This window comes from Phalangium opilio, unplaced genomic scaffold, assembly GCF_054372755.1.
Source record: "Phalangium opilio isolate 3A_F unplaced genomic scaffold, DU_Popi_V2 ptg000039l_2, whole genome shotgun sequence".
Lineage (NCBI taxonomy): Eukaryota > Metazoa > Arthropoda > Arachnida > Opiliones > Phalangiidae > Phalangium > Phalangium opilio.
This window is the reverse complement of record NW_028324163.1, coordinates 5,324,683-5,394,311: the sequence shown is the minus strand read 5'-3', so window position 1 is coordinate 5,394,311 and position 69,629 is coordinate 5,324,683. Positions and strand designations below refer to the sequence as shown.

Below are 69,629 nucleotides of genomic sequence, written 5' to 3'. Positions count from 1 at the left end.
TAATGCATTTTCTATGGAGGGGTTTGTTTGTTCACGTATTGCTTAATTACTTGACCCTGTTCTTTCGATTAAAAATAATAACATATCTTTAGTGTAGCGGTTATCGCATCCGCCTCACTCCCGGAAGGCCACAGGTTCGAAACCGCGAAGTTTTTTTTTATAATTATCCGAACATTTGTGTCAAGGTCACATTATTTACATCCCCGTATCTCTGGTAGAACCAGAGTTACCAGCCTCCAGAATTTAGTCTAATGTATTTCCTATGGAGGGGTTTGTTTGTTTACGATTAGCTTAATTACTCGACTACTGTTTGTCGTAGCTCAATGTTTTTAGTATGGTTAGATGGGGGACAAATTGGGCTATATCATACTCAAAGGACATCCCCGTATCTCCAGTAGAAACAGAGTTACGAGCCTGCAAAGTTTATTTTCAAAAATCAAAAGTAACCTTCTAACAATAAGTGAGACAAAAAGTAAGTTGACGACGATATTGAGGTAGCCTCAAGTTTAAAGTATCCTTGTATGGGGAGCAAAGAGTACTATAACATATCCAAAGGAGATCCCAGTATCTCTTGTAGAACAAGAGTTATGAGCCTCCAAAGTTTAGTGCAAAAATCATAAGTAACATAATAAAAATAAGTGAGACGATACCAAAGTTGACGAACATTTTGCTTAATATCTCGGCCCCTGTTTGTCGTAGCTCAATGTTTTTAGTATGGTTAGATGGGGGACAATTTGGACTATAACATATCCTAAGGACATTCCCGTATCTCTAGTAGACACAGAGTTATGGGCCTGCAAAATATAGTCTAATGCATTTCCTATGGACGGGTTGTTTGTTTACGTTTAGCTTAATTTCTCGGCCCCTGTTTGTCGTAGCTCAATATTTTTAGTATGGTTAAATGGGGGACAAATTGGACTATAAAATACTCAAAGGACATCCCTGTATCTCCAGTAGAAACAGAGTTACGAGCCTGCAAAGTATAGTCTAATGCATTTTCTAAGGTGGGGTTTTTTGTTCACGTATTGCTTAATTACTTGACCCTGTTCTTTCGATTAAAAATAACAACATATCTTTAGTGTAGCGGTTATCGCATCCGCCTCACTCCCGGAAGGCCACAGGTTCGAAACCGCGAAGTTTTTTTTTATAATTATCCGAACATTTGTGTCAAGGTCACATTATTTACATCCCCGTATCTCTGGTAGAACCAGAGTTACCAGCCTCCAGAATTTAGTCTAATGTATTTCCTATGGAGGGGTTTGTTTGTTTACGATTAGCTTAATTACTCGACTACTGTTTGTCGTAGCCCTAATTCTTAGTATGGCTAGATGGGGGACAAAATGGTCTATAACATACTCAAAGGACATCCCCGCCTCCAAAGTTTAGTGCAAAAATCATAAGTAACATAATAAAAATAAGTGAGACGATACCAAAGTTGACGAACATTTAGCTTAATTTCTCGGCCCCTGTTTGTCGTAGCTCAATATTTTTAGTATGGTTAAATGGGGGACAAATTGGACTATAAAATACTCAAAGGACATCCCTGTATCTCCAGTAGAAACAGAGTTACGAGCCTGCAAAGTATAGTCTAATGCATTTTCTAAGGTGGGGTTTTTTGTTCACGTATTGCTTAATTACTTGACCCTGTTCTTTCGATTAAAAATAACAACATATCTTTAGTGTAGCGGTTATCGCATCCGCCTCACTCCCGGAAGGCCACAGGTTCGAAACCGCGAAGTTTTTTTTATAATTATCCGAACATTTGTGTCAAGGTCACATTATTTACATCCCCGTATCTCTGGTAGAACCAGAGTTACGAGCCTCCAGAATTTAGTCTAATGTATTTCCTATGGAGGGTTTTGTTTGTTTACGATTAGCTTAATTACTCGACCACTGTTTGTCGTAGCTCAATGTTTTTAGTATGGTTAGATGGGGGACAAATTGGGCTATATCATACTCAAAGGACATCCCCGTATCTCCAGTAGAAACAGAGTTACGAGCCTGCAAAGTTTATTTTCAAAAATCAAAAGTAACCTTCTAACAATAAGTGAGACAAAAAGTAAGTTGACGACGATATTGAGGTAGCCTCAAGTTTAAAGTATCCTTGTATGGGGAGCAAAGAGTACTATAACATATCCAAAGGAGATCCCAGTATCTCTTGTAGAACAAGAGTTATGAGCCTCCAAAGTTTAGTGCAAAAATCATAAGTAACATAATAAAAATAAGTGAGACGATACCAAAGTTGACGAACATTTTGCTTAATATCTCGGCCCCTGTTTGTCGTAGCTCAATGTTTTTAGTATGGTTAGATGGGGGACAATTTGGACTATAACATATCCTAAGGACATTCCCGTATCTCTAGTAGACACAGAGTTATGGGCCTGCAAAATATAGTCTAATGCATTTCCTATGGACGGGTTGTTTGTTTACGTTTAGCTTAATTTCTCGGCCCCTGTTTGTCGTAGCTCAATATTTTTAGTATGGTTAAATGGGGGACAAATTGGACTATAAAATACTCAAAGGACATCCCTGTATCTGCAGTAGAAACAGAGTTACGAGCCTGCAAAGTATAGTCTAATGCATTTTCTAAGGTGGGGTTTTTTGTTCACGTATTGCTTAATTACTTGACCCTGTTCTTTCGATTAAAAATAACAACATATCTTTAGTGTAGCGGTTATCGCATCCGCCTCACTCCCGGAAGGCCACAGGTTCGAAACCGCGAAGTTTTTTTTATAATTATCCGAACATTTGTGTCAAGGTCACATTATTTACATCCCCGTATCTCTGGTAGAACCAGAGTTACGAGCCTCCAGAACTTAGTCTAATGCATTTCCTATGGAGGGGTTTGTTTGTTTACGATTAGCTTAATTTCTCGACTACTGTTTGTCGTAGCTCAATGTTTTTAGTATGGTTAGATGGGGGACAAATTGGACTATAACATACTCAAAGGACATCCCCGTATCTCCAGTAAAAACAGAGTTACGAGCCTGCAAAGTATAGTCTAATGCATTTTCTATGGAGGGGTTTGTTTGTTCACGTATTGCTTAATTACTTGACCCTGTTCTTTCGATTAAAAATAATAACATATCTTTAGTGTAGCGGTTATCGCATCCGCCTCACTCTCGGAAGGCCACAGGTTCAAAACCGCGAAGTTTTTTTTGCTTGGAACAAGCAAAGACCTTTATAATTATCCGAACATTTGTGTCAAGGTCACATTATTTACATCCCCGTATCTCTGGTAGAACCAGAGTTACGAGCCTCCAGAATTTAGTCTAATGCATTTCCTATGGAGGGGTTTGTTTGTTTACGATTAGCTTAATTTCTCGACTACTGTTTGTCGTAGCTCAATGTTTTTAGTATGGTTAGATGGGGGACAAATTGGACTATAACATACTCAAAGGACATCCCCGTATCTCCAGTAGAAACAGAGTTACGAGCCTGCAAAGTATAGTCTAATGCATTTTCTATGGAGGGGTTTGTTTGTTCACGTATTGCTTAATTACTTGACCCTGTTCTTTCGATTAAAAATAATAACATATCTTTAGTGTAGCGGTTATCGCATCCGCCTCACTCCCGGAAGGCCACAGGTTCGAAACCGCGAAGTTTTTTTTTTATAATTATCCGAACATTTGTGTCAAGGTCACATTATTTACATCCCCGTATCTCTGGTAGAACCAGAGTTACGAGCCTCCAGAATTTAGTCTAATGCATTTCCTATGGAGGGGTTTGTTTGTTTACGATTAGCTTAATTTCTCGACTACTGTTTGTCGTAGTTCAATGTTTTTAGTATGGTTAGATGGGGGACAAATTGGACTATAACATACTCAAAGGACATCCCCGTATCTCCAGTAGAAACAGAGTTACGAGCCTGCAAAGTATAGTCTAATGCATTTTCTATGGAGGGGTTTGTTTGTTCACGTATTGCTTAATTACTTGACCCTGTTCTTTCGATTAAAAATAATAACATATCTTTAGTGTAGCGGTTATCGCATCCGCCTCACTCCCGGAAGGCCACAGGTTCGAAACCAAGAAGTTTTTTTTTTATAATTATCCGAACATTTGTGTCAAGGTCACATTATTTACATCCCCGTATCTCTGGTAGAACCAGAGTTACCAGCCTCCAGAATTTAGTCTAATGTATTTCCTATGGAGGGGTTTGTTTGTTTACGATTAGCTTAATTACTCGACTACTGTTTGTCGTAGCCCTAATTCTTAGTATGGCTAGATGGGGGACAAAATGGTCTATAACATACTCAAAGGACATCCCCGCCTCCAAAGTTTAGTGCAAAAATCATAAGTAACATAATAAAAATAAGTGAGACGATACCAAAGTTGACGAACATTTTGCTTAATATCTCGGCCCTTGTTTGTCGTAGCTCAATGTTTTTAGTATAATTAGATGAGGGACAATTTGGACTATAACATATCCTAAGGACATCTCCGTATCTCTTGTAGACACAGAGTTATGGGCCTGCAAAATATAGTCTAATGCATTTCCTATGGACGGGTTGTTTGCTTACGTTTAGCTTAATTAATCGGACCCTGTTTGTCGTAGCTCAATATTTTTAGTATGGTTAGATGGGGGACAAATTGGACTATAACATACTCAAAGGACATCCCCGTATCTCCAGTAGAAACAGAGTTACGAGCCTGCAAAGTATAGTCTAATGCATTTCCTATGGAGGGGGTTTGTTTCGTTACGTTTTGCTTAAGTACTCGGCCCCTGTTTGTCGTAGCCCAAAGTTTTTAGTATGGTTAGATGGGGGACAATTTGGACTAAAACATACTCAAAGGACATCCCCTATCTCCAGTAGAAACAGAGTTACGAGCCTGCAAAATATAGTCTAATGCATTTCCTACGGAGGGGTTGTTTGTTTACGTTTAGCTTAATTACTCGGCCCCTGTTTGTCGTAGCCTAAAGTTTTTAGTATGGTTAGATGGGGGACAATTTGGACTATAACATATCCTATGGACATCCCCGTATCTCTAGTAGACACAGAGTTATGGGTCTGCAAATTATAGTCTAATGCATTTCCTATGGACGGTTTGTTTGTTTACGTTTAGCTTAATTACTCGGCCCCTGTTTGTCGTAGCTCAATGTTTTTAGTGTGGTTAGATGGGGGACAAATTGGACTACAACATACTAAAAGGACATCCCCGTATCTCCAGTAGAAACAGAGTTACGAGCCTGCAAAGTATAGTCTAATGCATTTTCTATGGAGGGGTTTGTTTGTTCACGTATTGCTTAATTACTTGACCCTGTTCTTTCGATTAAAAATAAAAACATATCTTTAGTGTAGCGGTTATCGCATCCGCCTTACTCCCGGAAGGCCACAGGTTCGAAACCGCGAAGTTTTTTTTTTATAATTATCCGAATATTTGTGTCAAGGTCACATTATTTACATCCCCGTATCTCTGGTAGAACCAGAGTTACGAGCCTCCAGAATTTAGTCTAATGTATTTCCTATGGAGGGGTTTGTTTGTTTACGATTAGCTTAATTACTCGACTACTGTTTGTCGTAGCCCTAATTCTTAGTATGGCTAGATGGGGGACAAATTGGTCTATAACATACTCAAAGGACATCCCCGTATCTCCAGTAGAAACATAGTTACGAGCCTGCAAAGTTTATTTTCAAAAATCAAAAGTAACCTTCTAACAATAAGTGAGACAAAAAGAAAGTTGACGACGATATTGAGGTAGCCTCAAGTTTAAAGTATCCTTGTATGGGGAGCAAAGAGTACTATAACATATCCAAAGGAGATCCCAGTATCTCTTGTAGAACAAGAGTTATGAGCCTCCAAAGTTTAGTGCAAAAAAATCATAAGTAACATAATAAAAATAAGTGAGACGATACCAAAGTTGACGAACATTTTGCTTAATATCTCGGCCCCTGTTTGTCGTAGCTCAATGTTTTTAGTATGGTTAAATGGGGGACAAATTGGACTATAACATACTCAAAGGACATCCCCGTATCTCCCGTAGAAACAGAGTTACGAGCCTGCAAAGTATAGTCTAATGCATTTTCTAAGGAGGGGTTTTTTTGTTACGTTTTGCTTAATATCTCGGCCCCTGTTTGTCGTAGCTCAATGTTTTTAGTATGGTTAGATGGGAGACAAATTGGACTAAAACATACTCAAAGGACATCCCCGTATCTCCAGTAGAAACAGAGTTACGAGCCTGCAAAGTATAGTCTAATGCATTTTCTATGGAGGGGTTTGTTTGTTCACGTATTGCTTAATTACTTGACCCTGTTCTTTCGATTAAAAATCATAACATATCTTTAGTGTAGCGGTTATCGCATCCGCCTCACTCCCGGAAGGCCACAGGTTCGAAACCGCGAAGTTTTTTTTTATAATTATCCGAACATTTGTGTCAAGGTCACATTATTTACATCCCCGTATCTCTGGTAGAACCAGAGTTACGAGCCTCCAGAATTTAGTCTAATGGATTTCCTATGGAGGGGTTTGTTTGTTTACGATTAGCTTAATTACTCGACTACTGTTTGTCGTAGCTCAATGTTTTTAGTGTGGTTAGATGGGGGACAAATTGGACTATAACATACAAAGGACATCTCCGTATCTCCAGTAGAAACAGAGTTACGAGCCTGCAAAGTTTATTTTCAAAAATCAAAAGTAACCTTCTAACAATAAGTGAGACAAAAAGTAAGTTGACGACGATATTGAGGTAGCCTCAAGTTTAAAGTATCCTTGTATGGGGAGCAAAGAGTACTATAACATATCCAAAGGAGATCCCAGTATCTCTTGTAGAACAAGAGTTATGAGCCTCCAAAGTTTAGTGCAAAAAAAACATAAGTAACATAATAAAAATAAGTGAGACGATACCAAAGTTGACGAACATTTTGCTTAATATCTCGGCCCCTGTTTGTCGTAGCTCAATGTTTTTAGTATGGTTAAATGGGGGACAAATTGGACTATAACATACTCAAAGGACATTCCCGTATCTCCAGTAGAAACAGAGTTACGAGCCTGCAAAGTATAGTCCAATGCATTTTCTAAGGAGGGGTTTTTTTGTTACGTTTTGCTTAATATCTCGGCCCCTGTTTGTCGTAGCTCAATGTTTTTAGTATGGTTAGATGGGAGACAAATTGGACTAAAACATACTCAAAGGACATCCCCGTATCTCCAGTAGAAACAGAGTTACGAGCCTGCAAAGTATAGTCTAATGCATTTTCTATGGAGGGGTTTGTTTGTTCACGTATTGCTTAATTACTTGACCCTGTTCTTTCGATTAAAAATCATAACATATCTTTAGTGTAGCGGTTATCGCATCCGCCTCACTCCCGGAAGGCCACAGCTTCGAAACCGCGAAGTTTTTTTTTATAATTATCCGAACATTTGTGTCAAGGTCACATTATTTACATCCCCGTATCTCTGGTAGAATCAGAGTTACGAGCCTCCAGAATTTAGTCTAATGTATTTCCTATGGAGGGGTTTGTTTGTTTACGATTAGCTTAATTACTCGACTACTGTTTGTCGTAGCTCAATGTTTTTAGTATGGTTAGATGGGGGACAAATTGGGCTATATCATACTCAAAGGACATCCCCGTATCTCCAGTAGAAACAGAGTTACGAGCCTGCAAAGTTTATTTTCAAAAATCAAAAGTAACCTTCTAACAATAAGTGAGACAAAAAGTAAGTTGACGACGATATTGAGGTAGCCTCAAGTTTAAAGTATCCTTGTATGGGGAGCAAAGAGTACTATAACATATCCAAAGGAGATCCCAGTATCTCTTGTAGAACAAGAGTTATGAGCCTCCAAAGTTTAGTGCAAAAAAAACATAAGTAACATAATAAAAATAAGTGAGACGATACCAAAGTTGACGAACATTTTGCTTAATATCTCGGCCCCTGTTTGTCGTAGCTCAATGTTTTTAGTATGGTTAAATGGGGGACAAATTGGACTATAACATACGCAAAGGACATTCCCGTATCTCCAGTAGAAACAGAGTTACGAGCCTGCAAAGTATAGTCTAATGCATTTTCTAAGGAGGGGTTTTTTTGTTACGTTTTGCTTAATATCTCGGCCCCTGTTTGTCGTAGCTCAATGTTTTTAGTATGGTTAGATGGGAGACAAATTGGACTAAAACATACTCAAAGGACATCCCCGTATCTCCAGTAGAAACAGAGTTACGAGCCTGCAAAGTATAGTCTAATGCATTTTCTATGGAGGGGTTTGTTTGTTCACGTATTGCTTAATTACTTGACCCTGTTCTTTCGATTAAAAATCATAACATATCTTTAGTGTAGCGGTTATCGCATCCGCCTCACTCCCGGAAGGCCACAGGTTCGAAACCGCGAAGTTTTTTTTTATAATTATCCGAACATTTGTGTCAAGGTCACATTATTTACATCCCCGTATCTCTGGTAGAATCAGAGTTACGAGCCTCCAGAATTTAGTCTAATGTATTTCCTATGGAGGGGTTTGTTTGTTTACGATTAGCTTAATTACTCGACTACTGTTTGTCGTAGCTCAATGTTTTTAGTATGGTTAGATGGGGGACAAATTGGGCTATATCATACTCAAAGGACATCCCCGTATCTCCAGTAGAAACAGAGTTACGAGCCTGCAAAGTTTATTTTCAAAAATCAAAAGTAACCTTCTAACAATAAGTGAGACAAAAAGTAAGTTGACGACGATATTGAGGTAGCCTCAAGTTTAAAGTATCCTTGTATGGGGAGCAAAGAGTACTATAACATATCCAAAGGAGATCCCAGTATCTCTTGTAGAACAAGAGTTATGAGCCTCCAAAGTTTAGTGCAAAAAAAACATAAGTAACATAATAAAAATAAGTGAGACGATACCAAAGTTGACGAACATTTTGCTTAATATCTCGGCCCCTGTTAGTCGTAGCTCAATGTTTTTAGTATGGTTAAATGGGGGACAAATTGGACTATAACATACGCAAAGGACATTCCCGTATCTCCAGTAGAAACAGAGTTACGAGCCTGCAAAGTATAGTCTAATGCAATTTCTAAGGAGGGGTTTTTTTGTTACGTTTTGCTTAATATCTCGGCCCCTGTTTGTCGTAGCTCAATGTTTTTAGTATGGTTAGATGGGAGACAAATTGGACTAAAACATACTCAAAGGACATCCCCGTATCTCCAGTAGAAACAGAGTTACGAGCCTGCAAAGAATAGTCTAATGCATTTTCTATGGAGGGGTTTGTTTGTTCACGTATTGCTTAATTACTTGACCCTGTTCTTTCGATTAAAAATAATAACATATCTTTAGTGTAGCGGTTATCGCATCCGCCTCACTCCCGCAAGGCCACAGGTTCGAAACCGCGAAGTTTTTTTTTATAATTATCCGAACATTTGTGTCAAGGTCACATTATTTACATCCCCGTATCTCTGGTAGAATCAGAGTTACGAGCCTCCAGAATTTAGTCTAATGTATTTCCTATGGAGGGGTTTGTTTGTTTACGATTAGCTTAATTACTCGACTACTGTTTGTCGTAGCTCAATGTTTTTAGTATGGTTAGATGGGGGACAAATTGGGCTATATCATACTCAAAGGACACCCCCGTATCTCCAGTAGAAACAGAGTTACGAGCCTGCAAAGTTTATTTTCAAAAATCAAAAGTAACCTTCTAATAATAAGTGAGACAAAAAGTAAGTTGACGACGATATTGAGGTAGCCTCAAGTTTAAAGTATCCTTGTATGGGGAGCAAAGAGTACTATAACATATCCAAAGGAGATCCCAGTATCTCTTGTAGAACAAGAGTTATGAGCCTCCAAAGTTTAGTGCAAAAAAATCATAAGTAACATAATAAAAATAAGTGAGACGATACCAAAGTTGACGAACATTTTGCTTAATATCTCGGCCCCTGTTTGTCGTAGCTCAATGTTTTTAGTATGGTTAAATGGGGGACAAATTGGACTATAACATACTCAAAGGACATCCCCGTATCTCCCGTAGAAACAGAGTTACGAGCCTGCAAAGTATAGTCTAATGCATTTTCTAAGGAGGGTTTTTTTTGTTACGTTTTGCTTAATATCTCGGCCCCTGTTTGTCGTAGCTCAATGTTTTTAGTATGGTTAGATGGGAGACAAATTGGACTAAAACATACTCAAAGGACATCCCCGTATCTCCAGTAGAAACAGAGTTACGAGCCTGCAAAGTATAGTCTAATGCATTTTCTATGGAGGGGTTTGTTTGTTCACGTATTGCTTAATTACTTGACCCTGTTCTTTCGATTAAAAATAATAACATATCTTTAGTGTAGCGGTTATCGCATCCGCCTCACTCCCGCAAGGCCACAGGTTCGAAACCGCGAAGTTTTTTTTCATAATTATCCGAACATTTGTGTCAAGGTCACATTATTTACATCCCCGTATCTCTGGTAGAACCAGAGTTACGAGCCTCCAGAATTTAGTCTAATGTATTTCCTATGGAGGGGTTTGTTTGTTTACGATTAGCTTAATTACTCGACTACTGTTTGTCGTAGCTCAATGTTTTTAGTATGGTTAGATGGGGGACAAATTGGGCTATATCATACTCAAAGGACATCCCCGTATCTCCAGTAGAAACAGAGTTACGAGCCTGCAAAGTTTATTTTCAAAAATCAAAAGTAACCTTCTAACAATAAGTGAGACAAAAAGTAAGTTGACGACGATATTGAGGTAGCCTCAAGTTTAAAGTATCCTTGTATGGGGAGCAAAGAGTACTATAACATATCCAAAGGAGATCCCAGTATCTCTTGTAGAACAAGAGTTATGAGCCTCCAAAGTTTAGTGCAAAAATCATAAGTAATATAATAAAAATAAGTGAGACGATACCAAAGTTGACGAACATTTTGCTTAATATCTCGGCCCCTGTTTGTCGTAGCTCAATGTTTTTAGTATGGTTAAATGGGGGACAAATTGGACTATAACATACTCAAAGGACATCCCCGTATCTCCCGTAGAAACAGAGTTACGAGCCTGCAAAGTATAGTCTAATGCATTTTCTAAGGAGGGTTTTTTTTGTTACGTTTTGCTTAATATCTCGGCCCCTGTTTGTCGTAGCTCAATGTTTTTAGTATGGTTAGATGGGAGACAAATTGGACTAAAACATACTCAAAGGACATCCCCGTATCTCCAGTAGAAACAGAGTTACGAGCCTGCAAAGTATAGTCTAATGCATTTTCTATGGAGGGGTTTGTTTGTTCACGTATTGCTTAATTACTTGACCCTGTTCTTTCGATTAAAAATAATAACATATCTTTAGTGTAGCGGTTATCGCATCCGCCTCACTCCCGCAAGGCCACAGGTTCGAAACCGCGAAGTTTTTTTTCATAATTATCCGAACATTTGTGTCAAGGTCACATTATTTACATCCCCGTATCTCTGGTAGAATCAGAGTTACGAGCCTCCAGAATTTAGTCTAATGTATTTCCTATGGAGGGGTTTGTTTGTTTACGATTAGCTTAATTACTCGACTACTGTTTGTCGTAGCTCAATGTTTTTAGTATGGTTAGATGGGGGACAAATTGGGCTATATCATACTCAAAGGACATCCCCGTATCTCCAGTAAAAACAGAGTTACGAGCCTGCAAAGTTTATTTTCAAAAATCAAAAGTAACCTTCTAATAATAAGTGAGACAAAAAGTAAGTTGACGACGATATTGAGGTAGCCTCAAGTTTAAAGTATCCTTGTATGGGGAGCAAAGAGTACTATAACATATCCAAAGGAGATCCCAGTATCTCTTGTAGAACAAGAGTTATGAGCCTCCAAAGTTTAGTGCAAAAAAATCATAAGTAACATAATAAAAATAAGTGAGACGATACCAAAGTTGACGAACATTTTGCTTAATATCTCGGCCCCTGTTTGTCGTAGCTCAATGTTTTTAGTATGGTTAAATGGGGGACAAATTGGACTATAACATACTCAAAGGACATCCCCGTATCTCCCGTAGAAACAGAGTTACGAGCCTGCAAAGTATAGTCTAATGCATTTTCTAAGGAGGGGTTTTTTTGTTACGTTTTGCTTAATATCTCGGCCCCTGTTTGTCGTAGCTCAATGTTTTTAGTATGGTTAGATGGGAGACAAATTGGACTAAAACATACTCAAAGGACATCCCCGTATCTCCAGTAGAAACAGAGTTACGAGCCTGCAAAGTATAGTCTAATGCATTTTCTATGGAGGGGTTTGTTTGTTCACGTATTGCTTAATTACTTGACCCTGTTCTTTCGATTAAAAATAATAACATATCTTTAGTGTAGCGGTTATCGCATCCGCCTCACTCCCGGAAGGCCACAGGTTCGAAACCGCGAAGTTTTTTTTTATAATTATCCGAACATTTGTGTCAAGGTCACATTATTTACATCCCCGTATCTCTGGTAGAACCAGAGTTACGAGCCTCCAGAATTTAGTCTAATGTATTTCCTATGGAGGGGTTTGTTTGTTTACGATTAGCTTAATTACTCGACTACTGTTTGTCGTAGCTCAATGTTTTTAGTATGGTTAGATGGGGGACAAATTGGGCTATATCATACTCAAAGGACATCCCCGTATCTCCAGTAGAAACAGAGTTACGAGCCTGCAAAGTTTATTTTCAAAAATCAAAAGTAACCTTCTAACAATAAGTGAGACAAAAAGTAAGTTGACGACGATATTGAGGTAGCCTCAAGTTTAAAGTATCCTTGTATGGGGAGCAAAGAGTACTATAACATATCCAAAGGAGATCCCAGTATCTCTTGTAGAACAAGAGTTATGAGCCTCCAAAGTTTAGTGCAAAAATCATAAGTAATATAATAAAAATAAGTGAGACGATACCAAAGTTGACGAACATTTTGCTTAATATCTCGGCCCCTGTTTGTCGTAGCTCAATGTTTTTAGTATGGTTAAATGGGGGACAAATTGGACTATAACATACTCAAAGGACATCCCCGTATCTCCCGTAGAAACAGAGTTACGAGCCTGCAAAGTATAGTCTAATGCATTTTCTAAGGAGGGTTTTTTTTGTTACGTTTTGCTTAATATCTCGGCCCCTGTTTGTCGTAGCTCAATGTTTTTAGTATGGTTAGATGGGAGACAAATTGGACTAAAACATACTCAAAGGACATCCCCGTATCTCCAGTAGAAACAGAGTTACGAGCCTGCAAAGTATAGTCTAATGCATTTTCTATGGAGGGGTTTGTTTGTTCACGTATTGCTTAATTACTTGACCCTGTTCTTTCGATTAAAAATAATAACATATCTTTAGTGTAGCGGTTATCGCATCCGCCTCACTCCCGCAAGGCCACAGGTTCGAAACCGCGAAGTTTTTTTTCATAATTATCCGAACATTTGTGTCAAGGTCACATTATTTACATCCCCGTATCTCTGGTAGAATCAGAGTTACGAGCCTCCAGAATTTAGTCTAATGTATTTCCTATGGAGGGGTTTGTTTGTTTACGATTAGCTTAATTACTCGACTACTGTTTGTCGTAGCTCAATGTTTTTAGTATGGTTAGATGGGGGACAAATTGGGCTATATCATACTCAAAGGACATCCCCGTATCTCCAGTAGAAACAGAGTTACGAGCCTGCAAAGTTTATTTTCAAAAATCAAAAGTAACCTTCTAACAATAAGTGAGACAAAAAGTAAGTTGACGACGATATTGAGGTAGCCTCAAGTTTAAAGTATCCTTGTATGGGGAGCAAAGAGTACTATAACATATCCAAAGGAGATCCCAGTATCTCTTGTAGAACAAGAGTTATGAGCCTCCAAAGTTTAGTGCAAAAAAATCATAAGTAACATAATAAAAATAAGTGAGACGATACCAAAGATGACGAACATTTTGCTTAATATCTCGGCCCCTGTTTGTCGTAGCTCAATGTTTTTAGTATGTTTAAATGGGGGACAAATTGGACTATAACATACTCAAAGGACATCCCCGTATCTCCCGTAGAAACAGAGTTACGAGCCTGCAAAGTATAGTCTAATGCATTTTCTAAGGAGGGGTTTTTTTGTTACGTTTTGCTTAATATCTCGGCCCCTGTTTGTCGTAGCTCAATGTTTTTAGTATGGTTAGATGGGAGACAAATTGGACTAAAACATACTCAAAGGACATCCCCGTATCTCCAGTAGAAACAGAGTTACGAGCCTGCAAAGTATAGTCTAATGCATTTTCTATGGAGGGGTTTGTTTGTTCACGTATTGCTTAATTACTTGACCCTGTTCTTTCGATTAAAAATAATAACATATCTTTAGTGTAGCGGTTATCGCATCCGCCTCACTCCCGGAAGGCCACAGGTTCGAAACCGCGAAGTTTTTTTTTATAATTATCCGAACATTTGTGTCAAGGTCACATTATTTACATCCCCGTATCTCTGGTAGAACCAGAGTTACGAGCCTCCAGAATTTAGTCTAATGTATTTCCTATGGAGGGGTTTGTTTGTTTACGATTAGCTTAATTACTCGACTACTGTTTGTCGTAGCTCAATGTTTTTAGTATGGTTAGATGGGGGACAAATTGGGCTATATCATACTCAAAGGACATCCCCGTATCTCCAGTAGAAACAGAGTTACGAGCCTGCAAAGTTTATTTTCCAAAATCAAAAGTAACCTTCTAACAATAAGTGAGACAAAAAGTAAGTTGACGACGATATTGAGGTAGCCTCAAGTTTAAAGTATCCTTGTATGGGGAGCAAAGAGTACTATAACATATCCAAAGGAGATCCCAGTATCTCTTGTAGAACAAGAGTTATGAGCCTCCAAAGTTTAGTGCAAAAATCATAAGTAATATAATAAAAATAAGTGAGACGATACCAAAGTTGACGAACATTTTGCTTAATATCTCGGCCCCTGTTTGTCGTAGCTCAATGTTTTTAGTATGGTTAAATGGGGGACAAATTGGACTATAACATACTCAAAGGACATCCCCGTATCTCCCGTAGAAACAGAGTTACGAGCCTGCAAAGTATAGTCTAATGCATTTTCTAAGGAGGGTTTTTTTTGTTACGTTTTGCTTAATATCTCGGCCCCTGTTTGTCGTAGCTCAATGTTTTTAGTATGGTTAGATGGGAGACAAATTGGACTAAAACATACTCAAAGGACATCCCCGTATCTCCAGTAGAAACAGAGTTACGAGCCTGCAAAGTATAGTCTAATGCATTTTCTATGGAGGGGTTTGTTTGTTCACGTATTGCTTAATTACTTGACCCTGTTCTTTCGATTAAAAATAATAACATATCTTTAGTGTAGCGGTTATCGCATCCGCCTCACTCCCGCAAGGCCACAGGTTCGAAACCGCGAAGTTTTTTTTCATAATTATCCGAACATTTGTGTCAAGGTCACATTATTTACATCCCCGTATCTCTGGTAGAATCAGAGTTACGAGCCTCCAGAATTTAGTCTAATGTATTTCCTATGGAGGGGTTTGTTTGTTTACGATTAGCTTAATTACTCGACTACTGTTTGTCGTAGCTCAATGTTTTTAGTATGGTTAGATGGGGGACAAATTGGGCTATATCATACTCAAAGGACATCCCCGTATCTCCAGTAGAAACAGAGTTACGAGCCTGCAAAGTTTATTTTCAAAAATCAAAAGTAACCTTCTAACAATAAGTGAGACAAAAAGTAAGTTGACGACGATATTGAGGTAGCCTCAAGTTTAAAGTATCCTTGTATGGGGAGCAAAGAGTACTATAACATATCCAAAGGAGATCCCAGTATCTCTTGTAGAACAAGAGTTATGAGCCTCCAAAGTTTAGTGCAAAAAAATCATAAGTAACATAATAAAAATAAGTGAGACGATACCAAAGTTGACGAACATTTTGCTTAATATCTCGGCCCCTGTTTGTCGTAGCTCAATGTTTTTAGTATGTTTAAATGGGGGACAAATTGGACTATAACATACTCAAAGGACATCCCCGTATCTCCCGTAGAAACAGAGTTACGAGCCTGCAAAGTATAGTCTAATGCATTTTCTAAGGAGGGGTTTTTTTTGTTACGTTTTGCTTAATATCTCGGCCCCTGTTTGTCGTAGCTCAATGTTTTTAGTATGGTTAGATGGGAGACAAATTGGACTAAAACATACTCAAAGGACATCCCCGTATCTCCAGTAGAAACAGAGTTACGAGCCTGCAAAGTATAGTCTAATGCATTTTCTATGGAGGGGTTTGTTTGTTCACGTATTGCTTAATTACTTGACCCTGTTCTTTCGATTAAAAATCATAACATATCTTTAGTGTAGCGGTTATCGCATCCGCCTCACTCCCGGAAGGCCACAGGTTCGAAACCGCGAAGTTTTTTTTTATAATTATCCGAACATTTGTGTCAAGGTCACATTATTTACATCCCCGTATCTCTGGTAGAACCAGAGTTACGAGCCTCCAAAATTTAGTCTAATGTATTTCCTATGGAGGGGTTTGTTTGTTTACGATTAGCTTAATTACTCGACTACTGTTTGTCGTAGCTCAATGTTTTTAGTATGGTTAGATGGGGGACAAATTGGGCTATATCATACTCAAAGGACATCCCCGTATCTCCAGTAGAAACAGAGTTACGAGCCTGCAAAGTATAGTCTAATGCATTTTCTATGGAGGGGTTTGTTTGTTCACGTATTGCTTAATTACTTGACCCTGTTCTTTCGATTAAAAATCATAACATATCTTTAGTGTAGCGGTTATCGCATCCGCCTCACTCCCGGAAGGCCACAGGTTCGAAACCGCGAAGTTTTTTTTTATAATTATCCGAACATTTGTGTCAAGGTCACATTATTTACATCCCCGTATCTCTGGTAGAACCAGAGTTACGAGCCTCCAAAATTTAGTCTAATGTATTTCCTATGGAGGGGTTTGTTTGTTTACGATTAGCTTAATTACTCGACTACTGTTTGTCGTAGCTCAATGTTTTTAGTATGGTTAGATGGGGGACAAATTGGGCTATATCATACTCAAAGGACATCCCCGTATCTCCAGTAGAAACAGAGTTACGAGCCTGCAAAGTTTATTTTCAAAAATCAAAAGTAACCTTCTAACAATAAGTGAGACAAAAAGTAAGTTGACGACGATATTGAGGTAGCCTCAAGTTTAAAGTATCCTTGTATGGGGAGCAAAGAGTACTATAACATATCCAAAGGAGATCCCAGTATCTCTTGTAGAACAAGAGTTATGAGCCTCCAAAGTTTAGTGCAAAAATCATAAGTAATATAATAAAAATAAGTGAGACGATACCAAAGTTGACGAACATTTTGCTTAATATCTCGGCCCCTGTTTGTCGTAGCTCAATGTTTTTAGTATGGTTAAATGGGGGACAAATTGGACTATAACATACTCAAAGGACATCCCCGTATCTCCCGTAGAAACAGAGTTACGAGCCTGCAAAGTATAGTCTAATGCATTTTCTAAGGAGGGGTTTTTTTGTTACGTTTTGCTTAATATCTCGGCCCCTGTTTGTCGTAGCTCAATGTTTTTAGTATGGTTAGATGGGAGACAAATTGGACTAAAACATACTCAAAGGACATCCCCGTATCTCCAGTAGAAACAGAGTTACGAGCCTGCAAAGTATAGTCTAATGCATTTTCTATGGAGGGGTTTGTTTGTTCACGTATTGCTTAATTACTTGACCCTGTTCTTTCGATTAAAAATAATAACATATCTTTAGTGTAGCGGTTATCGCATCCGCCTCACTCCCGCAAGGCCACAGGTTCGAAACCGCGAAGTTTTTTTTCATAATTATCCGAACATTTGTGTCAAGGTCACATTATTTACATCCCCGTATCTCTGGTAGAATCAGAGTTACGAGCCTCCAGAATTTAGTCTAATGTATTTCCTATGGAGGGGTTTGTTTGTTTACGATTAGCTTAATTACTCGACTACTGTTTGTCGTAGCTCAATGTTTTTAGAATGGTTAGATGGGGGACAAATTGGGCTATATCATACTCAAAGGACATCCCCGTATCTCCAGTAGAAACAGAGTTACGAGCCTGCAAAGTTTATTTTCAAAAATCAAAAGTAACCTTCTAACAATAAGTGAGACAAAAAGTAAGTTGACGACGATATTGAGGTAGCCTCAAGTTTAAAGTATCCTTGTATGGGGAGCAAAGAGTACTATAACATATCCAAAGGAGATCCCAGTATCTCTTGTAGAACAAGAGTTATGAGCCTCCAAAGTTTAGTGCAAAAAAATCATAAGTAACATAATAAAAATAAGTGAGACGATACCAAAGTTGACGAACATTTTGCTTAATATCTCGGCCCCTGTTTGTCGTAGCTCAATGTTTTTAGTATGTTTAAATGGGGGACAAATTGGACTATAACATACTCAAAGGACATCCCCGTATCTCCCGTAGAAACAGAGTTACGAGCCTGCAAAGTATAGTCTAATGCATTTTCTAAGGAGGGGTTTTTTTGTTACGTTTTGCTTAATATCTCGGCCCCTGTTTGTCGTAGCTCAATGTTTTTAGTATGGTTAGATGGGAGACAAATTGGACTAAAACATACTCAAAGGACATCCCCGTATCTCCAGTAGAAACAGAGTTACGAGCCTGCAAAGTATAGTCTAATGCATTTTCTATGGAGGGGTTTGTTTGTTCACGTATTGCTTAATTACTTGACCCTGTTCTTTCGATTAAAAATCATAACATATCTTTAGTGTAGCGGTTATCGCATCCGCCTCACTCCCGGAAGGCCACAGGTTCGAAACCGCGAAGTTTTTTTTTATAATTATCCGAACATTTGTGTCAAGGTCACATTATTTACATCCCCGTATCTCTGGTAGAACCAGAGTTACGAGCCTCCAAAATTTAGTCTAATGTATTTCCTATGGAGGGGTTTGTTTGTTTACGATTAGCTTAATTACTCGACTACTGTTTGTCGTAGCTCAATGTTTTTAGTATGGTTAGATGGGGGACAAATTGGGCTATATCATACTCAAAGGACATCCCCGTATCTCCAGTAGAAACAGAGTTACGAGCCTGCAAAGTATAGTCTAATGCATTTTCTATGGAGGGGTTTGTTTGTTCACGTATTGCTTAATTACTTGACCCTGTTCTTTCGATTAAAAATCATAACATATCTTTAGTGTAGCGGTTATCGCATCCGCCTCACTCCCGGAAGGCCACAGGTTCGAAACCGCGAAGTTTTTTTTTATAATTATCCGAACATTTGTGTCAAGGTCACATTATTTACATCCCCGTATCTCTGGTAGAACCAGAGTTACGAGCCTCCAAAATTTAGTCTAATGTATTTCCTATGGAGGGGTTTGTTTGTTTACGATTAGCTTAATTACTCGACTACTGTTTGTCGTAGCTCAATGTTTTTAGTATGGTTAGATGGGGGACAAATTGGGCTATATCATACTCAAAGGACATCCCCGTATCTCCAGTAGAAACAGAGTTACGAGCCTGCAAAGTTTATTTTCAAAAATCAAAAGTAACCTTCTAACAATAAGTGAGACAAAAAGTAAGTTGACGACGATATTGAGGTAGCCTCAAGTTTAAAGTATCCTTGTATGGGGAGCAAAGAGTACTATAACATATCCAAAGGAGATCCCAGTATCTCTTGTAGAACAAGAGTTATGAGCCTCCAAAGTTTAGTGCAAAAATCATAAGTAATATAATAAAAATAAGTGAGACGATACCAAAGTTGACGAACATTTTGCTTAATATCTCGGCCCCTGTTTGTCGTAGCTCAATGTTTTTAGTATGGTTAAATGGGGGACAAATTGGACTATAACATACTCAAAGGACATCCCCGTATCTCCCGTAGAAACAGAGTTACGAGCCTGCAAAGTATAGTCTAATGCATTTTCTAAGGAGGGGTTTTTTTGTTACGTTTTGCTTAATATCTCGGCCCCTGTTTGTCGTAGCTCAATGTTTTTAGTATGGTTAGATGGGAGACAAATTGGACTAAAACATACTCAAAGGACATCCCCGTATCTCCAGTAGAAACAGAGTTACGAGCCTGCAAAGTATAGTCTAATGCATTTTCTATGGAGGGGTTTGTTTGTTCACGTATTGCTTAATTACTTGACCCTGTTCTTTCGATTAAAAATAATAACATATCTTTAGTGTAGCGGTTATCGCATCCGCCTCACTCCCGCAAGGCCACAGGTTCGAAACCGCGAAGTTTTTTTTCATAATTATCCGAACATTTGTGTCAAGGTCACATTATTTACATCCCCGTATCTCTGGTAGAATCAGAGTTACGAGCCTCCAGAATTTAGTCTAATGTATTTCCTATGGAGGGGTTTGTTTGTTTACGATTAGCTTAATTACTCGACTACTGTTTGTCGTAGCTCAATGTTTTTAGAATGGTTAGATGGGGGACAAATTGGGCTATATCATACTCAAAGGACATCCCCGTATCTCCAGTAGAAACAGAGTTACGAGCCTGCAAAGTTTATTTTCAAAAATCAAAAGTAACCTTCTAACAATAAGTGAGACAAAAAGTAAGTTGACGACGATATTGAGGTAGCCTCAAGTTTAAAGTATCCTTGTATGGGGAGCAAAGAGTACTATAACATATCCAAAGGAGATCCCAGTATCTCTTGTAGAACAAGAGTTATGAGCCTCCAAAGTTTAGTGCAAAAAAATCATAAGTAACATAATAAAAATAAGTGAGACGATACCAAAGTTGACGAACATTTTGCTTAATATCTCGGCCCCTGTTTGTCGTAGCTCAATGTTTTTAGTATGTTTAAATGGGGGACAAATTGGACTATAACATACTCAAAGGACATCCCCGTATCTCCCGTAGAAACAGAGTTACGAGCCTGCAAAGTATAGTCTAATGCATTTTCTAAGGAGGGGTTTTTTTTGTTACGTTTTGCTTAATATCTCGGCCCCTGTTTGTCGTAGCTCAATGTTTTTAGTATGGTTAGATGGGAGACAAATTGGACTAAAACATACTCAAAGGACATCCCCGTATCTCCAGTAGAAACAGAGTTACGAGCCTGCAAAGTATAGTCTAATGCATTTTCTATGGAGGGGTTTGTTTGTTCACGTATTGCTTAATTACTTGACCCTGTTCTTTCGATTAAAAATCATAACATATCTTTAGTGTAGCGGTTATCGCATCCGCCTCACTCCCGGAAGGCCACAGGTTCGAAACCGCGAAGTTTTTTTTTATAATTATCCGAACATTTGTGTCAAGGTCACATTATTTACATCCCCGTATCTCTGGTAGAACCAGAGTTACGAGCCTCCAAAATTTAGTCTAATGTATTTCCTATGGAGGGGTTTGTTTGTTTACGATTAGCTTAATTACTCGACTACTGTTTGTCGTAGCTCAATGTTTTTAGTATGGTTAGATGGGGGACAAATTGGGCTATATCATACTCAAAGGACATCCCCGTATCTCCAGTAGAAACAGAGTTACGAGCCTGCAAAGTTTATTTTCAAAAATCAAAAGTAACCTTCTAACAATAAGTGAGACAAAAAGTAAGTTGACGACGATATTGAGGTAGCCTCAAGTTTAAAGTATCCTTGTATGGGGAGCAAAGAGTACTATAACATATCCAAAGGAGATCCCAGTATCTCTTGTAGAACAAGAGTTATGAGCCTCCAAAGTTTAGTGCAAAAATCATAAGTAATATAATAAAAATAAGTGAGACGATACCAAATTTGACGAACATTTTGCTTAATATCACGGCCCCTGTTTGTCGTAGCTCAATGTTTTTAGTATGGTTAGATGGGGGACAATTTGGACTATAACATATCCTAAGGACATTCCCGTATCTCTAGTAGACACAGAGTTATGGGCCTGCAAAATATAGTCTAATGCATTTCCTATGGACGGGTTGTTTGTTTACGTTTAGCTTAATTTCTCGGCCCCTGTTTGTCGTAGCTCAATATTTTTGGTATGGTTAAATGGGGGACAAATTGGACTATAAAATACTCAAAGGACATCCCTGTATCTCCAGTAGAAACAGAGTTACGAGCCTACAAAGTATAGTCTAATGCATTTTCTAAGGTGGGGTTTTTTGTTCACGTATTGCTTAATTACTTGACCCTGTTCTTTCGATTAAAAATAACAACATATCTTTAGTGTAGCGGTTATCGCATCCGCCTCACTCACGGAAGGCCACAGGTTCGAAACCGCGAAGTTTTTTTTATAATTATCCGAACATTTGTGTCAAGGTCACATTATTTACATCCCCGTATCTCTGGTAGAACCAGAGTAACGAGCCTCCAGAATTTAGTCTAATGCATTTCCTATGGAGGGGTTTGTTTGTTTACGATTAGCTTAATTTCTCGACTACTGTTTGTCGTAGCTCAATGTTTTTAGTATGGTTAGATGGGGGACAAATTGGGCTATATCATACTCAAAGGACATCCCCGTATCTCCAGTAGAAACAGAGTTACGAGCCTGCAAAGTTTATTTTCAAAAATCAAAAGTAACCTTCTAACAATAAGTGAGACAAAAAGTAAGTTGACGACGATATTGAGGTAGCCTCAAGTTTAAAGTATCCTTGTATGGGGAGCAAAGAGTACTATAACATATCCAAAGGAGATCCCAGTATCTCTTGTAGAACAAGAGTTATGAGCCTCCAAAGTTTAGTGCAAAAAAATCATAAGTAACATAATAAAAATAAGTGAGACGATACCAAAGTTGACGAACATTTTGCTTAATATCTCGGCCCCTGTTTGTCGTAGCTCAATGTTTTTAGTATGGTTAAATGGGGGACAAATTGGACTATAACATACTCAAAGGACATCCCCGTATCTCCAGTAGAAACAGAGTTACGAGCCTGCAAAGTATAGTCTAAAGCATTTTCTAAGGGGGGGGGTTTTTTTGTTACGTTTTGCTTAATATCTCGGCCCCTGTTTGTCGTAGCTCAATGTTTTTAGTATGGTTAGATGGGAGACAAATTGGACTAAAACATACTCAAAGGACATCCCCGTATCTCCAGTAGAAACAGAGTTACGAGCCTGCAAAGTATAGTCTAATGCATTTTCTATGGAGGGGTTTGTTTGTTCACGTATTGCTTAATTACTTGACCCTGTTCTTTCGATTAAAAATCATAACATACCTTTAGTGTAGCGGTTATCGCATCCGCCTCACTCCCGGAAGGCCACAGGTTCGAAACCGCGAAGTTTTTTTTTATAATTATCCGAACATTTGTGTCAAGGTCACATTATTTACATCCCCGTATCTCTGGTAGAACCAGAGTTACGAGCCTCCAGAATTTAGTCTAATGTATTTCCTATGGAGGGGTTTGTTTGTTTACGATTAGCTTAATTACTCGACTACTGTTTGTCGTAGCTCAATGTTTTTAGTATGGTTAGATGGGGGACAAATTGGGCTATATCATACTCAAAGGACATCCCCGTATCTCCAGTAGAAACAGAGTTACGAGCCTGCAAAGTTTATTTTCAAAAATCAAAAGTAACCTTCTAACAATAAGTGAGACAAAAAGTAAGTTGACGACGATATTGAGGTAGCCTCTAGTTTAAAGTATCCTTGTATGGGGAGCAAAGAGTACAATAACATATCCAAAGGAGATCCCAGTATCTCTTGTAGAACAAGAGTTATGAGCCTCCAAAGTTTAGTGCAAAAATCATAAGTAACATAATAAAAATAAGTGAGACGATACCAAAGTTGACGAACATTTTGCTTAATATCTCGGCCCCTGTTTGTCGTAGCTCAATGTTTTTAGTATGGTTAGATGGGGGACAATTTGGACAATAACATATCCTAAGGACATTCCCGTATCTCTAGTAGACACAGAGTTATGGGCCTGCAAAATATAGTCTAATGCATTTCCTATGGACGGGTTGTTTGTTTACGTTTAGCTTAATTTCTCGGCCCCTGTTTGTCGTAGCTCAATATTTTTAGTATGGTTAAATGGGGGACAAATTGGACTATAAAATACTCAAAGGACATCCCTGTATCTCCAGTAGAAACAGAGTTACGAGCCTGCAAAGTATAGTCTAATGCATTTTCTAAGGTGGGGTTTTTTGTTCACGTATTGCTTAATTACTTGACCCTGTTCTTTCGATTAAAAATAACAACATATCTTTAGTGTAGCGGTTATCGCATCCGCCTCACTCCCGGAAGGCCACAGGTTCGAAACCGCGAAGTTTTTTTTATAATTATCCGAACATTTGTGTCAAGGTCACATTATTTACATCCCCGTATCTCTGGTAGAACCAGAGTTACGAGCCTCCAGAATTTAGTCTAATGCATTTCCTATGGAGGGGTTTGTTTGTTTACGATTAGCTTAATTTCTCGACTACTGTTTGTCGTAGCTCAATGTTTTTAGTATGGTTAGATGGGGGACAAATTGGACTATAACATACTCAAAGGACATCCCCGTATCTCCAGTAGAAACAGAGTTACGAGCCTGCAAAGTATAGTCTAATGCATTTTCTATGGAGGGGTTTGTTTGTTCACGTATTGCTTAATTACTTGACCCTGTTCTTTCGATTAAAAATAATAACATATCTTTAGTGTAGCGGTTATCGCATCCGCCTCACTCTCGGAAGGCCACAGGTTCGAAACCGCGAAGTTTTTTTTTTGCTTGGAACAAGCAAAGACCTTTATAATTATCCGAACATTTGTGTCAAGGTCACATTATTTACATCCCCGTATCTCTGGTAGAACCAGAGTTACGAGCCTCCAGAATTTAGTCTAATGCATTTCCTATGGAGGGGTTTGTTTGTTTACGATTAGCTTAATTTCTCGACTACTGTTTGTCGTAGCTCAATGTTTTTAGTATGGTTAGATGAGGGACAAATTGGACTATAACATACTCAAAGGACATCCCCGTATCTCCAGTAGAAACAGAGTTACGAGCCTGCAAAGTATAGTCTAATGCATTTTCTATGGAGGGGTTTGTTTGTTCACGTATTGCTTAATTACTTGACCCTGTTCTTTCGATTAAAAATAATAACATATCTTTAGTGTAGCGGTTATCGCATCCGCCTCACTCTCGGAAGGCCACAGGTTCGAAACCGCGAAGTTTTTTTTTGCTTGGAACAAGCAAAGACCTTTATAATTATCCGAACATTTGTGTCAAGGTCACATTATTTACATCCCCGTATCTCTGGTAGAACCAGAGTTACCAGCCTCCAGAATTTAGTCTAATGTATTTCCTATGGAGGGGTTTGTTTGTTTACGATTAGCTTAATTACTCGACTACTGTTTGTCGTAGCCCTAATTCTTAGTATGGCTAGATGGGGGACAAAATGGTCTATAACATACTCAAAGGACATCCCCGTATCTCCAGTAGAAACAGAGTTACGAGCCTGCAAAGTTTATTTTCAAAAATCAAAAGTAACCTTCTAACAATAAGTGAGACAAAAAATAAGTTGACGACGATATTGAGGTAGCCTCAAGTTTAAAGTATCCTTTTATGGGGAGCAAAGAGTACTATAACATATCCAAAGGAGATCCCAGTATCTCTTGTAGAACAAGAGTTATGAGCCTCCCAAGTTTAGTGCAAAAATCATAAGTAACATAATAAAAATAAGTGAGACGATACCAAAGTTGACGAACATTTTGCTTAATATCTCGGCCCTTGTTTGTCGTAGCTCAATGTTTTTAGTATGGTTAGATGGGGGACAATTTGGACTATAACATATCCTAAGGACATCTCCGTATCTCTTGTAGACACAGAGTTATGGGCCTGCAAAATATAGTCTAATGCATTTCCTGTGGACGGGTTGTTTGCTTACGTTTAGCTTAATTAATCGGACCCTGTTTGTCGTAGCTCAATATTTTTAGTATGGTTAGATGGGGGACAAATTGGACTATAAAATACTAAAAGGACATCCCCGTATCTCCAGTAGAAACAGAGTTACGAGCCTGCAAAGTATAGTCTAATGCATTTTCTATGGAGGGGTTTGTTTGTTCACGTATTGCTTAACTTCGCTGATCGGACGTGAACCGGTGTTTTTAGCGTGATATGGCCGTTGCCGAGAGTGCTAGTTAATAATTCGAATTTAAATTAAGTGAGACAAATTAACCTTCATCATTTTAAAACAATAACAAAAAGAAAACATGTTTGCTTTTTTCATATCTATTAAAATTTAAAAGAGGAAAAAAAAGTGAAAAAGTCAACGGCACGCAGTGTTCCTAAGTGGTCTCCCTCCCAAGTAGTGACTGCGCTCGACGCTGCTTAACTTCGGTAATCGGACGAGAACCGGTGTATTCAGCGTGATATGGCCGTTGCCGAGAGTGCTAGTTAATAATTTGAATTTAATTAACTTTCATCTTTATAAAACAATAACTAAAAGAAGATTTGTTTGCTTTTTTCATATCTGGTGGAATTTGAAAGAGGAAACAAAAGTGAAAAAACAAACGGCACGCAGTATTCCCAAGTACTGTATGCGCTCGACGCTGCTTAACTTCGGTGATCGGACGTGAACCGGTGTTTTCAGCGTGATATGGCCGTTGCCGAGAGTGCTAGATAATAATTCGAATTTAAATTAAGTGAGACAAATTAACCTTCATCTTTTTCAAACAATAACAAAAAGAAAATATGTTTGCTTTTTTCATATCTATTGGAATTTAAAAGAGGAAAAAAAAGTGAAAAAGCTAACGGCACGCAGTGTTCCTAAGTGGTCGCCCTCCCAAGTACTGACTGCGCTCGACGCTGCTTAACTTCGGTTATCGGACGAGAACCGGTATATTCAGCGTGATATGGCCGTTGCCGAGAGTGCTAGTTAATAATTTGAATTTAATTAACCTTCATCTTTAAAAAACAATAACAAAAAGAAGATATGTTTGCTTTTTTCATATCTGGTGGAATTTAAAAGAGGAAACAAAAGTGAAAAAACAAACGGCACGCAGTATTCCCAAGTACTGTATGCGCTCGACGCTGCTTAACTTCGGTGATCGGACGTGAACCGGTGTTTTCAGCGTGATATGGCCGTTGCCGAGAGTGCTAGTTAATAATTCGAATTTAAATTAAGTGAGGCAAATTAACCTTCATCATTTTAAAACAATAACAAAAAGAAAACATGTTTGCTTTTTTCATATCTATTAAAATTTAAAAGAGGAAAAAAAAGTGAAAAAGCCAACGGCACGCGGTGTTCCTAAGTGGTCTCCCTCCCAAGTAGTGACTGCGCTCGACGCTGCTTAACTTCGGTTTTCGGACGAGAACCGGTGTATTCAGCGTGATATGGCCGTTGCCGAGAATGCTAGTTAATAATTTGAATTTATTTAACTTTCTTCTTTATAAAACAATAACAAAAAGAAGATATGTTTGCTTTTTTCATATCTGGTGGAATTTGAAAGAGGAAACAAAAGTGAAAAAGCCAACGGCACGCAGTATTCCCAAGTACTGTATGCGCTCGACGCTGCTTAACTTCGGTGATTGGACGTGAACCGGTGTTTTCAGCGTGATATGGCCGTTGCCGAGAGTGCTAGTTAATAATTCGAATTTAAATTAAGTGAGACAAATTAACCTTCATCATTTTAAAACAATAACAAAAAGAAAACCTGTTTGCTTTTTACATATCTATTAAAATTTAAAAGAGGAAAAAAAAGTGAAAAAGCCAACGGCACGCAGTGTTCCTAAGTGGTCTCCCTCCCAAGTAATGACTGCGCTCGACGCTGCTTAACTTCGGTTATCGGACGAGAACCGGTGTATTCAGCGTGATATGGCCGTTGCCGAGAACGTTAGTTAATAATTTGAATTTAATTAACTTTCTTCTTTATAAAACAATAACAAAAAGAAGATATGTTTGCTATTTTCATATCTGGTGGAATTTAAAAGAGGAAACAAAAGTGAAAAAGCAAACGGCACGCAGTATTCACAAGTACTGTATGCGCTCGACGCTGCTTTACTTCGGTGATCGGATGTGAACCGGTGTTTTCAGCGTGATATGGCCGTTGCCGAGAGTGCTAGTTAATAATTTGAATTTAATTAACTTTCATCTTTATAAAACAATAACTAAAAGAAGATTTGTTTGCTTTTTTCATATCTGGTGGAATTTGAAAGAGGAAACAAAAGTGAAAAAAGCAAACGGCACGCAGTATTCCCAAGTACTGACTGCGCTCGACGCTGCTAACGTCGGCGATCGGACGAGAACCGGTGTTCTCAGCGTGATATGGCCGTTGCCGAGAGTGCTAGATAATAATTCGAATTTAAATTAAGTGAGACAAATTAACCTTCATCTTTTTCAAACAATAACAAAAAGAAAATATGTTTGCTTTTTTCATATCTATTGGAATTTAAAAGAGGAAAAAAGTGAAAAAGTTAACGGCACGCAGTGTTCCTAAGTGGTCGCCCTCCCAAGTACTGACTGCGCTCGACGTTGCTTAACTTCGGTTATCGGACGAGAACCGGTGTATTCAGCGCGATACGGCCGTTGCCGAGAGTGCTAGTTAATAATTTGAATTTAATTAACCTTCATCTTTATAAAACAATAACAAAAAGAAGATATGTTTGCTTTTTTCATATCTGGTGGAATTTAAAAGAGGAAACAAAAGTGAAAAAGCAAACGGCACGCAGTATTCCCAAGTACTGTATGCGCTCGACGCTGCTTTACTTCGGTGATCGGACGTGAACCGGTGTTTTCAGCGTGATATGGTCGTTGCCGAGAGTGCTAGATAATAATTCGAATTTAAATTAAGTGAGACAAATTAACCTTCATCTTTTTCAAACGATAACAAAAAGAAAATATGTTTGCTTTTTTCATATCTATTGGAATTTAAAAGAGAAAAAAAAGTGAAAAAGCTAACGGCACGCAGTGTTCCTAAGTGGTCGCCCTCCCAAGTACTGACTGCGCTCGACGCTGCTTAACTTCGGTTATCGGACGAGAACCGGTGTATTCAGCGTGATATGGCCGTTGCCGAGAGTGCTAGTTAATAATTTGAATTTAATTAACGTTCATCTTTATAAAACCATAACAAAAAGAAGATATGTTTGCTTTTTTCATATCTGGTGGAATTTAAAAGAGGAAACAAAAGTGAAAAAACAAACGGCACGCAGTATTTCCAAGAACTGTATGCGCTCGACGCTGCTTAACTTCGGTGATCGGACGTGAAACGGTGTTTTCAGCGTGATATGGCCGTTGCCGAGAGTGCTAGTTAATAATTCGAATTTAAATTAAGTGAGACAAATTAACCTTCATCATTTTAAAACAATAACAAAAAGAAAACATGTTTGCTTTTTTCATATCTATTAAAATTTAAAAGAGGAAAAAAAAGTGAAAAAGCCAACGGCACGCAGTTTTCCTAAGTGGTCTCCCTCCCAAGTAGTGACTGCGCTCGACGCTGCTTAACTTCGGTTATCTGACGAGAACCGGTGTATTCAGCGTGATATGGCCGTTGCCGAGAATGCTAGTTAATAATTTGAATTTAATTAACTTTCATCTTTATAAAACAATAACTAAAAGAAGATTTGTTTGCTTTTTCATATCTGGTGGAATTTGAAAGAGGAAACAAAAGTGAAAAAACAAACGGCACGCAGTATTCCCAAGTACTGGCTGCGCTCGACGCTGCTCAACTTCGGTTATCGGACGAGAACCGGTGTATTCAGCGTGATATGGCCGTTGCCGAGAGTGCTAGTTAATAATTCGAATTTAAATTAAGTGAGACAAATTAACCATCATTTTAAAACAATAACAAAATGAAAACATGTTTGCTTTTTTCATATCTATTAAAATTTAAAAGAGGAAAAAAAAACGAAAAAGCCAACGGCACGCAGTGTTCCTAAGTGGTCTCCCTCCCAAGTAGTGACTGCGCTCGACGCTGCTTAACATCGGTTATCGGACGAGAACCGGTGTATTCAGCGTGTTATGGGCTTTGCCGAGAGCGCTAGTTAATAATTTGAATTAAATTAAGTTACATCTTTATAAAACAATAACAAAAAAGAAGATATGTTTGCTTTTTTCATATCTGGTGGAATTTGAAAGAGGAAACAAAAGTGAAAAAGCCAAAGGCACGCAGCATTCCCAAGTACTGTATGCGCTCGACGCTGCTGAACTTCGGTGATCGGACGAGAACCGCTGTATTCAGCGTGATATGGTCGTTGCCGAGAGTGCTAGTTAATAATTCGAATTTAAATTAAGTGAGACAAATTAACCTTATCATATTAAAACAATAACAAAATGAAAACATGTTTGCTTTTTTCATATCTATTAAAATTTAAAAGAGGAAATAAAAGTGAAAAAGCCAACGGCACGCAGTGTTCCTAAGTGGTCTCCCTCCCAAGTAGTGACTGCGCTCGACCCTGCTTAACATCGGTTATCGGACGAGAACCGGTGTATTCAGCGTGATATGGCCGTTGCCGAGAGTGCTAGTTAATAATTTGAATTTAATTAACTTTCATCTTTATAAAACAATAACAAAAAAGAAGATATGTTTGCTTTTTTCATATCTATTAAAATTTAAAAGAGGAAAAAAAAGTGAAAAAGCCAACGGCACGCAGTGTTCCTAAGTGGTCTCCCTCCCAAGTAGTGACTGCGCTCAACGCTGCTTAACTTCAGTTATCGGACGAGAACCGGTGTATTCAGCGTGATATGGCCGTTGCCGAGAGTGCTAGTTAATAATTTTAATTTGATTAACTTTCATCTTTATAAAACAATAACAAAAAGAAGATATGTTTGCTTTTTTCATATTTGGTGGAATTTGAAAGAGGAAACAAAAGTGAAAAAGCCAACGGCACGCAGTATTCCCAAGTACTGACTGCGCTTGACGCTGCTAACGTCGGCGATCGGACGAGAACCGGTGTTCTCAGCGTGATATGGCCGTTACCGAGAGTGCTAGATAATAATTCGAATTTAAATTAAGTGAGACAAATTAACCTTCATCTTTTTAAAACAATAACAAAAAGAAAATATGTTTGCTTTTTTCATATCTATTGGAATTTAAAAGAGGAAAAAAAAGTGAAAAAGATAACGGCACGCAGTGTTCCTAAGTGGTCGCCCTCCCAAGTACTGACTGCGCTCGACGCTGCTTAACTTCGGTGATCGGACGAGAACCGGTGTATTCAGCGTGATATGGCCGTTGCCGAGAGTGCTAGTTAATAATTTGAATTAATTAATCTTCATCTTTATAAAAAATAACAATAAGAAGATATGTTTGTTTTTTCATATCTGGTGGAATTTAAGAGGAAACAAAAGTGAAAAAGCCATCGGCAAGCAGTGTTCCCAAGTACTGACTGCGCTCGACGCTGCTTAACTTCGGTTATCGGACGAGAACCGGTGTATTCAGCGTGATATGGCCGTTGCCGAGAGTGCTAGTTAATAATTTGAATTTAAATTAAGTGAGACAAATTAACCTTCATCATTTTAAAACAATAACAAAAAAAACATGTTTGCTTTTTTCATATCTATTAAAATTTATAAGAGGAAAAAAAAAGTGAAAAAATCAACGGCACGCAGTGTTCCTAAGTGGTCTCCCTCCCAAGTACTGACTGCGCTCGACGCTGCTTAACTTCGGTGATCGGACGAGAACCGGTGTTTGCAGCGTGATATGGCCGTTGCCGAGAGTGCTAGTTAATAATTCGAATTTAAATTAAGTGAGACAAATTAACCTTCATCATTTTAAAACAATAACAAAAAGAAAACATATTTGCTTTTTTCATATCTATTAAAATTTAAAAGAGGAAAAAAAGTGAAAAAGCCAACGGCACGCAGTGTTCCTAAGTGGTCTCCCTCCCAAGTAATGACTGCGCTCGACGCTGCTTAACTTCGGTTATCGGACGAGAACCGGTGTATTCAGCGTGATATGGCCGTTGCCGAGAATGCTAGTTAATAATTTGAATTTAATTAACTTTCTTCTTTATAAAACAATAACAAAAAGAAGATATGTTTGCTTTTTTCATATCTGGTGGAATTTGAAAGAGGAAACAAAAGTGAAAAAGCAAACGGCACGCAGTATTCCCAAGTACTGACTGCGCTCGACGCTGCTTAACTTCGGTGATCGGACGAGAACCGGTGTTTGCAGCGTGATATGGCCGTTGCCGAGAGTGCTAGTTAATAATTCGAATTTAAATTAAGTGAGACAAATTAACCTTCATCATTTTAAAACAATAACAAAAAGAAAACATGTTTGCTTTTTTCATATCTATTAAAATTTAAAAGAGGAAAAAAAGTGAAAAAGCCAACGGCACGCAGTGTTCCTAAGTGGTCTCCCTCCCAAGTAATGACTGCGCTCGACGCTGCTTAACTTCGGTTATCGGACGAGAACCGGTGTATTCAGCGTGATATGGCCGTTGCCGAGAATGCTTGTTAATAATTTGAATTTAATTAACTTTCTTCTTTATAAAACAATAACAAAAAGAAGATATGTTTGCTTTTTTCATATCTGGTGGAATTTGAAAGAGGAAACAAAAGTGAAAAAGCAAACGGCACGCAGTATTCCCAAGTACTGACTGCGCTCGACGCTGCTTAACTTCGGTGATCGGACGAGAACCGGTGTTTGCAGCGTGATATGGCCGTAGCCGAGAGTGCTAGTTAATAATTCGAATTTAAATTAAGTGAGACAAATTAACCTTCATCATTTTAAAACAATAACAAAAAGAAAACATGTTTGCTTTTTTCATATCTTTTAAAATTTAAAAGAGGAAAAAAAGTGAAAAAGCCAACGGCACGCAGTGTTCCTAAGTGGTCTCCCTCCCAAGTAATGACTGCGCTCGACGCTGCTTAACTTCGGTTATCGGACGAGAACCGGTGTATTCAGCGTGATATGGCCGTTGCCGAGAATGCTTGTTAATAATTTGAATTTAATTAACTTTCTTCTTTATAAAACAATAACAAAAAGAAGATATGTTTGCTTTTTTCATATCTGGTGGAATTTGAAAGAGGAAACAAAAGTGAAAAAGCAAACGGCACGCAGTATTCCCAAGTACTGACTGCGCTCGACGCTGCTAACGTCGGCGATCGGACGAGAACCGGTGTTCTCAGCGTGATATGGCCGTTGCCGAGAGTGCTAGATAATAATTCGAATTTAAATTAAGTGAGACAAATTATTCTTCATCTTTTTAAAACAATAACAAAAAGAAAATATGTTTGCTTTTTTCATATCTATTGGAATTTAAAAGAGGAAAAAAAAAGTGAAAAAGATAACGGCACGCAGTGTTCCTAAGTGGTCGCCCTCCCAAGTACTGACTGCGCTCGACGCTGCTTAACTTCGGTGATCGGACGAGAACCGGTGTATTCAGCGTGATATGGCCGTTGCCGAGAGTGCTAGTTAATAATTTGAATTAATTAACCTTCATCTTTATAAAAAATAACAATAAGAAGATATGTTTGTTTTTTCATATCTGGTGGAATTTAAGAGGAAACAAAAGTGAAAAAGCCATCGGCAAGCAGTGTTCCCAAGTACTGACTGCGCTCGACGCTGCTTAACTTCGGTTATCGGACGAGAACCGGTGTATTCAGCGTGATATGGCCGTTGCCGAGAGTGCTAGTTAATAATTTGAATTTAAATTAAGTGAGACAAATTAACCTTCATCATTTTAAAACAATAACAAAAAAAACATGTTTGCTTTTTTCATATCTATTAAAATTTATAAGAGGGAAAAAAAAGTGAAAAAATCAACGGCACGCAGTGTTCCTAAGTGGTCTCCCTCCCAAGTACTGACTGCGCTCGACGCTGCTTAACTTCGGTGATCGGACGAGAACCGGTGTTTGCAGCGTGATACGGCCGTTGCCGAGAGTGCTAGTTAATAATTCGAATTTAAATTAAGTGAGACAAATTAACCTTCATCATTTTAAAACAATAACAAAAAGAAAACATATTTGCTTTTTTCATATCTATTAAAATTTAAAAGAGGAAAAAAAGTGAAAAAGCCAACGGCACGCAGTGTTCCTAAGTGGTCTCCCTCCCAAGTAATGACTGCGCTCGACGCTGCTTAACTTCGGTTATCGGACGAGAACCGGTGTATTCAGCGTGATATGGCCGTTGCCGAGAATGCTAGTTAATAATTTGAATTTAATTAACTTTCTTCTTTATAAAACAATAACAAAAAGAAGATATGTTTGCTTTTTTCATATCTGGTGGAATTTGAAAGAGGAAACAAAAGTGAAAAAGCAAACGGCACGCAGTATTCCCAAGTACTGACTGCGCTCGACGCTGCTTAACTTCGGTTATCGGACGAGAACCGGTGTTTGCAGCGTGATATGGCCGTAGCCGAGAGTGCTAGTTAATAATTCGAATTTAAATTAAGTGAGACAAATTAACCTTCATCATTTTAAAACAATAACAAAAAGAAAACATGTTTGCTTTTTTCATATCTATTAAAATTTAAAAGAGGAAAAAAAGTGAAAAAGCCAACGGCACGCAGTGTTCCTAAGTGGTCTCCCTCCCAAGTAATGACTGCGCTCGACGCTGCTTAACTTCGGTTATCGGACGAGAACCGGTGTATTCAGCTTGATATGGCCGTTGCCGAGAATGCTAGTTAATAATTTGAATTTAATTAACTTTCTTCTTTATAAAACAATAAAAAAAGAAGATATGTTTGCTTTTTTCATATCTGGTGGAATTTGAAAGAGGAAACAAAAGTGAAAAAGCAAACGGCACGCAGTATTCCCAAGTACTGACTGCGCTCGACGCTGCTAACGTCGGCGATCGGACGAGAACCGGTGTTCTCAGCGTGATATGGCCGTTGCCGAGAGTGCTAGATAATAATTCGAATTTAAATTAAGTGAGACAAATTAACCTTCATCTTTTTAAAACAATAACAAAAAGAAAATATGTTTGCTTTTTTCATATCTATCGGAATTTAAAAGAGGAAAAAAAAAGTGAAAAAGATAACGGCACGCAGTGTTCCTAAGTGGTCGCCCTCCCAAGTAATGACTGCGCTCGACGCTGCTTAACTTCGGTTATCGGACGAGAACCGGTGTATTCAGCGTGATATGGCCGTTGCCGAGAGTGCTAGTTAATAATTTGAACTTAATTAACCTTCATCTTTATAAAAAATAACAATAAGATGATATGTTTGCTTTTTTCATATCTGGTGGAATTTAAGAGGAAGCAATAGTGCAAAAGCCAACGGCACGCAGTATTCCCAAGTACTGACTGCGCTCGACGCTGCTAACGTCGGCGATCGGACGAGAACCGGTGTTCTCAGCGTGATATGGCCGTTGCCGAGAGTGCTAGATAATAATTCGAATTTAAATTAAGTGAGACAAATTAACCTTCATCTTTTTCAAACAATAACAAAAAGAAAATATGTTTGCTTTTTTCATATCAATTGGAATTTAAAAGAGGAAAAAAAAGTGAAAAAGCTAACAGCACGCAGTGTTCCTAAGTGGTCGCCCTCCCAAGTACTGACTGCGCTCGACGCTGCTTAACATCGGTTATCGGACAGGAACCGGTGTATTCAGCGTGATATTGCCGTTGCCGAGAGTGCTAGTTAATAATTTGAATATAATTAACCTTCATCTTTATAAAACAATAACAAAAAGAAGATATGTTTGCTTTTTTCATATCTGGTGGAATTTAATAGAGGAAACAAAAGTGAAAAAACAAACGGCACGAAGTATTCCCAAGTACTGACTGCGCTCGACGCTGCTAACGTCGGCGATCGGACGAGAACCGGTGTTCTCAGCGTGATATGGCCGTTGCCGAGAGTGCTAGATAATAATTCGAATTTAAATTAAGTGAGACAAATTAACCTTCATCTTTTTCAAACAATAACAAAAAGAAAATATGTCTGCTATTTTCATATCTATTAAAATTTAAAAGAGGAAAAAAAAGTGAAAAAGCCAACGGCACGCAGTGTTCCTAAGTGGTCTCCCTCCCAAGTAGTGACTGCGCTTGACGCTGCTTAACTTCGGTTATCGGACGAGAACCGGTGTATTCAGCGTGATATGGCCGTTGCCGAGAGAGCTAGTTAATAATTTGAATTTAATTAACTTTCATCTTTAAAAAACAATAACAAAAAGAAGATATGTTTGCTTTTTTCATATCTGGTGGAATTTGAAAGAGGAGACAAAAGTGAAAAAGCCAACGGCACGCAGTATTCCCAAGTACTGTATGCGCTCGACGCTGCTTAACTTCGGTTATCGGACGAGAACCGGTGTATTCAGCGTGATATGGCCGTTGCCGAGAGTGCTAGTTAATAATTCGAATTTAAATTAAGTGAGACAAATTAACCTTCATCATTTTAAAACCATAACAAAAAGAAAACAAGTTTGCTTTTTTCATATCTATTAAAATTTAAAAGAGGAAAAAAAGTGTAAAAGCCAACGGCACGCAGTGTTCCTAAGTGGTCTCCCTCCCAAGTAGTGACTGCGCTCGACGCTGCTTAACTTCGGTTATCGGACGAGAACCGGTGTATTCAGCGTGATATGGCCGTTGCCGAGAGTGCTAGTTAATAATTTGAATTTAATTAATTTTCATCTTTATAAAACAATAACAAAAAGAAGATATGTTTGCTTTTTTCATATCGGGTTGAATTTAAAAGAGGAAACAAAAGTGAAAAAGCCAACGGCTTGCAGTATTCCCAAGTACTGACTGCGCTCGACGCTGCTTAACTTCAGTGATCGGACGAGAACCGGTGTATTCAGCGTGATATGGTCGTTGCCGAGAGTGCTAGTTAATAATTCGAATTTAAATTAAGTGAGACAAATTAACCATCATTTTAAAACAATAACAAAATGAAAACATGTTTGCCTTTTTAATATCTATTAAAATTTAAAAGAGGAAAAAAAAACGAAAAAGCCAACGGCACGCAGTGTTCCTAAGTGGTCTCCCTCCCAAGTACTGACGGCGCTCGACGCTGCTTAACTTCGGTGATCGGACGAGAACCGGTGTATTCAGCGTGTTATGGGCTTTGCCGAGAGTGCAAGTTAATAATTTGAACTTAATTAACCTTCATCTTTATAAAAAATAACAATAAGATGATATGTTTGTTTTTACCTCTCCGAGTGACGTATGTCACGGAGAGGTATTACACCGGCCGTGTCTGTCTGTGTGTCTGTCTGTCTGTCTGTGTGTCTGTCTGTCAGACCCCACGTGACCGCGTTCGCAGTTTACAAATCGGAGCAAACAAATACCCGATTTCCGGAACGCGTTCGCGGTTCACGGAAATTTGGTCATTTATCTACCAACACCAGTCTTTACTAACTGGCTTCTAAGGACCACAATCTGCTAGTCTTTGTCCATCCCACATGGACACTAGTCTGTACGTGCTTGCTTCCAAGCTCCACCAACTTCTGTTCTTCGTCAATTTCACCTTGACTCCAGCTTCTATGCACCACCATCTTCTGCTCGTCGTCAATTCCACATTGACACCAGCTTCTATACACTACCATCTTCTGTTCTTCGTCAGTTCCACATTGACACCAGCTTCTATGCACCACCATCTTCTGTTCTTCGTCAATTCCACATTGACACCAGCTTCTATGCACCACCATCTTCAGGTCTTTTGTCCATTCCACATGGACGCCGGTCAGTACATTCTGGCTTCTTTTCCACCGTCATCGTTTGGTTTCAAGATATACGCGGCGAGCGGCTAGGGTTACGAGAAACGTCTAGCCTCCCAATGGCAGGGCTTCCACCATCGGTTCACGCGAATGCGTTTTTATCTATTATTTGGTTTTAAGATATACGCGGCGATCAGCTAGGGTTACGAGAAACGTCTAGCCTCCCAATGGCAGGGCTTCCACCAAAGGTTCACGCGAATGCGTTTTTATCTATTATTATAATGGAAACGGATCGTATATATACCCCAAAATTTGAAGAAAGCGGGCAAGAAGGGTACCCTTCACTTTAAACGTCAATATTAGCAAAGATTCGAAAGATATTATGAACAACTTTATTTTAAACGATTTAACTATTTTTAAAGTTATTTACTGGCGATTAAAATAATTGGATCTTTCCTATTTACGAGGCCGCCTTCGATAGTGGGATTTTTTTTAGTAGGATAGTAGTAAAAATAGTAGTATTTTTCCTAGATCAAAAAGCTAGACCGATGACGGAGAAAATGCTATGAACAGCTCTATTTGAATACTCATTAGGCATATTTCAGAAGCAACGTTTTCGTATGATTTTACTGTTTTAACAGTTTTTGATTATTTAACCTAATGTTCTCAGCGAAATTTCCCAAAAGAAATTCATTTTGTACTATTAATGCGCTCAAAATAACGAAACATATGTCACCAAAGCGAACTTCCCCACATCTTGGCCTCTCAACTAGGTGTCTATAGTCGCCCTATTGTAAGGCCACTCCTAATCTCGTCTGTCTCTACACGGAAATCAGTAAACCCCATCTCTACTGGTCTCTGAAGTAGGCCACTACTGACGCATAGTTGAGCGGCCAGTGTAATAGTCCATGGTTCCATTTTGCTTGTTCATTCTCTACTGGCCTCTCAAGTAGGCCACTACTGACGCCTAGTTGAGCGGCCAGTGTAATAGTCCATGGTTCCACTTCGGTTGTTTATTCTCTACTGGCCTCTCAAGTAGGCCACTACTGACGCCTAGTTGAGAGGCCAGTGTAATAGTCCATGGTTCCACTTCGCTTGTTTGTTCTCTACTGGCCTCTCAAGTAGGCCACTACTGACGCCTAGTTGAGAGGCCAATGTAATAGTCCATGGTTCCACTTCGCTTGTTTATTCTCTACTGGCCTCTCAAGTAGGCCACTACTGACGCCTAGTTGAGAGGCCAGTGTAATAGTCCATGGTTCCATTTTGCTTGTTTATTCTCTACTGGCCTCTCAAGTAGGCCACTACTGACTCCTAGTTGAGCGGCCAGTGTAATAGTCCATGGTTCCATTTTGCTTGTTTATTCTCTACTGGCCTCTCAAGTAGGCCACTACTGACGCCTAGTTGAGCGGCCAGTTCTTGTTTATTCTCTACTGGCCTCTCAAGTAGGCCACTACTGACGCCTAGTTGAGAGGCCAGTGTAATAGTCCATGGTTCCATTTTGCTTGTTTATTCTCTACTGGCCTGTCAAGTAGGCCACTACTGACTCCTAGTTGAGCGGCCAGTGTAATAGTCCATGGTTCCATTTTGCTTGTTTATTCTCTACTGGCCTCTCAACTAGGCCACTACTGACGCCTAGTTGAGCGGCCAGTGTAATAGTCCATGGTTCCATTTAGCTTGTTTATTCTCTACTGGCCTCTCAAGTTGGCCACTACTGACGCCTAGTTGAGAGGCCAGTGTAATAGTCCATGGTTCCACTTCGCTTGTTTATTCTCTACTGGCCTCTCAAGTAGGCCACTACTGACGCCTAGTTGAGAGGCCAGTGTAATAGTCCATGGTTCCACTTCGCTTGTTTGTTCTCTATTGGCCTCTCAAGTAGGCCACTACTGACGCCTAGTTGAGAGGCCAGTGTAATAGTCCATGGTTCCACTTCGCTTGTTTATTCTCTACTGGCCTCTCAAGTAGGCCACTACTGACGCCTAGTTGAGAGGCCAGTGTAATAGTCCATGGTTCCATTTTGCTTGTTTATTCTCTACTGGCCTCTCAAGTAGGCCACTACTGACTCCTAGTTGAGCGGCCAGTGTAATAGTCCATGGTTCCATTTTGCTTGTTTATTCTCTACTGGCCTCTCAAGTAGGCCACTACTGACGCCTAGTTGAGCGGCCAGTGTAATAGTCCATGGTTCCATTTTGCTTGTTTATTCTCTACTGGCCTCTCAAGTAGGCCACTACTGACACCTAGTTGAGCGACCAGTGTAATAGTCCATGGTTCCACTTCGCTTGTTTATTCTCTACTGGCCTCTCAAGTAGGCCACTACTGACGCCTACTTGAGCGGCCAGTGTAATAGTCCATGGTTCCATTTAGCTTGTTTATTCTCTACTGGCCTCTCAACTAGGCCACTACTGACGCCTAGTTGAGCGGCCAGTGTAATAGTCCATGGTTCCATTTAGCTTGTTTATTCTCTACTGGCCTCTCAAGTAGGCCACTGCTGACGCCTAGTTGAGCGGCCAGTGTAATAGTCCATGGTTCCATTTTGCTTGTTTATTCTCTACTGGCCTCTCAAGTAGGCCACTACTGACGCCTAGTTGAGAGGCCAGTGTAATAGTCCATGGTTCCACTTCGCTTGTTTGTTCTCTATTGGCCTCTCAAGTAGGCCACTACTGACGCCTAGTTGAGAGGCCAGTGTAATAGTCCATGGTTCCACTTCGCTTGTTTATTCTCTACTGGCCTCTCAAGTAGGCCACTACTGACGCCTACTTGAGCGGCCAGTGTAATAGTCCATGGTTCCACTTCGCTTGTTTGTTCTCTATTGGCCTCTCAAGTAGGCCACTACTGACGCCTAGTTGAGAGGCCAGTGTAATAGTCCATGGTTCCATTTTGCTTGTTTATTCTCTACTGGCCTCTCAAGTAGGCCACTACTGACTCCTAGTTGAGCGGCCAGTGTAATAGTCCATGGTTCCATTTTGCTTGTTTATTCTCTACTGGCCTCTCAAGTAGGCCACTACTGACGCCTAGTTGAGCGGCCAGTGTAATAGTCCATGGTTCCATTTTGCTTGTTTATTCTCTACTGGCCTCTCAAGTAGGCCACTACTGACACCTAGTTGAGCGGCCAGTGTAATAGTCCATGGTTCCACTTCGCTTGTTTATTCTCTACTGGCCTCTCAAGTAGGCCACTACTGACGAATACTTGAGCGGCCAGTGTAATAGTCCATGGTTCCATTTAGCTTGTTTATTCTCTACTGGCCTCTCAACTAGGCCACTACTGACGCCTAGTTGAGCGGCCAGTGTAATAGTCCATGGTTCCATTTAGCTTGTTTATTCTCTACTGGCCTCTCAAGTTGGCCACTGCTGACGCCTAGTTGAGCGGCCAGTGTAATAGTCCATGGTTCCATTTAGCTTGCTTATTCTCTACTGGCCTCTCAAGTAGGCCACTACTGACGCCTAGTTGAGCGGCCAGTGTAATAGTCCATGGTTCCATTTAGCTTGTTTATTCTCTACTGGCCTCTCAAGTAGGCCACTACTGACGCCTAGTTGAGAGGCCAGTGTAATAGTCCATGGTTCCATTTAGCTTGTTTATTCTCTACTGACCTCTCAAATAGGCCACTACTGACGCCTAGTTGAGCGGCCAGTGTAATAGTCCATGGTTCCATTTAGCTTGTTTATTCTCTACTGGCCTCTCAAGTAGGCCACTACTGACGCCTAGTTGAGCGGCCAGTGTAATAGTCCATGGTTCCATTTAGCTTGTTTATTCTCTACTGGCCTCTCAAGTAGGCCACTACTGACGCCTACTTGAGCGGCCAGTGTAATAGTCCATGGTTCCATTTAGCTTGTTTATTCTCTACTGGCCTCTCAAGTAGGCCACTACTGACGCCTAGTTGAGCGGCCAGTGTAATAGTTCATGGTTCCATTTAGCTTGTTTATTCTCTAGTGGCCTCTCAAGTAGGCCACTACTGACGCCTAGTTGAGAGGCCAGTGTAATAGTCCATGATTCCATTTTGCTTGTTTATTCTCTCCTGGCCTCTCAAGTAGGCCACTACTGACGCCAAGATGAGCGGCCCGACACCTAACCCAACCTACCCAACCCAACCCAACCCAACCTAACCTAACCTAACCTATACTTATCTAGTTTGAACGTTAGGACATATCTGTACTGGCCTCGCAATTAGGCCACTTAGGACACCTAGTTTAAAGGCCAATGTGATGCTTCAATTTCGTTTTTAATATTTATTCACGAACGGCAAAGTAGCCGACGATAAAAACATAGATAAGATACCCATGTATTGTCCCTAGTTTAATTTTGCGTGTTTATTCTCTACTGGCCTCTCAAGTAGGCCACTACAAACGCTTAGTTCAGAGGCGCGTGTAATTGTACACGTTTCCGTTTTGCATGTTTATTTTCTAATGGCGTTGGTAGTGGCCTACTTGAGAGGCCCGACATGGAATTTCACCCTCCTCGCCTAAACCTAACCTAACCTAACCTGGTCTAATCTCGTTTGAACGTAAGGGCATATCTGTACTGGCCTCGCAATTAGGTTAAAGGCCCAAGTATTATTCCAACATTTCGTTTTGCATGTTCATTCTGTATTGGCCTCGCAATTAGAACACTTAAAACGCCTTGTTAAAAGACCAGTGCATTACCCCATTTCATTTTTCCTGTTTATTCACGAAAGGCTAAGTATGCGCCTCTTTACACGGAAAAAGACAGTAATATAGCAATGTTTTGGAAAAGGCGGCAATTTATGGTTAGTGAGAAACAATTTGGAAAAGGTGGCAATTTATGGTTAGTCAGCAATATTTTGGAAAAGGCGGCAATTTATGGTTAGTCAGCAATATTTGGAAAAGGCGGAAATTTATGGTTAGTCAGCAATATTTTGGAAAAGGCGGCAATTTATGGTTAGTCAGCACAATGTAGCAATTCATACTATTTTCTCCATCATAGGTTCCGCTTTTCCTCGTAGGGGGAATACTACTATTTTTACTACCATCCTACTAAAAATTTTACCACTATGGAAAACGGCCTCTAAAATAGGAATGACCCAAATAATTAAAAATAATTATATTTATTTAAATATTAAAGATAAACCCAAGTACCGAAGTCGTTAAATCATTGCCTCCTATATCTATCAAGGCCCGTGCATTGCGTTATATTTCCTACATTGCCTCCTGTATCTATCAAGGCCCATGCATTGTGATATATTTCCTTCATTGCCTCCAATATCTATCGAGGCCCGTGCATTGCGATTTATTTTTGAGAACAACAACCAAAATGGGAAGCTCCTCTCAGAACCATAATAATTTGTTTTCTCAGTTATATGAAATGAAAATATGGATAATATTTTCGGCAATTCGATTTGAATGGCTCTTTCTGATGTATCATTCTCTCAGCACTGTTCATAATGGACAGGAACGTAGAGATTCGAGACACTAGGAATTACGATAGTGTTTCAAATCCTCTGTATTGAGGGCTTAAAGGCTTGGAGGAGTCGAAAGATAAATACACCTCCTATTTTTTAGTTGTACCATGCGTACCACAATGTTGCCAGGCGTTTATTGAAGGATGCTTGGGTACTTGGTACAGACTGTTACGTCTACCAAGTTTCCTAGCATCCAAGAATAAATAGGATTCATAGAAGCCAGTGTTAAGGGCATGTCATGGGTCAAGTCGTTAAATATATCGACGCAGTTAAATAGCTGATGGCATTATTTTATCCACTTTCCCATTGCCTTCGAGTGGAAGTTCAACTTTGGCACGGACGACAGATGGCGCTCTTAAACTTCTACCCCCAAAAATCGTTGTTGTCTGCTCGTTTTCCCCTTCCGCGTTTTTTCGTTATAAACTTATGATTTAACGAACTGTTAAGATAAAATTTCATATTTCCTAAGACAGATAAGCTTCTATTCCTTTCATATTACTCCCAGTTAGATTTAATGCTTAAAAAATATATTTTCAATAAAAACACCGCTTCCACTAGTGGATTTATACTCCTTGTTAGATTAGTGTAGGTGTAGAGAGTAATCATTACAAACGCTAAAAAATATATTTTCAAAAATGAAGAACATAGAACATTTATTCTATATCAAAAATTATTTTGGTGGTAAGATTGGTTTAGAAAAATCCAAACGGCTAGATATTGGTAAAAAAAGACATGTGTAAGCTATTTGTAGATGAGATAATTGTTTTACATGTTTTAAATGAGACTAAAACTTCCACTATTGTGTCTAAAAAAGTGTTGGCCATGTATATTTTTTAAATATGACGGAATTGCGGTTGATATGATAGCGCCCTATTTGCGAAAAAAACCTTTTTTTAAACAGTTGAATCATTCTTTGATAGAATTTCGAAGGAAGAAGTTAAGTGTTAGATTTGCTCGATTAATTTTGTTCGGCAAATAATATAATTAAGCCTTACGTATTACTGAAGGAGATTGATTTTGCCAACCTTTGTGAGTATTTAACTGTTTAATAATTATTTTGGTTAAGTGGGAGCCTAGCTTATGTGTGATTGGGTTGTGGCTTCCATGATTTGGGCACATTTGCTTTTTGTGTGGCAAGGTATGATTCAGCTTTGATATGGACAAATGTTACAAATCATACTGGTAGACTAAGAATGCGGTTGAGGTATAGCGAGAGAGTAGAGTTTCCACAGCAATTGAGAGATATTGAAAAGGCTTGAACAATAGACTATTTTAAAATTCAATTCCTGCACTTGCAAAGAATTAAAAAAAGCGATTTAGGTTGTTTAAGGGGTAATGATAGTCATCTCCACTCGGAGAGGTAATATTTTGGCTTTCCCAACTTGTTTCATATCTGGTGGAATTTAAGAGGAAACAATAGTGAAAAAGCCATCGGCAAGCAGTGTTCCCAAGTACTGACTGCGCTCGACGCTGCTTAACTTCGGTTATCGGACGAGAACCGGTGTATTCAGCGTGATATGGCCGTTGCCGAGAGTGCTAGTTAATAATTTGAATTTAAATTAAGTGAGACAAATTAACCTTCATCATTTTAAAACAATAACAAAAAAAACATGTTTGCTTTTTTCATATCTATTAAAATTTATAAGAGGAAAAAAAAGTGAAAAAATCAACGGCACGCAGTGTTCCTAAGTGGTCTTCCTCCCAAGTACTGACTGCGCTCGACGCTGCTTAACTTCGGTTATCGGACGAGAACCGGTGTATTCAGCGTGATATGGCCGTTGCCGAGAATGCTAGTTAATAATTTGAATTTAATTAACTTTCATCTTTATAAAACAATAACAAAAAGAAGATATGTTTGCTTTTTTCATATCGGGTGGAATTTAAAAGAGAAAACAAAAGTGAAAAACCAACGGCACGCAGTATTCCCAAGTACTGTATGCGCTCGACGCTGCTTAACTTCGGTGATCGGACGAGAACCGGTGTTTGCAGCGTGATATGGCCGTTGCCGAGAGTGCTAGTTAATAATTCGAATTTAAATTAAGTGAGACAAATTAACCTTCATCATTTTAAAACAATAACAAAAAGAAAACATGTTTGCTTTTTTCATATCTATTAAAATTTAAAAGAGGAAAAAAAGTGAAAAAGCCAACGGCACGCAGTGTTCCTAAGTGGTCGCCCTCCCAAGTACTGACTGCGCTCGACGCTGCTTAACTTCGGTTATCGGATGAGAACCGGTTTATTCAGCGTGATATGGCCGTTTCCGTGAGTGCTAGTTAATAATTTGAATTTAATTAACCTTCATCTTTATAAAACAATAACAAAAAGAAGATATGTTTGCTTTTTTCATATCTGGTGGAATTTAAAAGAGGAAACAAAAGTGAAAAAACAAACGGCACGCAGTATTCCCAAGTACTGTATGCGCTCGACGCTGCTTAACTTCGGTGATCGGACGTGAACCGGTGTTTTCATCGTGATATGGCCGTTGCCGAGAGTGCTAGTTAATAATTCGAATTTAAATTAAGTGAGACAAATTAACCTTCATCTTTTTCAAACAATAACAAAAAGAAAATATGTTTCCTTTTTTCATATCTATTGGAATTTAAAAGAGGAAAAAAAAGTGAAAAAGCTAACGGCACGCAGTGTTCCTAAGTGGTCGCCCTCCCAAGTACTGACTGCGCTCGACGCTGCTTAACATCGGTTATCGGACGAGAACCGGTGTATTCAGTGTGATATGGCCGTTGCCGAGAGTGCTAGTTAATAATTTGAATATAATTAACCTTCATCTTTATAAAACAATAACAAAAAGAAGATATGTTTGCTTTTTTCATATCTGGTGGAATTTAATAGAGGAAACAAAAGTGAAAAAACAAACGGCACGAAGTATTCCCAAGTACTGACTGCGCTCGACGCTGCTAACGTCGGCGATCGGACGAGAACCGGTGTTCTCAGCGTGATATGGCCGTTGCCGAGAGTGCTAGATAATAATTCGAATTTAAATTAAGTGAGACAAATTAACCTTCATCTTTTTCAAACAATAACAAAAAGAAAATATGTCTGCTATTTTCATATCTATTAAAATTTAAAAGAGGAAAAAAAAGTGAAAAAGCCAACGGCACGCAGTGTTCCTAAGTGGTCTCCCTCCCAGGTAGTGACTGCGCTTGACGCTGCTTAACTTCGGTTATCGGACGAGAACCGGTGTATTCAGCGTGATATGGCCGTTGCCGAGAGAGCTAGTTAATAATTTGAATTTAATTAACTTTCATCTTTAAAAAACAATAACAAAAAGAAGATATGTTTGCTTTTTTCATATCTGGTGGAATTTGAAAGAGGAGACAAAAGTGAAAAAGCCAACGGCACGCAGTATTCCCAAGTACTGTATGCGCTCGACGCTGCTTAACTTCGGTGATCGGACGTGAACCAGTGTTTTCAGCGTGATATGGCCGTAGCCGAGAGTGCTAGTTGATAATTCGAATTTAAATTAAGTGAGACAAATTAACCTTCATCATTTTAAAACAATAACAAAAAGAAAACCTGTTTGCTTTTTACATATCTATTAAAATTTAAAAGAGGAAAAAAAAGTGAAAAAGCCAACGGCACGCAGTGTTCCTAAGTGGTCTCCCTCCCAAGTAGTGACTGCGCTCGACGCTGCTTAACTTCGGTTATCGGACGAGAACCGGTGTATTCAGCGTGACATGGCCGTTGCCGAGAGTGCTAGTTAATAATTTAAATTTAATTAACTTTCATCTTTATAAAACTATAACAAAAAGAAGATATGTTTGCTTTTTTCATATCGGGTGGAATTTAAAAGAGGAAACAAAAGTGAAAAAGCTAACGGCACGCAGTATTCCCAAGTACTGACTGCGCTCGACGCTGCTAACGTCGGCGGTCGGACGAGAACCGGTGTTCTCAGCGTGATATGGCCGTTGCCGAGAGTGCTAGATAATAATTCGAATTTAAATTAAGTGAGACAAATTAACCTTCATCTTTTTAAAACAATAACAAAAAGAAAATATATTTGCTTTTTTCATATCTATTGGAATTTAAAAGAGGAAAAAAAGTGAAAAAGCTAGCGGCACGCAGTGTTCCTAAGTGGTCGCCCTCCCAAGTACTGACTGCGCTCGACGCTGCTTAACTTCGGTTATCGTACGAGAACCGGTGTATTCAGCGTGATATGGCCGTTGCCGAGAGTGCTAGTTAATAATTTGAATTTAATTAACTTTCATCTTTATAAAACAAAAACAAAAAGAAGATATGTTTGCTTTTTTCATATCGGGTGGAATTTAAAAGAGGAAACAAAAGGGAAAAACCAACGGCACGCAGTATTCCCAAATACTGTACGCGCTCGACGCTGCTTAACTTCGGTGATCGGACGAGAACCGGTGTTTTCAGCGTGATATGACAGTTGTCGAGAGTGCTAGTTAATAATTCGAATTTAAATTAAGTGAGACAAATTAACCTTCATCTTTATAAAACAATAACAAAAAGAAGATATGTTTGCTTCTTTCATATCGGGTGGAATTTAAAAGAGGAAACAAAAGTGAAAAACCAACGGAACGCAGTATTCCCAAGTACTGTATGCGCTCGACGCTGCTTAACTTCGGTGATCGGACGAAAACCGGTGTTTTCAGCGTGATATGGCCGTTGCCGAGAGTGCTTGTTAATAATTCGAATTTAAATTAAGTGAGACAAATTAACCTTCATCATTTTAAAACAATAACAAAAAAAACATGTTTGCTTTTTTCATATCTATTAAAATTTATAAGAGGAAAAAAAATGAAAAAATCAACGGCACGCAGTGTTCCTAAGTGGTCTCCCTCCCAAGTACTGACTGCGCTCGACGCTGCTTAACTTCGGTTATCGGACGAGAACCGGTGTATTCAGCGTGATATGGCCGTTGCCGAGAATGCTAGTTAATAATTTGAATTTAATTAACTTTCATCTTTATAAAACAATAACAAAAAGAAGATATGTTTGCTTTTATCATATCGGGTGGAATTTAAAAGAGAAAACAAAAGTGAAAAACCAACGGCACGCAGTATTCCCAAGTACTGTATGCGCTCGACGCTGCTTAACTTCGGTGATCGGACGAGAACCGGTGTTTGCAGCGTGATATGGCCGTTGCCGAGAGTGCTAGTTAATAATTAAAGAAACAAACCCCCTCCATAGGAAATGAGTTAGACTATACTTTGCAGGCTCGTAACTCTGTTTCTACTGGAGATACGGGGATGTCCTTTGAGTATTTTATAGTCCAATTTATCCCCCATCTAACCATACTAAAAACATTGAGCTACGACAAACAGGGGCCGAGATATTAAGCAAAATGTTCGTCAACTTTGGTATCGTCTCACTTATTTTTTTTATGTTACTTATGATTTTTGCACTAAACTTTGGAGGCTCATATCTCTTGTTCTACAAGAGATACTGGGATCTCCTTTGGATATGTTATAGTACTCTTTGCTTCCCATACAAGGATACTTTAAACTTGAGGCTACCTCAATATCGTCGTCAACTTATTTTTTGTCTCACTTATTGTTAGAAGGTTACTTTTGATTTTTGAAAATAAACTTTGCAGGCTCGTAACTCTGTTTCTACTGGAGATACGGGGATGTCGTTTGAGTATGTTATAGAAAAATTTGTCCCCCATCTAGCCATACTAAGAATAAGGGCTACGACAAACAGTAGTCGAGTAATTAAGCTAATCGTAAACAAACAAACCCCTCCATAGGAAATACATTAGACTAAATTCTGGAGGCTCGTCACTCTGGTTCTACCAGAGATACGGGGATGTAAATAATGTGACCTTGACACAAATGTTCGGATAATTATAAAGGTCTTTGCATGTTCCAAGCAAAAAAAAAACTTCGCGGTTTCGAACCTGTGGCCTTCCGGGAGTGAGGCGGATGCGATAACCGCTACACTGAAGCTATGTTATTATTTTTAATCGAAAGAACAGGGTCAAGTAATTAAGCAATACGTGAACAAACAAACCCCTCCATAGAAAATGCATTAGACTATACTTTGCAGGCCCATAACTCTACTAGAGATACCGGGATGTCCTTAGGATATGTTATAGTCCAATTTGTCTAGCACTCTCGGCAACAGCCATATCACGCTGAAGACACCGGTTCTCGTCCGATCACCGAAGTTAAGCAGCGTCGAGCGCAGTCAGTACTTGGAAACTCTGCGTGCCGTTGGCTTTTTCACTTTTATTTCCTCTTTAAAATTCCATCAGATATGGAAAAAGCAAACATATCTTCTTTTTGTTATTGTTTTATGAAGACGAAGGTTAATTAAATTCAAATTATTAAATAGCACTCTCGGCAACGGCCATATCGCGCTGAAAACACCGGTTCTCGTCCGATAACCGAAGTTAAGCAGCGTCGAGCGCAGTCACTGGTTGGGAGGGAGACCACTTAGGAACACTGCGTGCCGTTGGCTTTTTCACTTTTTTTTCCTCTTTTAAATTTTAATAGATATGAAAAAAGCAAACATGTTTTCTTTTTGTTATTGTTTTAAAATGATGAAGGTTAATTTGTCTCACTTAATTTAAATTCGAATTATAACTAGCACTCTTGGCAACGGCCATATCACGCTGAAAACACCGGTTCTCGTCCGATCACCGAAGTTGAGCAGCGTCGAGCGCATACAGTACTTGGGAGGGAGACCACTTAGGAACACTGCGAGCCGTTGGTTTTTCACTTTTTTTCCACTTTTAAATTCCAATAGATATGAAAAAAGCAAACATATCTTCTTTTTGTTATTGTTTTATAAAGATGAAGGTTAATTAAATTCAAATTATTAAATAGCACTCGGGGCAACGGCCATATCACGCTGAAAACACCGGTTCTCGTCCGATCACCGAAGTTAAGCAGCGTCGAGCGCAGTCAGTACTTGGGAGGGAGACCACTTATGAACACTGCGTGCCTTTGTCTTTTTAACTTTTTTTTCCTCTTATGAATTCCAATAGATATGAAAAAAGCAAACATATTTTCTTTTTGTTATTGTTTTAAAAAGATGAAGGTTAATTTGTCTCACTTAATTTAAATTCGAATTATTATCTAGCACTCTCAGCAACGGCCATATCACGCTGAATACACCGGTTCTCGTCCGATAACCGAAGTTAAGCAGCGTCGAGCGCAGTCAGTACTTGGGAGGGAGACCACTTAGGAACACTGCGTGCCGTTAGCTTTTTAACTTTTTTAAGCGTCTGCTTTAGTGTATGATGTACAAGGCTTACTCAGTCAAGAGTCGTTTATAGTTAGAAATGGAACAATCGTCGGGAGGCGCGGACTTTCCCATTATTAAGAAGTTAATAGAACAATTAAAAAATGATCTCAGCTATTTTGTGACTTCCTCTGAAACTAGAGAAGCGTTGGTGGCCCATTTTTTAAGTTCCAAAGCAGGGTAAATACTTTTCCGTTTAACATCCGATTTCTTTGGTGGTATTGTGACGGGGTTTATTAAAGTCATGCACTGGGTTGAAACTGATTTAAAGCGCGGCAAAGGCTTAGCTATCTTTTCCGATTTGTCGCTACTTTTTGTCGGTTTTTATCTATGTTACAACCTACAGACTTATTTCTCATATTTTGTTTGACCATTAAATAAAAATTACATTGAGTTGATACTTCTTCATAACTTTTAGAGCTGTTAATACTCATTGGTCGCAAAGAGTTTTCAAGCTTAACTTCGGAGGCCATTTTCTCAATTTCCCGTGTTACTTCTCTTAACATCCACCAGGTAGAGAGCTTAATCTTACTCCGTTGATAGAGGGGAGGAATTTTAACCCACCCAGCCGTTCCTCTTCCTCTCTCTCGTAAATAAAATGCCCCCACAGTGAGCCCTATGGCTCGTTCATAACTTCCCCTAATCCACCTCTGGTAATAACCAACCTTCATTAAATGTAGAATAAATCTTAAGTGTATAATTATCCCGACTAATTATTTACCCCGGATTTGAACACTACAGTATGTCTTCAGACAAGCCAAGAGCGAGAGATGAAAAAGCTTTCTCTACCCATAGTTTATACTTTTGTCGAATATCTGCAGACGCTGATGGGTCAGGTGCCGTTTCTGTCTTGTTTACAATATCCCAAAGACCTCGATCCCTCAAGACCATCTCCATTTCAAACCGCCAATTGACACAATTGGTTGACTTTAGTTTCGTAATCTGTCCCATGAGTGAGGTGCTACTGCCGTCCGCCATCTTTGTTTTTGTTTACTACGCACTAATGTTGACCGTACCTTAAGCCTTTGCCTTCCAACGTTATTGCGTTTTTAAAGTCGTACATTGGTAACCACGCTCTGCTACCACATTGTTGGATGATCGAGTTAACGCAATAAAACAATGGCTTAGTTAATTAAATTAATGCAAAAACGTTTATTAGGAACAACAATAATACTGTTAAGAAAGACTGTATTGTACATCACCGTTAGGGTTACCGGTACACACGCGAGTGAGACTGGGTGAGATAAAATACAGGCATGACAATGTAACGTCATTAATTTTGACGTATAAAGCTCCCTCTATGGGTAGTGACCCTTTGACCCTTGTTAAAGTTTAGGCTATATTCTAACAAAAACGTATACTTACAATCCGCGACCTTGGCTCAAATACCTAAGCAGTCGACAGGGTCACGGGGTTGAACTTTGTTTATTTTACGGTAATATAAGTGCCCCCAAGCGTATAACCACGGCGAACTAAATTGGTTAAAAAAAAATTCTCGCTACGCGACACGCATGGGCCTAGTTCATCTCGGAGGCTCCACTCTAACCCAACTCAAATATGGAATAAGTTACCTTTCGAACATCATTATTTCGATTGCTTCCATTCCTGGTCTCACCCTAAACATTGATAACGTTCAAAGGGCAGAACATACAAGATGTAATAATCCGGTGAACAGCGTTAAAATTCTTATCATATCGAAGGGATTATAGTACATAAATCCCATTGATTTGAAATCCGTCACTCCTCAAATTTCAAAAATACTTTGACACATTTCGGCAGAATGGGATTTCCATTCAATGGGAGTTCGGCTGAATGGGATTTATATCCAATGGGAGTTCGGCTGAATGGGATTTCCATCCAATGGGAGTTCGGCTGAATGGGATTTCCATCCAATGGGAGTTCGGCTGAATGGGATTTCCATCCAATGGGAGTTCGGCTGAATGGGATTTCCATCCAATGGGAGTTCGGCTGAATGGGATTTCCATCCAATGAGAATTCTGCTAAATAGGATTACAGAAACGAAGGCAAGAGTAGAATATATTATTTTTGCCTTATAGAGATGGCAGATTTCATAGTGAAAACCTGTTGAATATAATTCGATTTGCCCTATAAATCGCGCATGTATACGACAGAAAGTTAATCGAAAATATTAGAGTTCACTCTTATTAGTGTTTCACTTTATTGTTAATTCTGTTTGCCTTAAATAATAATCCTGTTAAGGGAAGAGTGAGGTGGAAAATCAAGTGAGTTTTTATCGATTCTTCCACCAATTATAAGACCATTCTGCATAGTGAAACATACAGAAAATATCTCAGAATGATTTTAAAATTCAAATTAGGCTCAGATTTTATGGATAAGGACCTCCGACCAATCGCGTAACGCCCTGCCTTTTTGTTAATAAAATTCTCGTGGCACGCTCCATGCCGAATAAAAAAAACGCGAGATTGGATTAAAGTTATACTCGCGATGTGACAATCATGGCGCGAGATGTAGAGTGTGCAAAAGAAATTTTGTTAAGAGAAAGGCAGGGCGTTACGCGATTGGTCAGAGGTCCTTATTTCAAATTATCCATAAAATCTGTACCTAATTTGAATTTTAAAATCATTCGGAGACTATATTTCCTGGATGTTTCAGTATGCAGAATGGTCTTTTAATTAGTAGAAGAATCGATAAAAAATCACTTGATTTTCCTCTTCACCCTCCCTTTAAAGAGCTATGCGTTTCTTACTAGTCTTTTTAATGGATACAGTTACGAGTTGGTATTGTCGAAAGAACGAAGTTTCGGATTCAAGAAACGCGGCAAATGGTTTGGAGTCGTAGGAATGCTTCAAAGAAAAGTAAAGATGAATTTTATACATCTCACACACAAACCCCAAACCTTTAATTTATTATGTACAAACTTGTCACTGTCGCTCACATATTACATTATTTATGGAAAGTTATATTTCACAAAAAAATAAAATTCTTAAAATTATTTAACCTTCCTGTATAGTTATTCCAAATTCTCAAAGGTTATTTTAGGGCATTTATTTCAAAGAAAAATAGTTTTAAAAACTTGACAAATTAAGAATCTTTATTGTTAATTAAAAGTGGCTTTGGGTTGACAACACATTTTAACCATTGCTATATTTCGTGCCTTTGTGTCATCATAAAAGAGACGAGCTCAGACCTGATAGGCCTAAACGTGACCCCTGGTGAAATCTTATCGGATTTTAACGAAATTTGTCTTAATTTAAAGAGAAAATTACCCTCTACCTCCATAATTTAGGAAGTTAACTTCAGCATGACGCTTCAGAACAGCTTCCCAAGAAGTCTGATGGTGGATTTTGTCCAGCCAGATGTCAACGACAAAGCCACCTTCGTTTTGCGCGCTCCGCTTGAATTGCCAAGAGCCTTGGCACTAATTAAACCATTTAGCTTGGAAGTAAGTACACCAGTAAAGGCGCTCGAAATATCATAGGACGGACGCTGGCAAAAAGGGACTAGTGCGTGGTAAGCTTTAGTGATCCAAAAGATAATTTAGTCCTAAAGAGACCTAATAAAGAGTTACTTTTTCCACTGGAAAATTAAAGGTGAACTTAAAAGAGTACATCTCATCTCAGACCACTTAACCCATGGACAGGCAAAACCATGTTAAACCTAAGGTTTCCCACAGTTCAGTTCAAACAGTTCAGTTTTCGGTTCAGTTCAGTTATTTTCGGTTTCAGTTTAGGGACTAAACTGATTTGATTGCTTCAGTTCAGTTCCAGTTTGCACATCTCCAAACTGATCAGTTTTCAGTTCGGTTCGGTTTATTTCTTAAACTGAACTGATAAAAACTGAACTGAAGAGATAGTTAGGTACTCTTTCGAACTATCGCGAGAAACGATATCAATACGTTCCCACAAAGATTAGTAGAACAGTAGAAAACTTGCATTGGTTAGAATTGCATGCTGTGTGATATTTTGGGGGATGTGTCGCGTAAAGATACCTTATTAGTGTCGCGTATATTTCATCATTTATGTAGCGTATATTTAATTATAAATAGAAATAAGCTATTAATTTTAGTCCCGTGATTAGCTGAGACCCTCTGCAGAAAGACACAGGCTAAAAGAATACCAATAATTAGTAACTAAAAAGGGTATCATAATTAGTTAATTAGTCAAAGTTAAATTGTTCAATGTTAATAATTAGTAGTTAGTGAAATAAACATGACTCTTGAAGTATGGCACTTCACGATTCCAAAATACTTAGTAGTAGTAGAAAATGTTAGCGGTTAATAGTTACAATCTGGGTATTTTGGGCTTCGGACACCGAATTTTTCTTCTTGATAACCTCTGAAGGGGTTTTCGGTTCAGTTCAGTTATAACTGAAAACTGAACTGATCAGTTCGGTTTCCTGGCTGAACCGAACTGATAATTTCAGTTCAGTTTCAGTTCTTGAAAATCTTAACTGAAAAGTTTCAGTTCCGTTTCAGTTTTAGTACAAAACCGATTTGAACCGAACTGTGGGAAACCTTAGTTAAACCCACGTTAACAAATGGCAATGCGTAGCACGCGCCCTCACGCGTCTGCCGACCGCAATTTGTTGCCAAATGTCCCGTAAAGAAAAATTTGTCTCTAATGGTTCGGGATATATTTTAGTCAAGGCTTAATGTTAAACAGACTTTATAAACAATACCAGAGTGATATTTACAAAAACTAACTTGATAGATCGTTTATGAATCTTTAATGAGAGAGAGGCTAAAATAAATAAATAATGAAATTCAACTAACTTTTATAATTTAGTCAGATTTTCTCCCCATATCGGTGACTGGAGATCTCTACTCCTCAAAAAACAAAATGGCGCGAATTTTACTATGGTTTGGCGAAAAACTTCCAACATCCGCCGCCACAGCGCTAGTGTCAGCTTCGGTGCTTGATAATGCGGCTATGTCTTGTTTAACAGTTCTCCATTGAACTGGATTATTGCCAACATTTAGTATGAACCCTGTGGTTGATTTACCATCATCTAAATCCATCCCATAGGATGCGTCGGTATAAGCGTCGACCGTTAAATAGCTTAATGCGTTATAATTCAATCCATAAGCATTAGTATCAAATACATATTTCAATACTCTTGTTAGATGATCGCAATGTATTTTGGCTGGATTTTCCGAGTATCTTGATAAGCTAATTACCGCATGCATTATATCTGGTCTTGTACGTTGTGCTATGTATAGCAATATTCCTATTAGTTGTCGGTATGGAAAATCTACTCTTTGCCCATCAGGTGGACATTGTCGTTTTGAGAATACAACGCCAACTGGTACCGGTATTTCATAGATTCTGGTTAGTTCCATACCCCATGCTTCTTTTATTTTAGCAATATATCCCTTTTGATGTATATATGCTGTGCCATTCGTGTGAAATTCAAATTCTATCCCAAGAAAATAGTGCAATGGTCCAAGGTTGTTTATTTCGAATTCGGATTCAAGTCTTGTCGTTATTTCCTTCATTACTTGGTTATTTTTAGCAATTATTATGATATCATCTACGTATACTAGTAGTATCCCCTTATCTTCATAATGGTAAATACAATTACAACCTTGTAACTTCTTAAAGTTCAAATCATGTAATGTTTTGTCTAACTGTTCATACCACTGCCTACCGCTTTGTTTTAACCCGTATAACGCCTTGTTTAATTTCCAAACATACTGTTCTTTTCCTGATTGAACAAAACCCTTTGGTTGCCTTAAGTATATATCTTCTTTTAAATCGCCATATAAGTATGCATTCTTTACATCTAGTTGTGTATGAGTCCATCCCAAACATAGGATAAATATGATTACGCAAATTCTTACAAGTGCAAAATTGATAACTGGCGCATACGTCGTCGTATAATCTGATCCAAATTCTTGTGAAAATCCTTGGGCTACTAGTCGCGCTTTATGCCGTATAGTTTCGCCGTTTGCATTCTGTTTCAAGGCGTAAACCCATTTCGTTCCAATAATATGTTGGTTTTCTGGTTTCTTCACTAGATCATATACGTTTCGTTTTGCAATTGTTTGTAATTCCATATCCATGGCGTCTTCCCATTTATCTTTGTCTTCACTCTCTATGGCTTCTTCATACGTCTTTGGAATCGTCATACAATGGAATTCAATATTTCCTAACATATCTCTGGCATATCTTGCCTGCTGTTTTGCCTTAGGCTTAAATGAAAATTTACTCATGTCATGCTGGATCCCTCTTTGGCGTAAACAAGCTTTCACTTCATTATATGATCTCAACCTTTCCTCTTCATCCGTGATGTAGTAGACATCTATTCTTGGCCCAGATATTCTCGGTACTTCTTTTCTTCGCCATCCTCTTGGTAATTCTAAATCTTCTTCTTTATTTGGGAATATATCTTCTTTCTTCTGAGGTTCCACGTTATCTTTATGATCTGGAAAATGAAATGTGACCATGTCGTCTTTCTCCTTGGGCTTCACGTGTTCTTTGTTGGTACGTGTGGGTCTTCGGAATGTGACCCTTTCTTCATCATCATCAGATTCATGGCTAGTTTCTTCCATATTGTCTTCTACAGATTGTTCCATACTGTCCTCGAATTCATCATCAGATGTTTCTTCGGCTTTATCAGCAAATCGTGCTGTTTTCTTGGTCTTTGCTGGTTCCAAACACTCTTCATCATAGTGTTCTACTATTTCAACCTTCGCGTTAACTTCCTGTATCCCCAATTTATCTTCGTCAAATGATACATGTTTCAGTTCAATTATCTTGTCTTGATCTGGAAACCATATTCTATATCCTTTAGTTTTAATTGCATACCCAATGAAAACACCAATTCTTGATCTGTTTTGTAGTTTGTTTCTTCTTGGTTTGGGTATCAATGCAAATGCCGTACATCCATATCGTTTAAGGTGTCGTACACTTGGTTTCTTTCCCATCCATCGTTCTAAAGGAACTTGATTTTTAAGTTTGTCATGAGGTAATCTATTGTACAGGTATGTAAACGCCATTGCAGCTTCGCCCCATAATTTCAAAGGTAATTTTGCATCTTGTAACATCGTACGAATGCCTTCTGTTATTGTCCTATTGAATCTTTACGCGATGCCATTCATTTCTGGAGTGTATGTGTTGGTTCTTTCGAGTTTTATTCCCAATTTCTTACTATTATTCTCAAATTGCCTATTACAGTATTCTAAGCCATTGTCTGTTCGTAAGACCTTGATGTCCTTGCCTGTTTGCCTTTCTACGAATCGTTTAAACTCTTGAAATTTGTCGTACGCTTGATCTTTCGTTTGCATAATATAAATCGTAGCTCTTCTTGTATAGTCATCGATAAACGAAATAAAATATCTGCCACCACATCTTGACGTTATAGGTGAGGGTCCCCATACATCACTATGTATTATCTCTAATGGTTGTGTGGTTTTAATTTTCTCACTTGTTCGAGACGGATATTTCGCAGCTTTTGATAATCGGCAAGATTGACAAACACCTAACTCCCCATCCAATTTAGGTATGCCTTCGACTAAATGCTTGTCGTGTAATTCCTTCAATTTTCTTTCGTTAGGGTGCCCTAATCGTTGGTGCCATCCCATTATATCATGCGTTTGACTTGTTAAGGTGCTTATGTGCTGCTTACTATCTTGTTCTGGTTCATCAATATGTACTTCGACGTCTGCGACATATAAATTCTCCTCCGTTAACCTGGCGCTCAGGAAGAATTTCCTCTTCTCATCGTATACCTTTGCTTTTCCATTTTCCACGATAGTCTTGTATCCATTCATATCGAATTTTCTTACTGATAATAAGTTTCTATTATACCCTGGTACATGTATGACATCTATCAAATCAATTATTTCCTGTCCATTTCTAATTGATAATGCGACAATTCCTATGCCTACAGCTTAAGCTCCTCCTTCAGCTATTTCTACTGATGATTCTATTGGTTTATAGTTTGAGAACCATTCCCTCTTATAGCAAAAATGATGCGAAGCTCCTGTGTCAAATATCCAGGCTTCCTTATCCTTTATCGCTAGTAAGGCTGATGCGAAATGAGCTCGTCTACTTTCATTGTCGCTTGACTGCTTATGTTTCTGTTTATTTGTTTTATTTGACCAACAATCTCTTGCATAATGACCTTCTTTACCACAATTAAAACATATTATCATAGTTTTATTAATCCTATTCCTTGATTGACTTCTTTTTCGACTATTACTTCTATTGGGCCTAGGCTGATTAAAGTTATTTGGGGTCCTAACTCTACCTCTGTGTTGCAAGTGAGATGAATAACCGGCTTGTTCATAATCATCTTCAGAATCTTCTCTCCTTTGCCTATCATATTCTGATATTAGCAACTGTTTCACGTTCTTCGGAGTAAAATCTTTATCAGGCCAATGATACGCTAAAGTCTTGATTTGCCTATAGGCTTCTGGTAGTTTACGTAACATTTGGAAGGCTATTTCCATGTCCGATATTTGTAAACCCGCTGCTTTCAAATTATCTGCTATCACTATTAAACTTGCTAAGTGTGTTGCCATTGAGCCACCCTTATATCGACAGCTTATAAATTCTGATCGTAAGTCTGCAATACGCGCTTTTGATTTGGGTTCGTATATTCCTGCTAAAATATCCCACGCTTCCTTTGCTGTATCGCACTTCTCTATAATACTCTTGTGGGGGTCATCACACGCTAATGATAATTTTGATAACGCTTTCTGCGATCTTCTAAGATATGCTGTTTTCGCGTCTTCTGAAGCTGATGCATCTGGTTCTTTTTCTTTTCCATCCAGGAATCCCCATAAACCATAGTCTAATAATGCCATTCGCATATCGCGCTTCCAGGTCTCATAATTGCAATCATTTAATTTTCGAAATGATAGAGCATTGCCCGCGTTGTTAGTCTCTACGTAATCAGCCATTGTAATTATAAACATTCCCTACTTTACTTTACTTAAATGGCCAGCTTATCATGTCATATAATACTCTAATACTGATCTTTAAATGCTTATTAACTCCCTTCTTATTTAACTTCCCTAGTACCTCTGTAACTTCTCAAATGGTTTTATGATTGGCTTATTGCTGTTTACAAGCTATGATTCTTACTTAATGGTCTTATTATTATTATTAAATTATGGTTAAAATGTTCCATTAAATGTTCATCAGTTCATACTTAGATCACCATTACTATTATACTTAAATTATAACTATTATCGCGTACTGTTCAGTCTTAGGTTTCTTCTTATTATGTGTAACTCACCGCCGTTGTTTGTACTGTTCTTGTCCTCTGTTGTATGGCTTCTTGTTTCTTAAGTCGCTCTTCCTTGGTTGCTTGTTGTGAGCATGTTTTAACTTGTCCAAGACAGTTCCATTCCTCGATTAGTTGACACACTTGGTCTGGGTTTTCTAACCCTAACTTCCACGTTTTTGACTGCCCCGTTCGTCGTTAAGCCTCGGCTATATACGTTGACTCCGTCCGCGTTTATTACCGCGTCATTACCATTAATCACGTTAAATATTTGTTGAATACCGTTAAATACCGCGAACCACGCTCTGCTACCATGTTAAATTAATATTCAAGAATGACGCCGGATTATATAAAACCATATTAGTTTATTATTTATCTGTTTAAGTTAAGTTAGTCATCGTTCTTCATTTCGGTAAAGCACTCTTACTGTTATTACATACTGGTTATAATTACAAATAGTTGAATACGTCCTACTACAATACTAGGTCTACCTAGCGTTACAACACGAGAGGCACATCCTGAAGGAAACTCACTGGTAGAGAACCGATCGAGAGAGAGAGAGAGAGAGTGTTGCATTATCACTAATTCAGTCTAATCCTAAACTCGGGTTAGGTGCAAAGGTTCTTTATCTCTATCATGTGATTATAGCGAAGATAACTGATCAGTTCAGTTCAGTTCCAACAAGCTGCACTACCTTCGTGGCGCAGTTTCGTTGCGGCATAAGCGGCTAAATGTGCGTTTGTTTTTGTTCAAGTTTTATCAACTGAATAAATTTCCCCATTTACGGGTAAGTTTTTACCTTTTAATGTGGCTTCCTTTTCCAAATTAATGCTAATTAGCTCATTTATTGCAACACTATCCACAATATTGCTATTTTAGTTCCTTTTTACACTAAAAAGAGGCGCACTTTTAGCCACTCGCGTTGCGACTAGCTGATTCCATCTTTAATCATAATTAATTTTCGAGAATTTCCTATTACTACGTCTTTATTTTCTTTCCTAAAACTTAGCAACATATTCAGTTGCACTTCATAAACCTTTTTCCCACGTTTTCTAGGCATTGTTGGTATTTGTAAATGTGGTTATTCCGTCAATATTGTTGAAATTTTCGCGAGCAGACGACAAAATTAAAATTTTTGGCGCCCGAAATTATTTTCTTTGTTTACACTTTAAGCTATCCCCGCTAGATAGCGCAAAGGTCGTTGAATCGCATTTCAGAGTGATATTTAAAATTTGCGTTGTGAGGTTTGCGTTACGAGCGTAAAGCTGAAAAATCATAACGCGTGATATAAAAAATTTATCACTGTGCAGGTAAATCGCACCCCTTGGTTTCTTTTCCATAAATAGTTAAAACACATGGGTGAACCGGTGGCATAGCTAGTCCCATTAGTATTTAAAATAGTTGTATAATTATTTGTTTTAATTGAAGGGAGAAAATATAAAAATTGAAACCAATACTTGACGCATTTTTAATGTTATGTATTTTAGCGCCAAGAAGTAGTGAATGACTGATTCAGAAGGGATTCGAGGAATGACGTCGGGAAATTTTAACAAGTCAGCCAAGGTATCGAAGTACTTCTAGGTGTCAAGCATGGCCAGTAAAGATAGAAATTTTGACAAGATAAAACATGAAATGCTGAAGAAAGCCAGCATCCACAAACTCCAGTACACTCTTGGAAATGTACGCTCCTTTTTCACGGAGTTTCCTAAAAATAATTCAGAATTGTCCATTTATTATTAAGTAAAAGTCTCAACGGACTGTCTGGCAATCAACGCTCAGCCCGAACCGCTCTATCTTGGAAGCTAGAATTTGCCAGGTACGTTACTCTTTAGTATGAACAAAGATCATCTCGAATCGGAGACCATCTTTAAAAATTGCGGTCAGAATTGTAAGAAATATTCTATACATATGAAAAAGATAAAGTACATGAAGGGGCGTGTCAAGACCAATTTTTTCAAGTAGTAGCAGTGTCTCTATTTTTTAGTAGTTTTGGTCAATGTCGTGTGACTGTACGCGTGGAACGAGTCGTAGGGCAGATTTTGCGGAAATGCCGATGCCCATTCTCAATACGCTGATAACGCTACCAAATTCAGGCATGCCTTTTAGAGCTCTATTTTACGCAAAATATGCTTTGGTTAGGTTAGGTTAGGTTGGGTTAGGTTTGGTTTAGCTATGTTAGGTTGGGCTGGGTTAGGTTAAGTTAGATTAGGTTTGGTTTGGTTTGTTCTGGTTGGGTTAAATTTCGCTGGGTTAAGTAAATGCTGAAGGGGTGATAATTTCTTAAAACGAGACTTTCGTGTCCAGAGACCAATTTGTCCCGAGACCCAATTTTTCCGGGACCAATTTGTCCCGAGACCCAATTGTACCGGGACCAATTTGTCTCGAGACCAAAGTGTCTCGAGACCTTGCTCCGAGACCCAAGTGTTCCGAGACCGATTTGTTACTAGACAAATTTGTCTTAAAACCAAATCTGCGGGGACAAATTGTCGCGGACCGGCTTGATATAGGCCCTGCCCCAAAATAACTCGTAGTAAATCCCTTGAATTTAGTATTCTGGTTTACTCTCTCAAATCTTATGGATTTCAGAGTTGAACATGACGTCTTCTTCTAAAATGACCCGTAAAGAAAAATAATGTCCTGGCAAGCTAACAGGCAACGCCGGATCTTTCTAGTGATGCTAGTGTCTTAACACAAGTTTTTTACTTACGATTAGTTATAAAATCACGGTTTGGATGAGAAATTACGACAGAGTATAAAACGTTCAAGTTTGGGCTATTTAGAGACTGGCGAAAAACTGCCAAGACTAAAGCGTGAGAAGAAACAAATTCGTTAAGACACATATTTAAATAATCAAACTATTTCAGGAACTTTTCATCATTAAAACGTTTGTTCTTTCATAGCCCCCTGAATAACATAAGGCCTGGACATCGTTCTTCCGAAGGGGGCGGCAAGCTTATTATAAGGGTGCGCGAAACACTCAATAGATGGCGCGAGATCCAACTTTATTTCAAGCGGGAATTTCAAATGTCCAGTCAAAAATCACAAATGGTTTATTTAAAACTTGTAAGAAATAATATCACAAAGTTTATTTAAAACTTTTAAGAAACAATATCACAAATGGTTTATTTAAAACTTGTAAGAAATAATATCACAAAGTTTATTTAAAACTTTTAAGAAACAATATCACAAAATTTATTTAAAACTTGTAAGAAATAATATCACAAAGTTTATTTTAAACTTGTAAGAAATAATATCACAAAGTTTATTTTAAACTTGTAAGAAATAATATCACAAAGTTTATTTTAAACTTCTAAGAAACAATATCACAAAGTTTATTTAAAACTTGTAAGAAATAATATCACAAAGTTTATTTTAAACTTGTAAGAAATAATATCACAAAGTTTATTTTAAACTTGTAAGAAATAATATCACAAAGTTTATTTAAAACTTGTAAGAAATAATATCACAAAGTTTATTTTAAACTTGTAAGAAATAATATCACAAAGTTTATTTTAAACTTCTAAGAAATAATATCACAAAAATATTTATTTAACTAGTGAGGAACATTAATATCAAGATCTACATCTTTAAATGTTTTCTGGATATCGGTTTTTTGTTAAATTTCTTAACAAACTCTTTTCTATCAGTAACATCTTTTGCCAAGTTGTCCAACAGAGGTCTTACATACTTTGTTAACAATATGTCAGCTAACTCGCGATAACTACTGCAAGTGCATTTCAAAGCACTGCAAAAATAGGGATAAATGGCTTGCTTAAGAATGCTAAGTGTGTCTTTCCGAGGTAGATATGGTATGGCTGATTTAACGAAATCTGTAACTGCTGACAACACGTTTATTAAATATCGAGTTGGATATCTAAGACCACCATTATCCTGGAATCTAATTAAACTTAAAATAGGTGCGTTTGAGCGAGCTTGGTTTAATTTGTCCAAACAATTACTGCATTCTGTGTTTTCCTCGGCGATTCGAACAATATATCCGGCTACAAAAGCTACAGCACTATTGTTAAGGGAGTTGAAACAAGAGGCTGAAAAGGAAATTATATAAAACTTTAGATATATAATTTGAAATGTATTAACTGGTACATACTGTTTGGATCCAAAAAAGTCATACGACGAAGTATGTCAAACACATTTTGTGGGATCCTTTCCAATGCTTTATTCACCTCAATCGGTTTGGAAATCACATCTGCGACACTTGGCCGTTGCTTTACTAAAAATGTTTCGCTGCTGAAACTGTTATCGATTTCATTTTCTGCATGTGTTTCTGTTACAGCATTGCCAAACTTTGATGGTTTAATCAGTCCAATTTTAATTGTGTTTTCAATAGCCATTATGCAGGAGCGAGCATCCATTGAATCGTTATATCCACCCATTTGTCTGACATGACTAAAAAACATTTCAATAGCGTCGCTAGTGGTTTTGCTCGTTAACACATAAAAGAACCCAGATTTAAGCAAATATCTGATAAGAAGAACGGTGGAATGGGTTGGTAAGATTGTTGCTTGATAAGTCTCTTCACTAAATTTTTCCATCTTTTGTGTTGCATTTTCTTTTATTGTTTTTAAAATGGTTAAAAATTCTTCTGTCAGCCAGTCCAGTCGCTCATCATTGACATCAATAAAGGGCAATTTGTTGGTGTTTCGGTAAAAGTATCCATGTTTTAAATTGCATACATCGTGTATTTCATACCACTTCCGGTACTGTTCCATCAAAAAAATGGTAGCATCTAGATTTTCTATTTCCTTTACATCGCAATTTCTAAGCGTGATGATGGTTTTGAGGGCTGCTGTGACTGATGGATGAAATAGAGCTGCAGCACGCCCAACATTCATCTTTTCCAAGTTGGTTGGATAGACGTGTTTTCTGGACAAAAATCTTACGGGCTTAATTAGATTGTTTTTCTGCATGTGGTATAGTTTTCGTACAAATTCTGATGATGATACAAGCCCAATAAACACCATTTCCCGTTCAAGAAACTGGTTTCTAATATTTTTAAAGACATGACTAGGATCAAACGAAAGAAACAAGTCACGATGATGGTCATTAGGGTGAGCAACAACTGGCTTTATGGTGCCACCGCCAAATTTCTTAAAGGCGGCCACGTTGGGCTTTGCGTTGTCAGTTACCATTCTTACCACAACGAAGCCGGCAGCTTCAACTTCTTTTATTACTTGTAGGCTCATTTTGTAAAGAGTTTCTCCATCAAGTTTAGCCACAAAAAAATAAGCCACTGGTAACCTATAATTTGTCGCTAAGCCTTGAAATAAAAAACAGAGCAAATGGGTGGCTAAATGCTCAGTAACTCCCACTTCTTCTGGAGTGACTTCGTTTTCTCCAAAGAATTGATCCAGCTTCCTATCGTATATATACTTTGCTTTAATTGCCATTTCATCGCATATGATTGAGCCTAATTTTTCATGTTCATTTCTGACTTTTTTAAAATCTTCTCTTAGTCTGGCTTTTACTAATGAACTTATTCCAGTATCTCCGATAGTTGTACCCAAGAACCTTTTTAATGTTTTAGGGTGTGGCATATGCAAAATCCCAAGATCTCTTACGTAGCGGGATGCCCTGGGCGATTTTTGATTCCAAACTGAGCATACCTTTAGGGTTGATTCGAGGAATGGAACTTTTTTCTTGCCAAATGCCAAAACTTGTTCACTCAAGAACTGAGCTTTAATATTTCCATTTTCACTAGCGTTTGCTATAATATTTATTTTACGTTTTAACTCTTTGTAAGATGAGTCTTTTTTCTTCAGCTCTTTGATATTTGAAGATAGTAATTTAATTTTCTCTTGAGCATTATGTCACGGTTATATTTTTATACCCAAAATCAATAGTTCACATTTTTATGAAATTCCTAGTTTTAGCCAATTATTCCTTTATTTTGTAGTCCCGAGATTTCTTCATTCTCACGCTATGACCAAAACTTCAAACCCTTGCCGCACCCTCAATACTAGGCTTCTCGAAGAGCCCCGTTCTACGATTCATCCATCACCCCTTATCTTTCGTTGTAGGCCCAAAAATGTCCAAGCGAATGTTTTTCGGGTTATGGGTTAAAATGTATATGGGGTTAGAAATATGCTTTTGTGTTTAGTTAGGCGGCTTATGCCATTTGAACTTTATTTGTGTATTGTTGTATTACTTTTAAAATGTATTGGTATTACTCGCGTTCGTTTTAGCGGTGCCACTTAATGGTACCTGGTACCATTTTCTAAATTACTCTCTCTCGGGTGGCTAATGGCATCCATAGATATGCTCTCTCTCTTCTTGAACTTGGAACCTTCACCGCACTCCTGAGAATTAACTAATTGGACTCAAACGCGTTACCTTATTGGTCAAACCGGAAAAGCCCGCGAAAAGAAGACACGGTTATTGGTCCACTGGAAAAGCCCGCGAAAGGAAGAAATATGGAGACAAAAATTAAAAGTGCAAAGAGTTACTTTTTGGAGAGGCCTCGACCTGGAAGGAAGGACGCAAGGGTCCGTTAAAGACAAGGGACTCCGCCGAGCTTTGGAAGGAAGTCTGTTACACTAAGTACTGACCAGTACTTAGGCGTTGCTTCGGAAGAGCCAAAACCAGCGATAAGACAAACGGGCCGGTATTAACGGTGTGCGTGATTAATTCGCGACGTCACAGTGCGGGAAACGAGATATATACGAGAGAGAGAGAGCGCCGAAGTAAACTGGTACCGTACATGACTTTTGCTAAAAGACTGTTTCGAGTAATGATTATTTTGAGGGCTTAATTGTGCATGATAATTTAAGATTAGTTTATATGTACCGAATTTTGCATGTTTTATTATTTTGCGGGATTTTAACATTATTTATGTCGGGGATTTATTTCATTTATTCTTTTGTGTTGGTCTGGGCCTTCTGCCCTGACTCAAATTAATGCTATGATATTAAAATTTAATTCGCTTGGACATTCAAACCATTTCTCGTTATTCCACCTAAAATCATACCCCTAGACATACTTTAGACCCGGTAGATTAGAAATATTTCGAGAAGCCTCGTTCCTTATGCTAGCCGCTGGAAGGGAAGCCAACTTGTTTTGAGATTATAGAAAAAGCGGTTACATAACTGGGGGCCCGTCCGGGATCTTCCATAAAGGTTTCCCTGTTTATTTTTATTTATATATATACGAGCTTCTCGTGATCTGTCCAACGCCCATGAGTGACACGGATTCGGATAGCGATTCCCCTTTTAGTGAGAGTTTTGTATTTTGCCTCGATTGTATCCCTAGTTTAGGTCGTCACCACAGTTGCCCCGATTGTCTACGAGCCTTTCAGTCCCAGGAGCGAGACGCTCGACATTTGCGTTTACAGACCTCGCGCAACCTACCCCCAGCCCAAGCCATGGCTGATCCCCGCGCTACTGATAACAACCCTAACCTTCCCAATGATCCGGATAATGCCGTAGCTCCCCCGGTGCAAAGAAATGGTACCCCTAGTCAGGCTGACCAGACAAATCTTTTAGCCGCGTTAGCCGCCCAAATTCAAGCCCTTACCACCACCATTGTGGCTAATAATAATGGTCACCAAAATGGCCAACAAAACGGCTACCATGATCGAAATCATAACGGGAATGGGGTTAGGCATGGTGAAGAGGAGGAAGTTGAGGCCACGCCTTCCGCATGGATACCTCAAATCGAGACGCCAAAATATTATGGCAGTGACGATCGATCCCCCTCTCTGGGTGAATTTTTAATTAAGGCTAAAAGCTTACGCATTAGTCGAAATATCCCCATGCCCATTTTCTTAAACCGGTGGGTTCCCACTTTACTGTTTGGCCCCGCTTCCGATTGGTGGCTCGAAAACGAGGGAAATTTTGAAACCTGGGATGATTTTGAAGCCGCGATTAGAGATGAATTTGGGAATGAGGACGAAGATGATAGAATTCGCGACATGATTGACGCTCGCAAACAGCAGCCCAAAGAGACTTCGCAAGATTACATAAACGCCATGCAGGATCTAATGCGAAGATTAGAAACCCCCCTTAGTAACAAAGAAAAGGCTACGAAAGTCTTCAAAAATTTGAGACGTCCCATCCAACAAATTCTGTTGCCCAAAAAGTATACTTCCCTTAGGGAATTGATTGTCGATGTTTCTCGGGCTGAGAGTTTTCTCGGTGGAGACTCTATGACATCTTCAACCCCCCTGGCAGCTCCTAGCACCCCCAACGCGGCCCCTAGTACTGGTCCCCCACTTAACTCGGGCCAAAGTAACTATCCGCGCAATAATACCTGGAACCCCCGTCAAACGCCGCGCCCCTCTAATTTCAACAGGTATGAACCCCCTCCTGGTTGCTTTGAATGCGGAAGTCGATCTCACTTCAAAAGTGAATGCCCCCGATTGCAACGTGGAAACTGGCGCGAAACTAGACCCCCTAGACACCAGGGAAACGGGAGGAACGGCGGGAACTCGGACCAGGGAGCCGCGTTTGCCCGTCGGTCCCGACAATAAACATCCCAAAGCCGTGCATAAAGGGTCACCTTCCAATTTCAGAAATAAACTTAGATTCTCTTAGGAAGCCATGGGGAGAAAAACTTTTGTTTATTCCTGTAGAATTTGGAGGTATTTCTTGTAAGGCCCTAGTAGACTGCGGAGCCACTCATTCGATTATTGACGGGGGACTCAAAGCTCATATCGCTAAAGCGGGTTATTCATCTAGCCCCTCGGATGCGATTGTCAAACTTCCCAATAAGATGTTTGTTCAAGCTAATGGAACCGTTTCTCTCCCTATTTTAACCCCAGATATAATGTTTGACTGGTCCGCGTATTTTGTAAATAATATTAGTTTCCCCGCTATTTTGGGATTAGATTTTTTGAGAATGGCTGGAATGAACGTTAATTTCGCTGAGCGCACCTATTACTGGCAAATGTACCCCTCTGAAATACACTCTTTTCTCGATGATTGCGGAGAGTGCGAAATGTCCTTAACTAATTTTTTAGTGGATAAGTACATGTTTTCTTCCGACGACGACTCGGTCGATGCGGAGGAATTGAGTAAGGCTCTTAATGAGGCCCCGTTAAATTCAGAGAATAAAAGGCGCCTTTGCCAGGTGGTACATCAGAATAGAAAGGTTTTCAGTAAAGTGGCCGGTAGAACCACAAAGACTGAGCATCATATTGAAACAGAAGGTCCCCCAATCGCTTGTCGTCCCTATAGGTACGCCCCCCCTTTGCAGAACAAAATTAACAGTTTAGTCGAGGATATGCTCCAGCAGGATCTGATAGAACCCAGTGACAGCCCCTGGTGTTCCCCTATATTTCTCGTAAGAAAGGAGTTAAAGGATGACCGTCTAGTGGCGGATTATCGAGGGGTGAACGGCGTTACAAAAAAAGATCAGTATCCACTCCCTCGTATAGACGATATTTTGGAATCCATTTCACGGCCAAAGTTCATAACGTTACTAGACTTACGCTCGGGCTACTGGCAGATCCCCCTTCACGTAGATTCCCGCGATAAGGCCGCCTTTGTAACGGACAAAGGTCTATTCCGCCCGAAGGTACTTATGTTCGGCCTCACTAATGCCCCCCGGACTTTTCAGAGAATGATAAACAATCTTTTCCTTAAACTTCGAAAAAGAGGTGTCTTCGCCTATCTCGATGATTTAATCATAGCCACCAACAATTTTGATGAACATTTAAAATTATTAGACGAAGTTTTAAGTATATTAGGGCAGAACGGATTAACCGCAAAGGCTTCAAAGGCCAGGTTCTGTCAGAGTAAAACTCGAATATTAGGGCATATTATCTCTGAGAATGGAATAGAAGTTGACTCCAGTAAAGTGGAGGTTATTCGCGATTATCCCCGCCCAAAATCAGTCAAAGATATACGACGATTTTTGGGAATGGCGTCGTATTACCGACGATTTGTGCCTCACTTTTCCAAAATCGCTGAGCCACTTAATAGGCTGTTACAAAAGGATAGAATTCGTCGATGGGAATGGGACGCTGAGCAGGAGCTGGCCTTCTCTCAGCTGAAGCATGCTTTATCGACGACCCCTGTCCTTAGTACCCCTGATTTTGATCACCCATTCCTGGTTCGAACGGACGCGTCCGACGTTGGAATTGGTGGCGTGCTAAGTCAAAAGATCAATGGGGAAGAAAGAGTAATACAGTATTTTAGTCGCTCCTTAGGCACGTTGGAACGAAAATATTCCACCTCGGAGAGAGAATGCCTCGCTATTGTCGAGACAGTTGAACAGTTCCGCCCATATATTCAAGGTTCTAGCTTTGAGGTCTTTTGCGACCATAAGAGTTTGGAATGGTTGCACCGAGCCAAAGATCCCACGGGTAAACTGACCCGATGGATGTTAAGGCTTCAAGCTTTTGAACCCTTTCACATTAATTATATACCTGGCCGAGCTAACCTTGTAGCGGACGCCCTGAGCCGAATACCATCAGCCGAGGGTGATGTTAGTCCCCAGGACCCCGGGCGAGAAGAAGTAACTTTATCTGCAGCAAAGATTTCCCCTCCCCAGGATGCCACCGT

The 69,629-nt window shown here is 38.9% G+C and overlaps 4 non-coding genes and 37 pseudogenes across 4 annotated transcripts; 4 read left to right on the top strand and 37 right to left on the bottom strand.

Annotated features, from left to right (window-relative positions):
* Nucleotides 1–25,991: 25,991 nt before the first annotated feature.
* Nucleotides 25,992–26,110, bottom strand: LOC149680731 (5S ribosomal RNA; annotated as a pseudogene).
* Nucleotides 26,111–26,472: 362 nt separating this feature from the next.
* On the bottom strand, nt 26,473–26,591 carry LOC149680730 (5S ribosomal RNA; annotated as a pseudogene).
* Nucleotides 26,592–26,953: 362 nt separating this feature from the next.
* On the bottom strand, nt 26,954–27,072 carry LOC149680729 (5S ribosomal RNA; annotated as a pseudogene).
* Nucleotides 27,073–27,194: 122 nt separating this feature from the next.
* LOC149680728 (5S ribosomal RNA) lies at nt 27,195–27,297 on the bottom strand (annotated as a pseudogene).
* Nucleotides 27,298–27,434: 137 nt separating this feature from the next.
* On the bottom strand, nt 27,435–27,553 carry LOC149680727 (5S ribosomal RNA; annotated as a pseudogene).
* Nucleotides 27,554–28,138: 585 nt separating this feature from the next.
* LOC149680726 (5S ribosomal RNA) lies at nt 28,139–28,257 on the bottom strand (annotated as a pseudogene).
* Nucleotides 28,258–28,618: 361 nt separating this feature from the next.
* On the bottom strand, nt 28,619–28,737 carry LOC149680725 (5S ribosomal RNA; annotated as a pseudogene).
* A 362-nt stretch (nt 28,738–29,099) lies between these two features.
* Nucleotides 29,100–29,218, bottom strand: LOC149680724 (5S ribosomal RNA; annotated as a pseudogene).
* Nucleotides 29,219–30,057: 839 nt separating this feature from the next.
* On the bottom strand, nt 30,058–30,176 carry LOC149680723 (5S ribosomal RNA; annotated as a pseudogene).
* A 123-nt stretch (nt 30,177–30,299) lies between these two features.
* On the bottom strand, nt 30,300–30,418 carry LOC149680722 (5S ribosomal RNA; annotated as a pseudogene).
* Nucleotides 30,419–30,779: 361 nt separating this feature from the next.
* LOC149680721 (5S ribosomal RNA) lies at nt 30,780–30,898 on the bottom strand. Its single transcript, XR_016365627.1, has one exon. It is a non-coding gene; the product is annotated as a 5S ribosomal RNA (ribosomal RNA).
* Nucleotides 30,899–31,254: 356 nt separating this feature from the next.
* LOC149680720 (5S ribosomal RNA) lies at nt 31,255–31,373 on the bottom strand. Its single transcript, XR_016365628.1, has one exon. It is a non-coding gene; the product is annotated as a 5S ribosomal RNA (ribosomal RNA).
* A 136-nt stretch (nt 31,374–31,509) lies between these two features.
* LOC149680719 (5S ribosomal RNA) lies at nt 31,510–31,628 on the bottom strand (annotated as a pseudogene).
* A 122-nt stretch (nt 31,629–31,750) lies between these two features.
* Nucleotides 31,751–31,853, bottom strand: LOC149680718 (5S ribosomal RNA; annotated as a pseudogene).
* Nucleotides 31,854–31,989: 136 nt separating this feature from the next.
* On the bottom strand, nt 31,990–32,108 carry LOC149680717 (5S ribosomal RNA; annotated as a pseudogene).
* A 122-nt stretch (nt 32,109–32,230) lies between these two features.
* On the bottom strand, nt 32,231–32,333 carry LOC149680716 (5S ribosomal RNA; annotated as a pseudogene).
* Nucleotides 32,334–32,469: 136 nt separating this feature from the next.
* Nucleotides 32,470–32,588, bottom strand: LOC149680715 (5S ribosomal RNA; annotated as a pseudogene).
* Nucleotides 32,589–32,950: 362 nt separating this feature from the next.
* LOC149680714 (5S ribosomal RNA) lies at nt 32,951–33,069 on the bottom strand. Its single transcript, XR_016365626.1, has one exon. It is a non-coding gene; the product is annotated as a 5S ribosomal RNA (ribosomal RNA).
* Nucleotides 33,070–33,425: 356 nt separating this feature from the next.
* LOC149680713 (5S ribosomal RNA) lies at nt 33,426–33,544 on the bottom strand (annotated as a pseudogene).
* Nucleotides 33,545–33,680: 136 nt separating this feature from the next.
* LOC149680712 (5S ribosomal RNA) lies at nt 33,681–33,799 on the bottom strand (annotated as a pseudogene).
* A 361-nt stretch (nt 33,800–34,160) lies between these two features.
* On the bottom strand, nt 34,161–34,279 carry LOC149680711 (5S ribosomal RNA; annotated as a pseudogene).
* Nucleotides 34,280–34,640: 361 nt separating this feature from the next.
* LOC149680710 (5S ribosomal RNA) lies at nt 34,641–34,759 on the bottom strand (annotated as a pseudogene).
* Nucleotides 34,760–35,117: 358 nt separating this feature from the next.
* LOC149680709 (5S ribosomal RNA) lies at nt 35,118–35,236 on the bottom strand (annotated as a pseudogene).
* A 361-nt stretch (nt 35,237–35,597) lies between these two features.
* On the bottom strand, nt 35,598–35,716 carry LOC149680708 (5S ribosomal RNA; annotated as a pseudogene).
* A 122-nt stretch (nt 35,717–35,838) lies between these two features.
* LOC149680707 (5S ribosomal RNA) lies at nt 35,839–35,941 on the bottom strand (annotated as a pseudogene).
* A 136-nt stretch (nt 35,942–36,077) lies between these two features.
* Nucleotides 36,078–36,196, bottom strand: LOC149680706 (5S ribosomal RNA; annotated as a pseudogene).
* Nucleotides 36,197–36,555: 359 nt separating this feature from the next.
* LOC149680705 (5S ribosomal RNA) lies at nt 36,556–36,674 on the bottom strand (annotated as a pseudogene).
* A 7,662-nt stretch (nt 36,675–44,336) lies between these two features.
* LOC149680704 (5S ribosomal RNA) lies at nt 44,337–44,455 on the bottom strand (annotated as a pseudogene).
* A 121-nt stretch (nt 44,456–44,576) lies between these two features.
* On the bottom strand, nt 44,577–44,679 carry LOC149680703 (5S ribosomal RNA; annotated as a pseudogene).
* A 136-nt stretch (nt 44,680–44,815) lies between these two features.
* LOC149680702 (5S ribosomal RNA) lies at nt 44,816–44,934 on the bottom strand (annotated as a pseudogene).
* Nucleotides 44,935–45,296: 362 nt separating this feature from the next.
* On the bottom strand, nt 45,297–45,415 carry LOC149680701 (5S ribosomal RNA; annotated as a pseudogene).
* Nucleotides 45,416–45,776: 361 nt separating this feature from the next.
* On the bottom strand, nt 45,777–45,895 carry LOC149680700 (5S ribosomal RNA; annotated as a pseudogene).
* A 122-nt stretch (nt 45,896–46,017) lies between these two features.
* LOC149680699 (5S ribosomal RNA) lies at nt 46,018–46,120 on the bottom strand (annotated as a pseudogene).
* Nucleotides 46,121–46,257: 137 nt separating this feature from the next.
* Nucleotides 46,258–46,376, bottom strand: LOC149680698 (5S ribosomal RNA; annotated as a pseudogene).
* Nucleotides 46,377–46,736: 360 nt separating this feature from the next.
* On the bottom strand, nt 46,737–46,855 carry LOC149680697 (5S ribosomal RNA; annotated as a pseudogene).
* Nucleotides 46,856–47,452: 597 nt separating this feature from the next.
* LOC149680696 (5S ribosomal RNA) lies at nt 47,453–47,571 on the bottom strand (annotated as a pseudogene).
* Nucleotides 47,572–47,692: 121 nt separating this feature from the next.
* Nucleotides 47,693–47,795, bottom strand: LOC149680695 (5S ribosomal RNA; annotated as a pseudogene).
* Nucleotides 47,796–48,991: 1,196 nt separating this feature from the next.
* LOC149680694 (5S ribosomal RNA) lies at nt 48,992–49,110 on the top strand (annotated as a pseudogene).
* Nucleotides 49,111–49,246: 136 nt separating this feature from the next.
* LOC149680693 (5S ribosomal RNA) lies at nt 49,247–49,365 on the top strand (annotated as a pseudogene).
* A 120-nt stretch (nt 49,366–49,485) lies between these two features.
* LOC149680692 (5S ribosomal RNA) lies at nt 49,486–49,604 on the top strand. The gene has a single exon (XR_016365629.1). It is a non-coding gene; the product is annotated as a 5S ribosomal RNA (ribosomal RNA).
* Nucleotides 49,605–49,742: 138 nt separating this feature from the next.
* Nucleotides 49,743–49,860, top strand: LOC149680691 (5S ribosomal RNA; annotated as a pseudogene).
* The last annotated feature ends 19,769 nt before the right edge of the window (nt 49,861–69,629 follow it).